This window comes from Delphinus delphis, chromosome 2 (assembly GCF_949987515.2).
Source record: "Delphinus delphis chromosome 2, mDelDel1.2, whole genome shotgun sequence".
Taxonomy (NCBI): Eukaryota; Metazoa; Chordata; class Mammalia; order Artiodactyla; family Delphinidae; genus Delphinus; species Delphinus delphis.
The window spans coordinates 43,904,540-43,976,326 of record NC_082684.1 but is presented as its reverse complement, the minus strand read 5'-3'; the positions used below and the strand labels follow the sequence as shown (position 1 = coordinate 43,976,326).

The following is a 71,787-nucleotide window of genomic DNA, read 5'->3' as shown; positions in this document are numbered from 1 at the left end:
ACCAAGGATTGAACCCCAGCCCCCTGCATTGGGAGCATGGAGTCGTACGCACTGGACCACCAGGGAAGTCCTGCAGAACCCAAATGCTGATATAAGAATATACAAGTAGTGGCTGCCGTCTGGTCTGAGGAACCCATTCTCTGATCCTTTTGGACCTTGACCCTATCCTGTCAACTTTGAGTCAAATGTGCCTACCAAAGTCAGGCCACCAGGGCCTGGATGATAACATTCTACAACCAGAGGAGTCCTGTACGTGGGAATGACATAGCGAGACAAATACTGCATGATCTCACTTATATGTGGAAACTAAAATAGTCAAACTCATAAAAGCAGAGAGAAGAATGGTGGTTGCCAGAGGCTGGGGGTGGAGGTGGGGAATGAGAAGATATTGGTCAAGGGGTACAAAGTTTCAGCTGTGCAAGATGAATGAGTTCTGGAGAAATAACATAGAGCAAAGTGACTGTAGTTAACAATACTGTATTGTAGACTTGAAGTTTGCTAAGAGGGTAGATCTTAAGTGCTCACCACACACACACACACAAAAGAACGCAAAGAAAATAGTAACTATATGAGGGGATGGAGATGTTAAATATCTTGCTTACACTGTTCATTTCACAATGTATATGTATATCAAAACGTCAAGTTGTACAACTTAAATATACACAATTTTATTTGTCAGTTTTACCTCAGTAAATCTGTGTGTGTGTGTGTGTGTGTGTGTGTGTGTGTGTGAGAGAGAGAGAGAGAGAGAGAGAGAGAGAGAGAGAGAGAGAGATTTCAAGCCCTGCTCTCCACATCACAGTCCTTACCACCCTATCTCTCAGCTTATGATGGAGAAGTCCAGACTTGATCAGTACAAATTCTTGGGCTAGAGCAATTTCTAACAGACTTCTCTGCCATCCTTCTTTCTGATCTGCTATTGTAGGGATCTAGATAAAATAAAATAATTTGCAAAAGAGGGGAAAAATGCAATAGTCCTGAAAGAAGCAACAATCGAATTTAACCTAGAATACGTATAATAATATGTATCATATCAATAATAATACCTATCATATCCATAGCTATTTGTGACTTATTACCAATAATAGTTGGCACTTAAAAGTTTACAAAAGGTATTCTTTTTCATAAATTAGAATCGATGGCTTCTGTATAATAATGTCACTTGAGCTCACTTGATTCTGATTTCTTTTTCTAAAAAACTTTTTTTGGATTATACTTGATTTACAATGTTGTGGTTGTTTCAGGTGTACAGCAAAGTGAATCTGTTATACATATACACATACATATATCCATTCTTTTTTTAAATTCTTTTCCTAAATAGGTCATTACGGAGTTGAATGAAAGAGAATTGAGTAGGGTTTCAGTTAATCCTGCAGGAAATGTGCAAGGGGGTGTGTCACACATTTGACTATCATCCCTTGTGTACTGAAGCAGAAAAGAGTTTGAGCATTCCTAGGACTGAATTAAGAGTTGGGGATGATGATTTTCTTCTAGTTTCGTCCTGGCTCTTCGATGCTCCCATTTTATTTTAGTAGCTACTGTGTAGGAGCAGCTATTTGGCATACTTAACAGTCGTGTGTGAGAGAGAGTCGAGGGACTGAGTCGAGTCCCTTGAAAAGAGAAATTAATTAAATAAATAAAGAAAAATTAATTAAAGCTAGAGATGGGTATTTTTCAGTATCTTTCCCAAACAACCTCTCCCTCCTGACCTTTAACCAAAGCAGCAAAAGAGAGCTGAACGCTTATCAGTTTGCCACAGCAGTGAGGCACCAAAGGCATTAAACAGTATGATGTGAGTCAACTATGACCTAGGGTAGCTCTTATTTGCAGAGCGGTTGCCCTTTTTCTTGGGTTTATATTGAGATGGTTACCTTAAATTGGTTTCCTTTTGGGCACCTCAGGATTTTTTTTTTAATTGAAGTATAGTTGATTTACAAAGTTGTGTTAATTTCTGCTATTACAGCAAAGTGACTCAGTTATACATATACATATATATATATATATATATATATATATATATATACACACATTGTTATTTATATTCTTTTCCATTATGGTTTACCCCAGGTCATTGAGTATAGTTCCCTGTGCTATACAGTAGGACCTTGTTGTCCATCCATTCCATATGTAATAGTTTGCATCTACTAACCCCAAACTCTCAGTCCATCCCTTCCCCCACCAATCCCTTGGCAACCACAAGTCTGTTCCTTATGTCCCTCAGGATTTTTTTTTTTTTTGGCTGAGATGGTATATCTGTTACATGATTGGACCCTAAGTTATTACTATAAATTGGAGTCTAGAGGGAGCCACAGAATGATGAGGAATAGCATAGCATCCTATATAGCAGTTAATTACCTGGACTTTGATATTAGAAAGCCTGGGTTCAAACTCTGATACAGCCACTTAAGATCTTGGTGATCCTGGAGACTTGAATCGCTCAGAGCATCTTGTTTCCTTATTTGTAAAATAAAGAGAACAATAGTGATTCATACTTCATAGGGAAATGGAGATGAGTAAATAAAACAATGCACATAACGCACTGAGGAGAGGTTCTGACCCCAAGTAAGTCCTTAATACATGTGAGTTGCTTATATTATTATTATTTGGAAAATATCAGAACTTTCATTTTGCAAAACAGAAAAAGAAGGACCTTTTATTTTTTATTGTGATTATTATTTTAAGTTTATTTTACTGAAGTATAGTTGATTTACAATGTTGTGCTAATTCCTGCTGTACAGCAAAGTGATTTAGTTATACATGTATATACATTCTTTTTCATATTCTTTTCCATTATGATTTATCACAGAGTACTGAATATAGTTCCCTGTGCTACATGGTAGGACCTCGTTGTTTATCCATCCTGTATATACTATTTGCATCTGCTAATCCCAAACTCCCAGTCCACCCCTCCCCCACCCACCCCTCTCCCTTGGCAACCACAAGTCTGTTCTCTCTGTGAGTCTGTTTCTGTTTCGTAGATAAGTTCTTTTTTTTTTTAAAAAAAAAAAAAATATATATTTATTTTTGGCTGCATTGGGTCTTCATTGCCGCACGCGGACTTTCTCTAGTTGTGGCGAGTGGGGGCTACTCTTTGTTGTGTTGCGTGGGCTTCTCATTTCAGTGGCTTCTCTTGTTGCAGAGCACGGGCTCTAGGCACGTGGGCTTCAGTAGTTGTGGTGCTCAGGCTCAGTAGTTGTGGCTCACGGACTCTAGAGTGCAGGCTCAGTAGTTGTGGCGCACGGGTTTAGCCGCTCCGTGGAACGTGGGATCTTCCTGGATCAGGGCTTGAACCCATGTCCCCTGCATTGGCAGGCAGATTCTTAACCACCGCACCACCACGGAAGTTCTGCTAAGTTCATTTTTGAAAGATCTTTTATTTTAACTTTGAAGATCTGAACATTATGTTACTTTATTAAGATAAGAATTTAGGCAAGAAAATCAAAATGTGGACACAAGGTCATCTTTGCAATAGGTTATAGCCCAGAAAGCTGTCAGCAGAGCCTTCTGTTGAGTGGTTATCCTACACTCAGCCTGAGATCTGTTGTCTGACAGATAAGGCTGCATTTCTTACTGAAGAGCTCTGAGGATGCTCTAAATACCCTGTTCTACCTGGATTAAGTTACTAATGTTCCTTATACGGCCCTCTTCCTCAAGGATACACGCTTACTACTCACTTATTTATGGAAATTAAATCTTTCCTTTTACATTCAATCCATCCTTCAGAGTTCACTTCTTTAATAAACCAATGAGCTGGCAATATTTTTAAAATTAAATTTCCAACTTGTGAGGATGGGGTGTACATACCTTTGAAACTTTTTGTTTCGAAATAATTTCAAATTTATAGAAAATTTGCAAAATAGAGTACAAGGAAAGCCTATATATCTTTCATCAAGATTTCTCACTTGTTAATGTAAGGACTCACTCAGAACCCCAGATTTGGTGTAAAGATTATTTTAAGCTCAAGATATTTGAGAATCAACAGATGCAGAAGTATTCTTGGAGCTTCCCATATCTTGCTAAAAGCAGCAATGTCTGGGAAATGAGGCTGCCATAAATTCCTTATTTGGAGTGGATTTACTCCCAGATGGAAGAATGTGAATAAAATCTATCCCAAATTTCTTCTCCAGAGGAGTTTTATGGCCCTGAAGGAGACAGAAAGAGCACTCATACCTGTACAGACAAACATTATCACTAACTTTCTTATCTCTTGATTGGTCTCCTAAAAACCCATTTGTCTTTCCTAAAGAAACCTATTTATTTTGCCCAGAAAAACCTTTTCTCCCCTCTCCTTTTTCCCTAAGTTAGGGTTATAAACCTTTAACTTAAACCATTTAATAAGCCAGCTACTTCTTCTGCTGGGTCCCCTGTGTACATGAATAAACCTTTTTCTCCTGTTAAGCTGTCTTTCGTCAGTTTAATTTGCAGGCCTCAGGGAGGAACATAAGCAAATAAAGGACAATTTTTTTTCTCCCCTACATGAACATTTTACCACTTTTCCTTTATTATTCCTTCTCTTTCTATATTTTTATTAATTTTTTCTAAACCATTTGTAGGCTATAGACATGACATTCCATTGTCCCTTAATGTTTAAATTCCCTAAAAATAGACTCTTTCTTATATAGCAGCAAGAAATTAATGTTGAACAATACTGTCATCTAATCCATAGACTTCACTAAAAATTTGACAGTTATCCAATAATGACCCCCAAATATCCTTTGTAAGTCTGGGATCTGGTCTAAGATCACGTGTTACAGTTAGTTGTCCTTTATTTTAGTCTCTCTCAGTCTAGAAGAGTTCCCCAGTCCTTCCTTATCTTTTATAACATTGACAGTTTTAAAAATTTACTCTGTAAAATGTTCCTTAATCTGGTTTTGTCTGGCATTTCCTCATGACTAGATTCAGATTACACATTTCTGGCAGGAATACTACAGAAGTGATGTGTTCTTCTCAGTGTATACATATAAGGGGGCACATGATATTTATTTGTCCTATTGCTATTGATGTTCATTTTAATCACTGGGTTAAGATGGTATCTGTCTGGTTAGTCTATTATAAAGTTAGTAACTATTATGTACTTATTTATTAATAAGCATTGAATAAGTATTTTATGGAGAGGTGCTTTGAGATATGTAGATATCATGCTTCTCATCAAATTTTCACCTAATACTTTTAGCATCTGTTGATAATCCATGATTAAATCAGTTAGTACCATGACGTTTGCCAAATGGCGATTTTCTAATTTCATTGTTTCCTTTATATTTATTATTTGAAATTTTCTTATAAGGTAGAGCTTTTCATTTCCCCTCATTAATTAATTAATTAATTAATTAATTTTCACTCTTTATTTTTTTCATTTTAACATCTTTATTGGAGTATAATTGCTTTACAATGGTATATTAGTTTCAGCTTCACAACAAAATGAATCAGTTATATATATACATATGTTCCCATATCTCTTCCCGCTTGCGTCTCCCTCCCTCCCACCCTTCCTATTGCACCCCTCCAGGCGTTCACAAAGCACTGAGCTGATCTCCCTGTGCTATGCGACTGCTTCCCACTAGCTATCTACCTTACATTTGGTAGTGTATATATGTCCATGCCGCTCTCTCACTTTGTCACAGTTTACCCTTCCCCCTCCCCACATCCTCAAGTCCATTCTCTAGTAAGTCTGTGTCTTTATTCCTGTTTCACCCATAGGTTTTTCATGACATTTTTTTTTTCTTAAATTCCATATATATGTGTTAGCACACGGTATTTGTCTCTCTCTTTCTGACTTACTTCACTCTGTATGAAAGACTCTAGGTCTATCCACCTAATTACAAATAGCTCAATTTCGTTTCTTTTTATGGCTGAGTAATATTCCATTGTATATATGTGCCACATCTTCTTTATCCGTTCATCCGATGATGGGCACTTAGGTTGTTTCCATCTCCAGGCTATTGTAAATAGAGCTGCAATGAACATTTTGGTACATGACTCTTTTTGAATTATGGTTTTCTCAGGGTATATGCCCAGTAGTGGGATTGCTGGGTCATATGGTAGTTCTATTTGTAGTTTTTTAAGGAACCTCCATACTGTTCTCCACAGTGGCTGTATCAATTTACATTCCCACCAACACTGTAAGAGGGTTCCCTTTTCTCCACACCCTCTCCAGCATTTATTGTTTCTAGATTTTTTGATGATGGCCATTCTAACTGGTGTGAGATGATATCTCATTGTAGTTTTGATTTGCATTTCTCTAATGATTAGTGATGTTGAGCATTCTTTCATGTGTTTGTTGGCAGTCTGTATATCTTCTTTGGAGAAATGTCTATTTAGGTCTTCTGCCCATTTTTGGATTGGGTTGTTTGTTTTTTTGTTATTAAGCTGCATGAGCTGTTTATAAATTTTGGAGATTAATCCTTTGTCAGTTGCTTCATTTGCAAATATTTTCTCCCATTCTGAGGGTTGTCTTTTGGTCTTGTTTATGGTTTCCTTTGCTGCGCAAAGGCTTTTAAGTTTCATTAGGTCCCATTTGTTTATTTTTGTTTTTATTTCCATTTCTCTAGGAGGTGGGTCAAAAAGGACCTTGCTGTGATTTATGTCATAGAGTGTCCTGCCTATGTTTTCCTCTAAGAGTTTGATAGTTTCTGGCCTTACATTTAGGTCTTTAATCCATTTTGAGCTTATTTTTGTGTATGGTGTTAGGGAGTGATCTAATCTCATACTTTTACATGCAGCTGTCCAGTTTTCCTAACACCACTTATTGAAGAGGCTCTCCTTTCTCCACTGTACATTCCTGCCTCCTTTATCAAAGATAAGGTGACCATATGTGCATGGGTTTATCTCTGGGCTTTCTATCCTGTTCCATTGATCTATCTTTCTGGTTTTGTGCCAGTACCATACTGTCTTGATTACTGTAGCTTTGTAGTATAGTCTGAAGTCAGGGAGCCTGATTCCTCCAGCTCCATTTTTCATTCTCAAGACTGCTTTGGCTATTCGGGGTCTTTTGTGTTTCCATACAAATTGTGAAAATTTTTGTTCTAGTTCTGTGAAAAATGCCAGTGGTAGTTTGATAGGGATTGCATTGAATCTGTAGATTGCTTTGGGTAGTAGAGTCATTTTCACAATGTTGATTCTCCCAATCCAAGAGCATGGTATATTTCTCCATCTATTTGTATCATCTTTAATTTCTTTCATCAGTGTCTTATAATTTTCTGCATACAGGTCTTTTGTCTCCTTAGGCAGGTTTATTCCTAGATATTTTATTCTTTGTGTTGCAATGGTAAATGGGAGTGTTTTCTTGATTTCACTTTCAGATTTTTCATCCTTAGTGTATAGAAATGCCAGAGATTTCTGTGCATTAATTTTGTATCCTGCTACTTTACCAAATTCATTGATTAGCTCTAGTAGTTTTCTGGTAGCATCTTTAGGATTCTCTATGTATAGGATCATGTCGTCTGCAAACAGTGACAGCTTTACTTCTTCTTTTCTGATTTGGATTGTTTTATTTCCTTTTCTTCTCTGATTGCTGTGGCTAAAACTTCCAAAGCTTTGTTGAATAAGAGTGGTGAGAGTGGGCAACACTGTCTTGTTCCTGATCTTAGTGGAAATGCTTTCAGTTTTTCACCATTGAGGACGATGTTGGCTGTGGGTTTGTCATATATGGCCTTTATTATGTTGAGGAAAGTGCCCTCTATGCCTACTTTCTGCAGGGTTTTTATCATAAATGGGTGTTGAATTTTGTCAAAAGCTTTCTCTGCATCTATTGAGATGATCATATGGTTTTTCTCCTTCAATTTGTTAATATGGTGTATCACGTTGATTGATTTGCGTATATTGAAGAATCCTTGCATTCTTGGAATAAACCCCACTTGATCATGGTGTATGATCTTTTTAATGTGCTGTTGGATTCCGTTTGCTAGTATTTTGTTGAGGATTTTTGCATCTATGTTCATCAGTGATATTGGCCTGTAGTTTTCTTTCTTTGTGACATCCTTTTCTGGTTTTGGTATCAGGATGATGGTGGCCTTGTAGAATGAGTTTGGGAGTGTTTCTCCCTCTGCTATATTTTGGAAGAGTTTGAGAAGGATAGGTGTTAGCTCTTCTCTAAATGTTTGATAGAACTTGCCTGTGAAGCCATCTGGTCCTGGGCTTTTGTTTGTTGGAAGATTTTTAATCACAGTTTCAATTTCAGTGCTTGTGATTGGTCTGTTCATATTTTCTATTTCTTCCTGGTTCAGTCTCAGAAGGTTGTGCATTTCTAAGAATTTGTCCATTTCTTCCAGGTTGTCCATTTTATTGGCATAGAGTTGCTTATAGTAATCTCTCATGATCTTTTGTATTTCTGCAGTGTCAGTTGTTACTTCTCCTTTTTCATTTCTAATTCTATTGATTTGAGTCTTCTCCCTTTTTTTCTTGATGAGTCTGGCTAATGGTTTATCAATTTTGTTTATCCTTTCAAAGAACCAGCTTTTAGTTTTATTGATCTTTGCTATCATTTCCTTCATTTCTTTTTCATTTATTTCTGATCTGATTTTTATGATTTCTTTCCTTCTGCTAACTTTGGGGTTTTTTTGTTCTTCTTTCTCTAATTGCCCCTCATTAATTTATATATTCATTCATTTATTTATATAAATATGGGCTTGCAGACTTCTATTTTATTCAATGTGTTCTTACCTGTTACAATTATTATTTATTAGACCCCCTCAAGCTTGTTCCTATGTCCTTTTGACATGTTCCCATCATTTTTGAGCACTTCCTTACTTTCTGGCACAACAGTGTTCTAGGTTCATCTGCTATTCCTCTGCCACAGCCCTGGACTTAGTCATTTCTTTAAAGAGTCCTCATTCCTTTAGGGGAGAATGTAATTTAGAAATTGCGATCTTAGTACTCATTGGTATTGGGTGTCATTGCTTTTAGTTCTTCTTACAGACTAGGAAATATGTATGTTCATACACACATTCATATATATACACACATGCACCTATATCTATTTATCATCTATCAATTATCTATCTATCTACCTACCTATCTATCTATCATCTCTCTATGTTAAAAAATCGTGAATTCACATTGACCCCTCTGATTCCAATCCAACACCACAGGGTTTATCCTTGCTTCTTTTACCTATTTGTAACTCCCTTCAGCACTGAAACACCTGGGTCTCATTAGCCTCAATATATTTACTTACTTAGTCAATTCTCCCGAGTGTAACCAATATCCTAACCACAAGGCTGCCTCTTTGGCCCCAGCCCCATTTACCATGCTAGCTACATTAGCTAAATTCTTGGTCTGGAGTAGAGGAAATGGAAGGGGAAGACATGGTATATTTTTTTCTTTAATAAAGCCTGAAGTGGAAGTTCTACTACTCAGTGTAACGTAAAGTGTTTTTCTTACTTGAATTCAATTCTAAGTTCAAAACAGACATGTAAAAACCCAAAGTGAAGGTTCATATTCAATTATCACAGCTAGTAATTAAGTTGTCAAGTGACTATCTACTGTGCTATTCTTATTATCAGAGACTGATGTAACACCCAACTGAAACCATTGAAGTCATTTTATTGCATAGTGGACAGATCTGCCCATTTGAGCGCAACCAACGTGCTTGATTGATGTAGGTACAATTCCCCAAATCCGATTTCCCATCAGTTTATGCTTCTCACATTGCACTCATTTAAATAAAAAAAAATCATAACCAAATACTTTGGAATTCAGCATTTCGATATATTTAAACGTTCTGGTTTGAAGTATTATCTATTACATATAGCCCTTGAAGCCTTCGTAGTTTGAATGATAATTATGAGTTTGCTTAACCAGTCCTCAAACTGGTACCAACCCTCCAGAGTCCGGCCCCAAAAAGGGTTCTTCTACTGGATGTTACTCACAGCAATAGAATGAGACCAAGTTCTTCGGTTCAGAAGGAAAGGAAAGCTTTATTCTTTGATCAAAGAATGGAGAGGTATGAGCTCCAGCTGTAGAGCAGGCGCTCTCCCTGCAGGCTGTGGGCGGGGCTGATTTATAGGACTATATATTACCAGGGAGGGGGCGGGGTTCTTCGCAGGTGAACGCAGCTGTACTGCGCAGGCTCCAGATCGCAGTGCTGGGTGCAGCGTCTCTGTAGAAGGTTCCTCCAGCTGAACTGTTGGTGCTGCCTTTTCGCACTAGGGACTCTGGTTCCTAGTGCTGGGTGCAAGGCCTCTATACGCGACACCCCAAGAGCAAGAGAAACTGGACGAAGCACAAGGGAAAAAAAAAGGTTAGACTTTATTTTATTACCTAAATTGTATTTTTATTCCTTTGGAATTGTTTACGGGCTTTACTGGTGACAATAATAAGCATGCAAACTCCTGTGGTGCCGTTGCTGATCCCTGGGTTCACACCCAGAGATTCTGATTCAGTAGCTCTGGGGAACGCCTGCATTTTGTTGTTGTTGTTTTTTTTGCGGTACGCAGGCCTCTCACTGTTGTGGCCTCTCCCGTTGCGGAGCACAGGCTCCGGACACGCAGGCTCAGCGGCCATGGCTCACGGGCCCAGCCGCTCCACGGCATGTGGGACCCTCCCGGACTGGGGCACGAACCCGTATCCCCTGCATCGGCAGGCGGACTCTCAACCACTGCGCCACCAGGGAAGCCCGGAACGTCTGCATTTTTTTTTTTTTTTTTTTTGCGGTATGCGGGCCTCTCACTGCTGCAGCCTCTCCCGTTGCGGAGCACAGGCTCCGGACACGCAGGCTCAGCGGCCGTGGCTCACAGGCCCAGGCGCTCCGCGGCATGTGGGACCTTCCCGGACCGGGGCACGAACCCGTGTCCCCTGCATCGGCAGGAGGACCCTCAACCACTGCGCCTCCAGGGAAGCCTGGAACGTCTGCATTTTAATGAGATCCCCAGCAGGTTCTGGAGCAGGGAACCATACCTTGAGAAACACTGGATTAGCATGTTTTTACTCCGGTCTAGGAAAGTTCTAGCTTAGAAGTTGTGGTCAGTCATTCCCGGTCATATGTGAGGTAGAACTTGTCATTAGTATCCATCAGAGCTTTCATAATTGACAAGCAAATCGGTGTGTTGAAACTTGGCTTGCCAACACCTGCAATTACAGGACAAATGTGTCAACTTGTTCATCAACTTCCGTGTGTCAAGGCTGTGCTAGTGTGTCTGAAAGGGGTGGCATCAAAGCCAGAGCCCTGGCCTGCCTGGCAGAGTTGCAATGAGCTATCCCCTAGGATGCCACCCCGACAGGCCAGGCCTTCAGGCCTTCAGGCCTTCAGGTTTGGCTGGCTGGCGTTCTTATTAATTAAGACTGAGAAGGGACTAGAGACAGACGGAGTCCACGTGCTCCACAATCCCTGGTTCAAGTTTGTTTCCTTTCTCCAGTTTTTCTCATGGATCAAGGAGAGATGAATGGAAAAATGATACTCTTCAGCAGAAAGAAAGCAAACTGTCCATCAGCACTTATTTAATCATTTATGCTGAGTGCTTTCACAGAGAATGTTGTATTCAATCATCATAAATCACCTGGTGGGTAGATGATTTATTATCACTGTTCCACAGATGAAGAAAGGGAGATAGAGTGTCTGAAGTATGCACATAATCACACAGCTAGTAAGTGACCATGAAGAGTTTTGACCCTTGTCTTTTGTCTTGAAAGCCAGCGCTTTATGCAGCAAACACTATGTGGACCAGCCTCTTGTATTTTGACTTTGTTTTCCCTTTCCAAGGGACGCTCTTCAGGAAAACAGAGACAGTCTTGGATGAATTTAAGCCTAACAGTAGGATTCATGTATATTGGGTGCTTCCATACTAGCAGACTTATTCTTAAAGCAGAATAAAGAAATAAGGGTCAGTGATGAACGTGAAGACGATTTTGAAGACAATTAAGGTCTCTGTGCTTAATTGGCTGTGGGGGAAAAATGAGAGTGATTTGACTGGCTTGTTTCACCTGAGGGTAGGAATCTTTCACAGGCAGGTAGTCTTTTAGAAGGAGGATATAAGTGGTGACCAGAGTATGGTTTCCCTGTATTCTGGGTGTAGGGTCTTGCTGCTGCCCAGTTTCCGGTTTTATTGATTATTTACATGAGATACATATTTTGTTAAGTGGTTTTACTCCTCTTTTGTGATCTATCAAATGTCAAATATTACTGAGGGATTAAACGTACTGCTGCCAGGTTTTGGTCATGCAAATTTAAAGCAAAGACCCTCTTCTCAAATGGAAATATTTCATAGAGGTTCTTTTCTCTATATTTGTACAAAAAAAAAGACCATTTGGATGATTTCACGAGGAGAAAGGACCAGCCTGCCTTCAAAGGATTACTGTAGGGCTCATCACTTCCAGATCTAAACTGCTACTTTTGATGCCCCCCAACACCATCAGCTTCCTCCCGTCAAGATTTCAGCCAGGTGCTCTTAACAGGAGGCAAGGGCCCCTTGACCCATAGACCTCAATGGCAGCACTTGAGTTCATGACGCAGAAGCTCGAATTGACCAATGTCTCTCAGCTTGTGAGAGCCAGATCCGAAGCTGAAACCAGACCTCCTGACTTGGGCGATTCCTCTTTCCTCAGAGCCTGGGCAGTAGGCGTGAACGTATGTGAGTGCAGTGGGTCAGGGAGTTGAGGCTAGACGGCAGCCCTTTGTCTGCACCATCTTTTCCAGGATGTTTGTATGGTGAACAGTCTTGGAAGAAAGAGCTAGTATCTTCCGCTAGAGCAAAAGACAAGCAAGCTGATTGTATAGGATAAAAGATTAGAATTCCCTAAGCTTGGAGTTCCTTTCCTCTAATGCAGTCCACTACATGTAAGGGTCATCTGACCCTCTTTGTGTCAGTCTGTTAGAATTCAGGCTTGAGGAGCCAGTTTGAAAATGATGATAACTCTGACTACTGCAATTGCTGTAATAGATTATCCTTGGTTTCTGTATTAGTGTGGGTTCTCCAGATCCACCAAGATCTGCAGTCAGCAACCTAGAGACCCAGGAGAACAAAATGTGTAAGTCCAAGTCCAAAGGTCTGAGAAGCAAATATGCTGATAGTGCTACAAGTTTTGGTCTAAGTCTGAAGGTAGGAGAAGACCGATGTCCCAGCTCAAAGACAGAATCCTTTTATTTTATTCAGGCCTTTGATAGATTGGATGAGGCCCACCAACATCGGGGAGGCCAGTCTGCTTTACTTAGTCTGATTCAAATGTTAATCTCATCCAGGAATACCCTCACAGACACGCCCAGAAATAATGTTTAATGCCCCCCTGGCCCAGTCAAGTTGACAGACCAAATTAACCATTAGCTTCCATGAAATTGTGGCAGGTTAATTTGTTAGTTTGCAAATAGAATAAAATCTTAGCCCCTTCACAGTTCTTGATACATACTTTAAAAAAATAATAAAAAGATTCATCAGTAGGTTCAAGTGGTGTCAGCCTGACCTGATTACAAAATTCCCAACAGCTTTTCACCTAGGTTTAGTAGCTGCTGGTGTTTACTGCTTAGATCCATTATTTTATTAGGGGTTGTGACATGGACATGGTGTCATTCTAATGCTAACACTCTGTTTGTATATATTAGTGGGAATGTTTCTATAAAGAAGAATTTTCTTTCATCAACTATTTGATTATGCTGAAATCCAATTTGTGTAAGAAAGGCAGGATTAATTGCTATTCCTTTCCTGTTACTTACCAATTTTAAGAATAATGAGTTAGTGTGCTAGAAATCTCCAAGGTGATCAGTATATTCATCTTTTGAGTGTGATTATGAACTACTGGATTTTTATATATTTCATATTTTAATCCATTGTAGTTTTTTTCATGTTCAAATTGACCAGGTGAAACCCCTTCATTTGGCTACTATAAACTTTAAGCATAATATCAGTAGTATTTGATAATTTTCTTGCTTTCATGCACAATAAAACAGTCTAGGATCAGCTTGCACTTTCCTACTGTTTACTGGAATCAGTCGTTTCTCCAAGCAGCCCTGATTCTTTCTAGTAGGAAATGGTCTTTTTTTTTTTTTTGCGGTACGCGGGCCTCTCGCTGCCGTGGCCTCTCCCGTTGCGGAGCACAGGCTCCGGACGCGCAGGCTCAGCGGCCATGGCCCACGGGTACAGCCTTTCCACGGCATGTGGGATCTTCGCAGACTGGGGCACGAACTGGTGTTCCCTGCATCAGCAGGCGGACTCTCAACCACTGCGCCACCAGGGAAGCCCAGGAAACAGTCTTTAGAGAACACAGTTTGGGTGGTGGTAGTACTCACAGCTACTGGACTGTTATTGCTTTCAGGGCTTTTTAGTGGCTAGAGCTAAGAAATATATACATATATATATTTAAAGGAAAAAAATTATGTGTTCATATTGAAATTTCCAATTCAAATTTTAGAGTATAGAGCTTTACTGAACTTTGATTTTACATTTATCTGTCTTTTATGCTGAAAATCTTGGTTCATAATTATCTATTTTTTTATTTTACAACGTACATATAGTTTCAGGTATTGCCACTATCAGTAAAAGTATCTGATACAATTGTTTTCTTCACAGTTCTTTTATCCTTTAGGTTTTCATCTTATATCCCACTCAGGATGTGGAGTCAAAATGCTATTTTGAACAGTAACTTGAAATAATTATTCTCTGTGTGGTTATGCCACCAATTTTATATTCCTTTGTTTTCAATATTTAGGGATTGCATTTTTATTTTTGACTGACGTTTATTTTTAATTATGAAAAATATTTATATAACTCCAAATCCTCTTCCTATTATGTTAAGCTGCATTAAAACCTGAAGTGGTTTTTTTGGACCACATATTCATTCATTCATTCATTCATTCAATAGATATTTGTGAAACCGTTGTGTTGGGCTAGTGCTGGGTCTCTAGTACGGAACAAACCAGACAGAAATCTTTACCCTCATGGAGCTTGCATGTTAGCATCACGTTCGGAGAAACAACTCTCTTGATAGTCTCTGCAGTTCTCCTCGGTGCCCTCTCTTCCTGTACCCCTTTGCTTCTTTTCTCTTCTTCAGGGGTTCTGTGTGAAGCAGAAGTTACAACTGGTCTTGGGTAGTTAAGGAAAACTTCTTCAGTTCTTTTTTCTTATTTCTCTACATTATATTAGTCAAGATGCTTAATATTTCCAAGGCTGAGTTTACACATATGAAAATTAGGGGAAAATTTTAAAAGTGGAAAAACTGATTAGCACTTCATAGTGTTTTGAAGTTAAAAGACATATACATGTCATTTGTATATATTTATACATATAATATATAACATTTTATGTAATATTATATAAAGATTCAAAAGGATGGGGAAACACACCTACCTCTCAATGGAGAGAGTAACAAAGAGTTTGTAGGCATAGCAGCTCATCCTCTTGAATCTGGGTTAGGCCTCTGACGGTTTTGATCAACTGAATGTGGCAAAAGTGACACTGTGCCAGTTTCAAGCCCAGTCTTTAAGAAACCGGCAGTTTCCATTTCCTTCTTGGAATCAGTTGCCATGCCATAAGGAAGCCCAAGCAGCCACATGGAGAGAGTCATATTGAAGAGAAATGAAGCTCTGGCCTGTCAGTTCCCAGTTGACAGCCAACAACAATTTGCCAACCATGTGGGTGAACCATCTTGGAATGGATTCTCTAGGACCAGTAGAAGTGCCCCAGACTGATGTCATTTGGCCCAGAGATAAGCTGTCCTACCAAGTCCCACCCAAACTGCCAAATTTGAGCAAATAAATGATTATTTGAAACTACTGAATGGTGGAGTGGTTTGATAGGCAGCAATAGAGAAGCAGCATAATAGGTATTTGCCGAGAGGTAGTTTTATTCTGGAATATTTTAAAGCATTTAAAAGATTAGGTTAAATTTAAATCTCTGACCAGAAACAGCTTCTGCTCAGAGTTTGACGTAGCCATGACTTATCAAAGATTTCTCTTAACGTGTTAGCATTTAGATTGAGAAATTGTGGCAGTGACTGTCACCCAAAATTCAAAGATTTCTGGCTCTGGTAATACATTTTCTCGTCTGTATCTGTTACAGTCTCTCTAGTTCTAGTTTTTGAATTTCTATGCTCTTTTGCTAATGGTCAGTTTTATTATGGTTATAATCATATCCCTTCACAAGTCATAGTTTCTATAGGCCAATTCTTATCAACTAGTTTTCATTTATCTAAAAAAACTTTCAGTTCATTTATATGTGTGTTAATATGTTGTAAGTCAGCTCTGCAGTGGATTGATTTATCACCACAGAATCAGATGTCCATAAGGGATTTCAAAAATCCTCTGGTCATCCTACCCCTAAACAAATAAATACATATTTTATTTTCCAATATCGACAAGGATGATCCTAGCATGCAGGGTAAAGGAGAGAGATGGCAGGGAAGCCCAGTAGATTCTTAAGAGGAAACAAGGATGGGGAAAAATTAAAAATGGGATTGGGGAAGGGAGGATAAATAGTGGGACAGACTCTGCCCTCAGAATTTGGTGGGTGATACGTCTTGTCCTGACACGTTCACAACCTGGCCTGCAGGGGATCACTGTGTAGTAACTGAGGATGGTATAATGCGTCTGCCTTTATGAGCTCCCAGTCTGTTAGTAATTAGATAGTATTTTAAAGACTTGGTATGTCCATTATAGCCTATTTTTAGGACCACCTCTGAAACACTAAGTCAGGAAAGAAGCCAAAAGCTAGATAACAGGAACTTTGCAAAGAATAATGGAAAAATTGAAGCCAGCTCAGAACAAGACAGAAGGTCAGGGTCAGATCTTTAGACCTGTTTTCCAGAAATGGGTAATAAGGAATTCCTGGCAGCTGTCTCAAACTCCAGTGAGGAGCGTGAGCAATAAAAAGAAATGCTTCATGTTGGAAAATATCTTCACTGTCCCTCAATTTTTGTGATTAATTTCACTTTTTTTTCTTTTTACATTAAAGAATACATATAATGAGAATGGCCAGCAGAGGGCCTTCAGACAAACATGAACACTTTAATATTCAAGTGGGATCTTTGAGCTTTGATTCTTCTTCCTATTGGATTATTTTTTAAGAAAATGAAAAAAAAAAACCCTTCACATTTTATTGGGAAATAGTTGCACAATGCTACAGCCCCAGTGTATGTTGCTGACATTGTTGTTAGCAATCTCCATTTCATGGAGGACAAAGTACTTCAGTGAAAGGTCAGTAGGTGGCAAACTTCTACAACCCTTAGACTGAAGAAGGCCCATAACGGGTAGATCCCCTCCTAGAGAAATACTGGGGATTTGTGCCTCTTTTTTGGGGGGATGGGTGGTGTTAGTGGGCTGTGTGTGTGTTACATTGTAAAACGTACTAAAGGAAAAATAAGTTCCTTTTCAAATAGTTATGAAGACATTTGCCAGTTAAGCTAAATCAGTATGTATCAAAATCAATTGGTCAACCAACCTGTCCTGAAGGTCCTCTATGAGTGCTGTGGTTACCTCTGTCCCTGTGGGAGAGAGAGTGGAATAGAAAGTTCCTAAATTCCCCTTCAGTTCCAGTAATCTGTGGTTTGAGATGCTCTACCTTGACCTAAATCTTACCTGCTCTCCGTAAGTCTCCCGGTGTTTTATGATCTGGAAGCAGATGTAGAGAGTTCCCAAGTATACATGGTGGGATAAGATTTCGATTATAGTTTTGGAGGAAAATGTTTTGGGGAAACGTTGAAGGATAACAGGAACATCTGAGTAAGTCCAGTGGAGTACAAAACGTAGGAGACTGTAAAATCACCTTTTGTTTCTTTACTGAAAACTTGGATTCAATGTTAACATTTTTTGTCATTCCTGAGATTCTCAAAGTTTTAAGTTTATGCTGATAAATTCTGGGGCAAAATTATTTCTTCATTCATTCTCTTGGAAAGTCACTTTCTGGTAAAAAGGCAATACAGTGGTCCCTCCTTATCCAAGGTTTTTGTTTTCCATGGTTTCATTTACCTGTAATCAACTGTGGTTTCAAAATAGTAAGTGGAAAATTCCAGAAATAAGCAACTTATAAGCTTTAAATTGTGTGCCATTCTAAGTAGTGTGATAGTCCTGCTCCTTCCTGCCCAGGATGTGAATCATCCCTTTGTCCAGTATATTCCACCTGTTAGTCATTTAGTAACTGTGTCGATTGACTGTTGAGGTATCACAGTGCTTGTGTTCAAGTAACCCTTACTGTACTTGATAACGGCCCAAAAGCACAACAGTAGTGATGCTAGCAATTCGGATATGCCAAAGTGAAGCTGTAAAGTGCTTCCTTTATACAAAAAGGTGGAAGTTCTTGACTTAGTAAAAAAAAAAAAAAAAAAGTTGTATAATGAGATTGCTGAGATCAATGGTAAGAACAAATTTTCTATCCACGAAATTGTGAAGACGAAAAAAGAAATTTGTGCTAGTTTTGCTGTCGTTCCTCAGATATGTATGTATAAGGGAATATGTATGTATAGGGTTTTGAGATTACAAATAATACTGATATGTAGGGTTTGGTATTATCCACAGTTTTAGGCATCCACTGGGGGTCTTGGAACTATGCCCCATGGATAAGGAGAGACTAGTGTGCATTGTCTTCAGAACTAATAAGCACCTAAAAACTCCTCTCATTCTCCTCTACCACTGTCAAGTTATTCTTGGATAGGACCATGGTATTGCTATGCTTTATACCTGTGTGATGTGTTAGGAAAGTAGACAGTCCCTAAACATTTTTTAAATTATTATTATTTTTAATAGCTCTTTATTGGAGTATAATTGCTTCACATCTGCTGCTTTTCTTCAGTGTCTTTGGATCTATTCTTTGGGAAACTACCCTTCTCAAGTTCATGTGACTCTGTGAGGCTCTCAGTCATCTGGACCAGCTTTCCCAAAGAGTGGGGGTGTGATTCAGCATGGCGGTCAGATTCCTTTCAGGGATTTGAGTTTCATGCAGGTGGGAAGGGGGGGAGGGATTCAATACAATCTTTTATTTCTGTCCTTGCTAAACTGGATGGATATATAACTTTGGCTGCTAATGGTGATGATGCTTGTTACATGCTCTGAAGTCTACTTTGTTCAACGCTAATATGGCGACTCTGTATCGTATAATGTTGGAATGGTACACCTTGTTCCATCCTTTTACTTTTAAACTATCTGTGTCTTTATATTTAAAGTTTGTTTCTTGAAGATAGCATAGAGTTGATTCTTGCTCTTTTATCAAATCTGACCATCTTTGCACTTAAATTGTGCTGTTGACCATTTATATTTAATACAATTATGGACAAGCTGGGTGTAATTAGGACACCTTGGCTTTTGGATCTAGTTTTTGCATTTTCTCTTTTGTCCAACTTTTCCTCTTTCTTCTGCTTTTCTTAGATTATTTTTTATGATTTGATTTTATCTCCCCTTACTGGCGTATTAGCCATTCCTCCTCTTTCTTTTTTTTTTTTAAGTGGTTGCTGTAGTATACTTATTTATATATCACAGTCTGCCTTTTAGTAATATTAAGTCACTCATGTATAGTGGAAAAGCCTTACAACAGTATACTTCCATATCCTCTTTCCTGGCCTTTATGTTGTTGATGTCAACACATGTCAATACATGCGTTTTACATATATATGTAAAAAAGATATATATAAATAAAATGTAATATATAATAATGTATACTAATATTATTAAAATATATAACTATATAAATATATATGAAATCTCATAATACATTGTTGTTTTTCTTTAAACAGCCAATTAACTTTTACAGAGGTTCTGAAAATTTTAAAAAAATATTTTATATTTACCTACATATATTTACCATTTCTAGTGCTCTTCATTCCTTTGGGTGATTCATAATTCCTTCTGATAGCATTTTCCTTCTGCCTAAAGAACTTTCTTTGACATCTTTTTCAATGCCAGTCAGCTGATGATGAATTGTTAGAGCTTTGAATGTCTAAAATAGTCTTCACTTTGTCTTCATTTATGAAATATATTTTCTCTGGGTATAAAATTCTAGGTTGACAGGTTTTTTTTTCCTTTTAGTACTTTAAAGATGTTACTGTTTTCTGGATTGTATAGTTTTTGATGAAAAGTCTACTGCCATCTTTGTTCTGCTGTATGTCCTGTCTTTTTTCTAAGGAAGGGGAATTATTAGATCCATCTTTCATGGTTTACCCCTTTCTTCTACATTGTTGGAGATTTCCTTGAACAAATGTTTTAGCTCACTAAATTATCTTCAATGTCAATTATGCAATTCTGCACATTTATTGAGCAGCTATTTTTTAAATTGTATTTTACATTTTCAAGATTTCACATTGTCTTTTTCACCTGTTTATATTTATAGACACTTGTTTTTGTCAGCCTATTTTATCTCTGTGAAATTAATATATTTATTTTAAAGTTCTTTGCTTTTGTAATGTTGCATTGAATGTCTTTTTATTCAAAAAATTGTTTACATGTTCATATCCTTAAGAATTTATCCTATACATAGAATACTGGGTCAAAAAGAACAAATAATTTTGAAGACTTTCTTGGAAGCTTCTAGATTGCTTCCTGAAAAAGTAAAATTGCCACAATCATCCATCTATCCACTACTTCAAAATAACAGTGATTGAGTGTATATGATATATCTGGCATACGGCAGGAATGTCTGTTTTGCTACACTTTGCAATGATTCAAACTATGTAAAATATATGGTTGCACTGGATCATCTCCCCCTTCTACTCCATGGCATATACTGTTGCTACTCCAGATCCTCTCGAATATATTTTACCATTTGGTGTGCCCTTCCTTTGGGGCAAATTGCTTTCACTTTCAATGACTCTCACCTGAGACTCATCTTCAGCAAACTGCTTTGGGCTAGTGGAGCTCACTACCCCCATGAACAGAGGGCTGGAGGGCCAGGCAGTTACTCTCCACCAGTCATCCCTAGCCAATGACTAGAGGTTACAGGATTATGAAGAGCTTCCTGGTGTTGGTCTCAACAACTCTGATATCTCAATCATACTCCAGGGTCTCCTGTGAGATAAATTACCTTACTCAGAATTTTGCCTGAAATTGCACCTTTATTTGGGTTCTTCCCCTTCATTGTCCTGATTCCCCCCTCTCTTAACTGATTTTTCCTGACATCTCTTCTTTAAAAAATAACTTGTGCTCAAGTCACCTCAGGATCTGCTTTGGGGAACCTGACCTAAGATATGCTCCAATTCCACCCTACCATAAATACTGTTAATTTGGAGTAGTTTGTCTTATACTTTTCTCTTCTACGACATGCATAAACAGGAAAAAAAGTTATACATTATACACATTACCCTGTAATTTGCCTTAGTTTTTTCATTTAGTAATATATCATGGACGCCTAACACAATCCTTAAAAAAAATTCTCTGTAGTGTTACATTGATTTTATTGAGGTTCCATACTATAATTTTTCAATTACCACTATAGATAGACATTAATATTATTTCAAATTTTATGCTGCTGCAATAACCTTGAGATCTTTGTCTTCAATAACGAGGTCAGGTTCTTGAGAAGGGGGCTTTTGCACTTTAAAAAGTTCCCTTTAGATGTTAAGAGCCAGATCCCATAAGTCTTAGAGAGAACGCAGCATTTGTGTTCTGGACATGGGGTAAGAGGTTGAAAGGTGATGACTCAGGAACAGGTTGCCAACCACATAAAGAAGAAAGAAAATTCCTCCTTGGCTTAGAGGCAAGTATTTTGGAAGAAACTGAGAGGAGAAAGTAAAAGAGCTGAGAAGCTTATGTGCGGAGTTCTGTCTGGCCTGTCCTTTGGTGTGAAAACCTGGGAGGTAGGATCATGTAGAGACCCTGCGCAGATTCTCATTCAGTGCGTCCTGTTTAGAGGACCCTGCCGGAGCCATTCTGACTACTGCCCATGCTCTGTGCATAGTTAAATGTTTTGACTATCCCCTGCCGTCTTCAGGAAAATTTGTTGACTTAAAAGCGGAAAGCTACCTCTCTATCTGGAGGGTGGATAGGAACATATATTTTGGGGTGTGCCCTTTATTAAAAAGAATGAAAATTATGAACCTGCCTTAAAGCAACATCTGGGGGCTGCAGCAGAGTAATAATGGCAACAAGATATGTTTCAGTAGAAAGGGCCTGCACCCCCAAGCCTCGACTCCTGCAGGTATTGCAAGGAAGTTTCCACGGCCTCCAAAGAAGCAGGCGAGGGAGCTGAGAACTGAGGGCCTTGGGGACTCCTTTGCACAGTATGTGGGATGGACAGCCCACCCCAGGGACTGTATCGAAAATATAGTTGATTCTTGGAGGATGAGTAGCACCCTCCAAATCGAGGTGGGGCCCAACAGCAGGAGAAAACTGCAGGGCTTCCTTGTAAGCAGTCACTACACAAGGCCAGTGCCGAGAGTATGGCAAGAAGTAACATATCTGGGGATGGGGATGGGGCTTTTGCTAAGGAGAGGGAGGTAGATGCCCAAGATCATCAAGATGAATATCTTTCAGTCAAGGCCAGAGAGGACAGAGGACAACACTGAGTTATTCCTCACACCCCACAAGGACAGGGCCGTAAGCAGGCCTGAGCTTCTTCCCCCAAACTTGGACCCTGGCTGGGGAGAGAGAAACAGGAGTGGAGGAGAATCTTAAGCGAATGCATTTTAAGCCATAGTGGTTGAAGTACTTTGAACTGGTGAGAGGACAGTGTTGGGAATGGGAGCTTGAGAGCTAGAGTTACAGAGAGAGGAACAGCATTTCAAGATAGTATACCCTGAGACATTTCCCTTATGATTAGTGAACCCACTGTTCATCCATGAACTTTTAAAAAATTATATTTGGAGCTTTTTGTCAGTCTTTTTTTTTCTACAGTTATTATGGTTTATTTTATTTTATGTTATTTATTTATTTTGGCTGCATTGGGTCTTTGGTGCTGCATGCGGGCTTTCTCTAGTTGCAGTGAGCAGGGGCTACTCTTCCTTGTGGTGCGCCGGCTTCTCATTGAGGTGGCTTCTCTTGTTGCGGAACACAGGATCTAGACGTGCAGGCTTCAGTAGTTGTGGCATGGGCTCAGTAGTTGTGGCTCACAGGCTCTAGAGTGCAGGCTCAGTAGTTGTGGCACACAGGCTTGGTTGCTCCGCGGCATGTGGGATCATCCCCTACCAGGGCTAGAACCCGTGTCCCCTGCATTGGCGGGTGGATTCTTAACCACTGCACCACCAGGGAAGCCCCAGTCATCCTTGAACTTTTGTCTTTGCATACTGATATTTTTATTTCTGTTGGCTAACTTCTGAGAAATGGTTTGCAAAAGCTGCTGATTTTTAAATATATCTTTTATCCAGAAACCTATTTTTAATTCCATTATGCATTCTAAAAGTTTTTCAGCTGATTCTTTTGGGTAGTCTAGGCATATAATCAAATTGTCTGTGAATCATGGTAAATCTCTTTTTAATTCCATAGTTATGTACTTCTGGCTTTTGTTTCATGTCTCATTGAACAGACCAGACTCCTAGAACCACATAATTTTTTCTTCTTATTTTTTTCCTAATTTCAACAGGAATAAAACTACTAGTTAACAAACATGTATAGAGCAGTTATTAGGCATTGGGCGCTGTTTTTTTTATTAGTTATCTATTTTATACATATTAGTGTATACGTGTCAATCCCACTCTCCCAATTCATCCCCCCACCACTCCCCTCCACCACCCCACTTTCCCCCCTTGGTGTCCATATGTTTGTTCTCTACATCTGTGTCTCTATTTCTGCCTTGCAAACCAGTTCATCTGTACAATGTTTCTAGATTCCACATGTATGCATTAACATGTGATATTTGTTTTTCTCTTTCTGACTTACTCTGTATGGCAGTCTCTGGGTCCATCCATGTTTCTTCAAATGACCCAATTTCGTTCCTTTTTATGGCTGAGTAATATTCCATTGTATATATGTACCACATCTTCTTTATCCATTCATCTGTCGATGGGCATTTAGGTTGCTTCCATGACCTGGCTATTGTAAATAGTGCTGCAATGAACATTGGGGTGCATGTGTCTTTTTGAATTATGGTTTTCTCTGGCTATATGCCCAGTAGTGGGATTGCTGGGTCATATGGTAATTCTATTTTTAGTTTTTTAAGGAACCTCCATATTGTTCTCCATAGTGGCTGTATCAATTTACATTGCCACCAACAGGGCAAGAGGGTTCCCTTTTCTCCACACCCTCTCCAGCATTTGTTGTTTGTAGATTTTCTGATGATTCCCATTCTAATTGGTGTGAGGTGATACCTCATTGTGGTTTTGATTTTCATTTCCCTAATAATTAGTGATGTTGAGAAGCTTTTTATGTGCCTCTTGGCCATCTGTATGTCTTCTTTGGAGAAATGTCTATTTAGGTCTTCTGCCCATTTTTTTGATTGTGTTGTTTGATTTTTTTTTAATATTGACCTGCATGAGCTGTTTATATATTTTGGAGATTAATCCTTTGTTGATTCATTTGCAAATATTTTCTCCCATTCTGAGGGGTGTCATTTCATCTTGTATAGTTTCCTTTGCTGTGCAAAAGCTTTGAAGTTTCATTAGGCCCCATTTGTTTATTTTTTTTATTTCCATTACTCTAGGAGGTGGGTCAAAAAAGATCTTGTGATTTATGTCAAAGAGTGTTATTATGTTTTCCTCTAAGAGTTTTATAGTGTCCAGTCTTACACTTAGGTCTTTAATCCATTTTGAGTTTATTTTTGTGTATGGTATTAGGGAGTGTTCTAATTTCATTCTTTTACATGTAGCTGCCCAGTTTTCCCAGCACCACTTGTTGAAGAGACTGTCTTTTCTCCATTGTATATCCTTGCCTCCTTTGTCATAGTTTAGTTGACCATAGGTGCATGGGTTTATCTCTGGGCTTTCTATCCTGTTCCATTGATCTGTATTTCTGTTTTTGTGCCAGTAACATATTGTCTTGATTACTGTAGCTTTGTAGTATAGTCTGAAGTTAGGGAGTCTGATTCCTCCAGCTCTGTTTTATTCCCCTCCAGATAGCTTTGGCTATTTGGGGTCTTTTGTGTCTCCATACAAATTTTAAGATTTTTTGTTCTAGTTCTGTAAAAAATGCCATTGGTAATTTGATAGGGATTGCGTTGAACCTGTAGATTGCTTTGGGTAGTATAGTCATTTTCACAATATTGATTCTTCCAATCCACAAACATGGTATATTTCTCCATCTGTTTGTGTCATCTTTAATTTCTTTCATCAGTGTCTTATAGTTTTCTGAGTACAGGTCTTTTACCTCCTTATGCAGGTTTATTCCTAGGTATTTTATTCTTTTTGTTGCAATGGTGAATGGGATTGTTTCTTTAATTTCTCTTTCTGATCTTTTGTTGTTAGTGTATGGGAATGCAAGAGATTTGTGTGCATTGATTTTGTATCCTGCAACTTTACAAAGTTCATTGATTAGCTCTAGTAGTTTCCTGGTGGCATCTTTAGGGTTATCTATATATAGTACCATGTCACCTGAAAACAGTGACAGTTTTACTTCTTCTTTTCCAATTTTTATTCCTTTTATTTCTTTTCTGATTTCAATGGCTAAGACTTCCAAAACTACGTTGAATAATAGTGGCAAGAGTGGACATCCTTGTCTTGTTCCTGATCTTAGAGGAAATGCTTTCAGTTTTTCACCATTGAGAATGATGTTTGCTGCAGGTTTGTTGTATATGGCCTTTATGATGTTGAGGTAGGTTCCCTCTATGCCCACTTTCTGGAGAGTTTTTACCATAAATCGGTGTTGAATTTTGTCAAAAGCTTTTTCTGCATCTATTGAGATGATCATATGGTTTTTCTCCTTCAATTTGTTAACATGGTGTATCACATTGATTGATTTGCATATATTGAAGAATCCTTGCATCCCTAGGATAAATCCCACTCGATCACAGTGTATGATCCTTTTAATGTGTTGTTGGATTTTGTTTGCTAGTATTTTGTTGAGGATTTTTGCATCTATATTCATCTGATATTGGCCTGTAATTTTCTTTTTTTGTAGTATCTTTGTCTGGTTTTGGTATCAGGGTGATGGTGGACTCATAGAATGAGTTTGGGAGTGTTCCTTCCTCTGAAGTTCTTTGGAAGAGTTTGAGAAGGATGGGTGTTAGCTCTTCTCTAAATGTTTGATAGAATTCACCTGTGAAGCCATCTGGTCCTGGACCTTTGTTTGTTGGAAGATTTTTAATCACAGTTTCAATTGCATTACTTGTGATTGGCCTGTTCATATTTTCTGTTTCTTCCTGGTTCAGTCTTGGAAGGTTAAACCTTTCTAAGAATTTGTCCATTTCTTCTAGGTTGTCCATTTTATTGGCATAGAGTTACTTGTAGTAGTCTCTTAGGATGCTTTGTATTTCTGCAGTGTCCGTTGTAACTTCTCCTTTTTCACTCCTAATCTTGTTGATTTGAATCCTCTCCCTCTTTTTCTTGATGAGTCTGGCTAACGGTTTATCAATTTTGCTTATCTTCTCAAAGAACCAGCTTTTAGTTTTATTGATCTTTGCTATTGTTTTCTTTGTTTCTATTTCATTTATTTCTGCTCTGATCTTTATGATTTCTTTCCTTCTACTAACCTTGGATTTTGTTTATTCTTCTTTCTCTAGTTCCTTTAGGTGTAAGGTTAGATTGTTTATTTGAGATTTTTCTTGTTTCTTAAGGTAGGATTGTATTGTTATAACGTTCACTCTTAGAACTGCTTTTGCTGCATCTCATAGATTTTGGATCGTCATGTTTTCATTGTCATTTGCCTCTAGATATTTTTTGATTTCCTCTTTGATTTCTTCAGTGATCTCTTGGTTAGTTAGTAACGTATTGTTTAGCCTCCACATTTTTCTGTTTTTCACTTTTTTTTTTTTTTTTTTGGTGGTACGTGGGCCTCTCACTGTTGTGGCCTCTCCCGTTGCGGAGCAAGGCTCCGGACATGCAGGCCCAGCAGCTGTGGCTCATGGGCCCAGCCGCTCTGCGGCATGTGGGACCCTCCCGGACCGGGGCACGAACCCGTGTCCCCTGCATCGGCAGGCGGACTCTCAACCACTGTGCCACCAGGGAAGCCCTTTCACGTTTTTTTTTTTTTCCTCTGTAATTGATTTCTTTTTTTAAGATGTTGGGGATAGGAGTTTATTAATTAATTAATTTATTTTTGCTGTGTTGGGTCTTCGTTTCTGTGCGAGGGCTTTCTCCAATTGTGGCGAGCAGGGGCCACTCTTCATCACGGTGTGCGGGCCTCTCACTGGCGCGGCCTCTCTTGTTGCGGAGTACAGGCTCCAGACGCGCAGGCTTAGTAGTTGTGGCTCACAGGCCTAGTTGCTCCGCGGCATGTGGGATCCTCCCAGACCAGGGCTTGAACCCGTGTCCCCTGCATTAGCAGGCAGATTCTCAACCACTGAGCCACCAGGGAAGCCCTGTAATTGATTTCTAATCTCATAGCATTGTGGTTGGAAAAGATGCTTGATACGATTTCAGTTTTGGTAAATTTACCGAGGCTTGATTTGTGACCCAAGATGTGATCTATCCTGGAGAATGTTCCTTGTGCACTTGAGAAGAAAGTGTAATCTGCTGTTTTTGGATGGAATGTCTTATAAATATCAATTAAATCTATCTGGTCTATTGTGTCATTTGAAGCTTGTGTTTCCTTATTTATTTTCCATCTGGATGATCTGTCCATTTGTATAAGTGAGGTATTAAAGTCCCCCACTATTATTGTGTTACTGTCGATTTCTTCTTTTATAGCTGTTAGCATTTGCCTTATGTATTGAGGTGCTCCTATGTTGGGTGCATATACATTTATAATTGTTATATCTTCTTCTTGGATTGATCTCTTGATCATTACGTAGTGTCCTTCCTTGTCTCTTGTAACATTCTTTTTTTTTAAAGTCTATTTTATCTGTTATGAGTATTGCTACTCCAGCTTTCTTTTGATTTCCATTTGCATGGAATATCTTTTTCTATCCCCTCACTTTCAGTCTGTATGTGTGTTGGGTGCTGTTTTAAGTACTTTAATGTATGATCTTATTTCTGTCACTGTGAGGTAGGCACTATTATAATTTCCATTTTGCAGTGAGGAGGTTTTGAAGACAGGCAAACTTGAAATGAAATTGCAGTTTTTCCAATTAAATGTGTGGGCATTGACATTTCATACACTTTATTAACATCGGTTTTCCCTTTTCAGAATCGAGAATGATAATGTCTATCATGGAATCAGGATCAGGAATTCTATACACAGAGAAGACTCATTAAAAAATACACAGCTTTTATTAACTATTGATACCTGATTCAGAATTTCTTTCAGTTATTTAAACTCTATGTGGTCATAAGGAAGTTGCAGAGCCGGGCTGTGAATTCTGAGTCTAGAGCCTATTGTTCTTTACCTCTAGACAGGTGTGCTGGTAAATGTTTAATATCCAGCTCTCTGAAAAAAAAAAAAGTCCCAATTGGCAACATTTGCCAATTTTTGTGGTGTAACTACTCTCACCATGGTTGATGTGCTATCACTGAATATGGATTTGGGAAGAGGTCCTCATAATTCCTCTTGGGAACCGGAACTGGCCACACTAGGCAATTCCAGCACTCCTCAGCCTCCAGCATTACATCATAAGGCAAGGAGGTGGTTGCTGTGTAAGGTACCTGTTGGTTGAGGTTCTTTGGCTTCAAGAAATAGAAATCAGGTGGAGCTGGTCCAAGTCAAAGGTGAATTCGCTGTAAAGATACAGTCTTAGAAGGAAGGGCAAGGAGGCAGCAGGGCTTAGGAGGGCTGGGAATGAGGGATAGATGTGCTGTGGGGTCTCAGTGCATCCCTTGTCTCTGACTCTGTTTACTGCAGGTCTGTGTTCCTGCATCTCTGGCTCACAGGGCAGAATGCTACTATCCATCAATCCTGAATGTACCCACTGAGGTTCTTGCCACCAGCAGAGACTGAGGTCCTCTCTGACTGGCTCAGTTGGGTCAAGGGTCAGTCCTAGACAGTCAGCTATGACCATATGACGTTAGTGTTGGCCATAGTCTGTTTGCTTCTGTTCATGATCATATTGGAGATGTCATTCTAGACTAGGACCAGCCCCTTGTGTCTCTGAAATTCTGTTACACTTAAAACCCGTTGTCACACCACGATCCTCTGGACTCCTCACCATCTGTATCTTGATGACCTTTCTGAGGTCGTCCCTGTCAGTGTCCCCTTTGCTCACTTCACTTTTCCAGCCTTCTTGTTGGTCCTTGAATATTACAAGTCATCTCAACTCAGGGCCTTTGTACTTGCTCTCACAGGTGTTCTCATGGCTTCCATCCTCACTTCATTCAAGTCTCTTCCTCAGAGATTCCTAAACCATGGGTCAAATCCATTTCACCTTGCTTTACTAATCAAGGTCATTTTCATTGTTGCTACAAAAGATTTGCCTGTTCTCCATCCAGCACATAGCCCAAGTTGCTTTCCAGGAACTTGCGGTCAGCTGTGTCTAGTTCAAGCCGAGCCAGTTAAGACTGGATGGGACCACTGACCCTCCAGCTGGGCATGCCTGAGTATTCTTTAGCTGTCAGAGGGCTGAAAACTCCACCCTCAGATTGTGTTAAGCACTTACATATTTGAATGTGCCAAGGCCTGTAGCTTCGTTACACCTGCGCAGAAGGACAATTACTGCACCTTTTTCCAATCACCTTTCCCCACACTCCCCACGCCCCCCATGCCTCAGACCACCCTGCTGCTTTATTCTTTATCTCATAAATACCCAAGCCCCTTGGCTTCAGGGAGGCGGATCTGAAACTTGTTCTCCTGTCTTGTCTGTCTTGAGAATAAACCCTCTCTTTGCTGCAAACCTTGTCACTGCAGTGTTTTTGCTTGTTGTGTGTCAGGCAAAACAAACCTGGTTCCCTAACAAGCCCCTCCCTGAGCATCCTGCCTGAAACAGTCCATTCCATTGTGCGTGTCCTCATACCTGCTTTATTCTCTTCAGTATTACCTGAAATTGTATCATGTATTTGACTCTCTGCTCCAGGTCTCACCGCTGGAATATGACCCATGGGTCCAGGGACTTTGTCTTGTGTGGCTGTATTTTCAGCATCTGGAACAGTGCTTGGCCTCTAGTAGACACTTAAAACCTATTGGCCGAATGTTTGATTAAGTAAATGAATGAGAGTGAGCTGCAGACTTATTATGAAGTACACATTTGAAAATAAACCTTAACTCTTCACTTTGTTTTAAAATGTTTTTGTTTATTTTGCACATAAATAGTATAATAGTATTCCTTTAAAAGGGAGATGTAATTCGGATTTTTCATGGTCTAAACTTCCCTCATCTACCCTTAGCATATTTTCTCTCAAGCTTTCCCCACAGTATTCTAAATTAGGTTTTGCAGTAATATGTGGAAATAGGCTTTTGTTTTTCATCTGAGGCAGGAAATATTTGACTTTAATTATGATTTGATGATCCTGGTAAGAAAGGAAGTGGCATGAAGAGCTGGTATTTGTTTTCTGTCTTTAAAGTCTCTGTGTGAGCAGAAAAGATTATCTTCTTGTTTACAAAACTATTTCATAGGTGACTCCTGCAAGAATCATCTTCAGTTAACTCCCAGTAACTCAGAATTATCGTCAAAATAGATAGATGAAGAAGAATGGCCCTTTGCTGGAGAAAAATAATCGAGAAAAGCATATTTCCAAAAGTATGCCAGAAAAAAGACTTCTTTTTCTCATGAAAAATTCAGAGCAAGAAAGAAAATGTTATTTTCACAAGAGAAAGCATGTATTTGGTCATAGACAAGCCTACCCCCACTCTCCCCCCCTCCCCACCATCCCCAAAGCTGAGGAGATTTTCAGTTAGAGAAAATTGACAACTTTGCCTTGAGGTTTAATTTTATAGCTTTTACCAGCGGCAGCAGCTGTGTTTACTGACGGCCCTGCCGTTGCCTCTGAACAAATTCAAGATTAAGTAAAGGATTGGTGTTCTCAGATAATTACCAGCCAAACACACAGTCTCTTACTGTGTGTGGAGCTCCAGGCCTCATGTCCTTACCTTTAAAAATTACCTCAGAAGCGGTTGCTTTTAAAGATAGAAGTTGGTATATCTGCTATAATAGAATGTTTGTAGCCCTGAAGCTGTGGTTTTCAACCCCAGCTGCACGTTGGATTCACCTGGGAGCTAAAAGCAGGAAAACACCAACCCAGTGCCAGAACTCTAGCCTGACCCAAATAAATCAAAAGGCGGGAACACAAATCCTACTTGTTATTAGGTGTTTGATCACTCGCTGGCTGATTCCAACATGTGGCTCTGAGAACCACCGCCCTCTGGCCCAGGAAACGGTGTGCACCTGAGTTCCATCCTGGATGGGGTGTCTGGTGGGGTTGCTCACTGATCCTGCGCGCAGGCCAAATTGTGAAGACAGTTAAATTTATCTTTAGTCTCTCATCTGCCTTTCTGTACCCCTCACCCCACCCCGGAAACTCCCCCCCTGACATATTTCTCAGGTGCCCTTATCCTGCCCTGTGCCCCCATTTAAGCACTCAGGCTCCACGGCAATTCTTTCTTGCTAAAAGAAAGCTCTCACCATTTCCAGTGTAATAGTATTCCGCTCCCCAAACAAAAAACATGTAACGGAAATGTGAGAATGCAACTGGTGAGTTGAGGTAAAATTAGGGAGAGGAGGCGTGTGCTTCTGGCTCCCATCAGGCCCCTTCTGGTAAGCAGCGGTCTACTCAAAAACACCCAGTTCTGCTGGGTGACCCTGGCAAGTTAGTCGACCTCTCTGTGCCTCAGATTCCTCATCTGTCAAACAGGGGTGACCCACAACATTGTTGCGTGGATTATACACATGAAGCATTTGGAGAGTGCTTGACACACCATAAGCAGTCAGTGCACATTAGCAGTTATTACTATCACCGTTATTATTATCGTAATTTCAAATTCTTGAGTTTAAGATCGGGTGAAGGAGAGTTCCACATGGAGCAGGAAAATAGAGAAGGCATTATGATTGACTTTCTTTTGCAGCTGACACACTCCGATTGAATTTCAAGAAATATTTTGAGCTATGGCATCTTCATTGGTACACATACGTGTCTAGCTCCTCTATCCCAAGACAATGTCTAATTTGTGCCATCCATTTAGATGTATAAATTCCAAGATCTAGGGGAAAAAAAAAACTCATCTTTTTTTTTTTGCGGTACGCGGGCCTCTTACCGTTGTGGCCTCTCCCGTTGCGGAGCACAGGCTCCTCACGCGCAGGCTCAGCGGACATGGCTCACGGACCCAGCCGCTCCGCGGCATGTGGGGTCTTCCTGGACCGGGACACGAACCCGTGTCCCCTGCATCGACAGGCGGACTCTCAACCACTGTGCCACCAGGGAAGCCCTTCATTTTAATCTGTATAATCAACCTTGTACAACTAAGACTCTTGGGAAATGAAAGTGAGAGTGAGCAATTGACGCTAATTGACTAGTTAACACATAAATTAATGAATTCCACAAACATTAAATAATAAACTCGGTGCCAGATGTTATGCTAGGAAGCAGGGGGGTGGGTGTAGGGTGTGGATACTACAGGGAGGAGACGCCGAGCCCTCATGTAGCTCAGAGACCAGTGAACGTGTAGAAGGAGGTGTCGTCCAAGTTCAAGTCACAGACCAGAGCCATGAACACCTTCATTGGCCCTGCTGTCTTCAGTGCTGGGAGTTGCCCACCCCACTTTGTTTTTTTGTTTTCTTTTTTGTAGTACGCGGGCCTGCACTGCGCCACCAGGGAAGCCCCTCCCACTTTGTTTTAAACCTTCCAGGTCAACCATAATATGAGGATGTTGAGAATAGGTTGAACTCATTTCTCCTCTCAAGGATCTTACTTTTCCTTTTTTTGTTGGATTCCATATATAAGTGATATCATATGATATCAATATTTGTCTTTCTCTGTCTGACTTACTTCAGTCAGTATGATAATCCCTAGGTCTATCCATGTTGCTGCAAATAGCAAAATTTCATTCATTTTTATGGCTGAGTAGTATTCCATTGTATATATACCACATCTTCTTTATCCATTTATCTGTCGATGGGCATTTAATATTCCATTGTGTATATATACCACAACTTCTTTATCCATTCATCTGTCGATGGGCATTTAGGTTGCTTCCATGTCTTGGCTGTTGTAAATAGTGCTGCAGTGAACATTGGGGTGCATGTGTCTTTTAAAAATATATTTTCTCAGGATATATGCCCAGCAGTGGAATTGCAGGATCATATGGCAACTCTATTTTAGTTTTTAAGGAACCTCCATACTGTTCTCCGTAGTGACTGCACCAATTTACATTCCCTCCAGTGGCGTAGAAAATTTCCTTTTTCTCCGTACCCTCTTCAGCATTTATTGTTTGTAGATTATGATTTGCCTTTCTCGGTCAGAATGGCCATAATCTCTCATAATTAGTGATGTTGAGCATTTTTTCATCTGCCTGTTGGCCATCTGTTTGTCTTCTTTACCAAAATGTCTGTTTAGATCTTCTGCCCATTTTTGATTGGGTTGTTTTTTTGAATTAATCCCTTCTCAGTTGTCACATCATCTGCAAATATTTTCTCCCATTCTGTAGGTTGTCTCCTTTGCTGTGCAAAAGCTTTAAGTTTAATTAGGTCCCATTTGTTTATTTTGGAAAAGATACAATGTACTTATTTACAAAACAGAGACTCACAGACATAGAAAACAAATATATGGTTACCAAGGGGGAAAGGGCTGAGGAAGGGATAGATTAGGAGGCTGGGATTAACCTATACATACTACTATATATACAAAAGATAACCAACAAGGACCTACTGTCTAGCACAGGAAACTATATTCAATATTTTGTCATAACCTATAAGGGAAAAAAATCAGAAAAAGAATATATATATATATATATATATATACATACATATGTATACACATACATGTGTGTATATATATATATATATATATATATGCACACACATATATATAACTGAATCATTGTGCTGTACACCCGAAACTAACACAACATTGTAAATCAACTGTACTTCAATTAAAAAAAAAGAAGGATCTTACTTTTCCAAACAGGCTGACTGGTCAAACAATCTATGCATTCCTTTGTAGGAAATACGCTTTTTACCTACCAAAGAAAAAGTAAGAATGCTGCTTGCAAAGAACTGGGAGTAAAAATGCCCAGGGATGACCTAATTAATTGTCTCTGTCCTTGGAAGAAACATGAATGTTCATCCCTTGACACAGCAGTCTTTTTATCTTCTTAGTGACTGATCTGAATGCACTGAATGTCAAATTCAGGGGGTGTTTCTATTGTTTTCTTTTTGGAAGTTTCCTAGAGAAGGCTTACAAGGTATTTTTGTTTTACTTTGTTTTAAAGTTCACTAAATTCTTAGAAGCTTCTGGATGGCTTAAAAATATTTTTAGGTTATGCTAAAAGTGGAGTCAAATTTTATACAAAAGAAGTTCTTAAAATTGCCTAAAAATCTACTTTGGGGGCCCCTATAGATAGCACAAGGGATTCTTGTGATTGAACTTCTCTGTATCTGATTGTGGGGTTGCTCACATGAATCTACGCACGTGACAAAACTACACAGAACTAAATACACACACAAACGAGTACATGTAACTGGTAAAATCTGAATAAAGTAGATTGCTTGAAGGGTAAAAAAAATTTAAATTTTGTAAATATAATCACTTTTGGACTGAACATTTCTAAGTTTCCTTTTAAAGAGTTCTAAGATCTACACCGTAATCTAAGGGATCGTCATTTAATTTTGAGTTTCAACTCACAGTGACGTTCCACACTTGACATTATTTTACCTTTTTCCTATAGCCTCTCTGTTATGAGGTAACAAGTTTCTAACTCACAGGAAAGTGACTTAAGTGAGCTTACTGTCTACTGTAGCATCACTGTGACTTTTCTTTAAAAAGTCATTTTTATTTCTATCAAATTTACTCTCTCATCTATTTGTTTTATAAGAAATAATTTGCTTTTAAAACAGTGGGGTGCCATGTCTCAGAGATGGACCCCAATAGACCACACTTTGGAATTGATGCCTTGTGTAGCCCCTTTTTCATTACCTGTGACCTGGCCTATGACTTGTAGTAACCAATGCAGTGTGTGTTGTGGGGCAGTGATTTGGGGCCCGTTCCATGAATTAGACTTAAGAGGATGGGCAGCTTTTCCTCCTCTGGGAACGTTTGCTTTGGGGAACCCTGGGCTGACATAAAAGCAAATTCACTACCCTGCAGGAGAGAGCACTTGGGGAATCCACATGAGGAGGCTCTGGGATGATACAGAGAGGGGGTGAGGTCCAGCTGTCTCAGTGTCCTGGTCGAGCCTCCAGAGGACTCCAGTCCTAGCTGCCATCTGGCTTCAACAGTATGAAAAACTTCAAAAGACACCAGCAGAAGAACCACCCAACTGAGCCCAGCAACCCACAGAAAAGTTGGACAATAAGTGGCTGTTATTTAAGCCTCTAAGTTTTGAGGCAGTTAGTTATGTAGTATAATTAACAATATATCTCACATGTTTAATCTTAGGATTTCAAAATGAAAAGAAAGTGAATTGGTGTCCTCAAAATAGTTCATATACTACCTTGGAGAATTTTTAAACGAAAGTAAGCTTTCAATGCACTCAGTATCTAGGTTAGTGAATAGTATTATTATTCTCAATCAAAAAACTCGTCAGAAAGTGGAATTCTCTCTGTCCTGGTCCTCACCAGTGCTCGTGGTTTCTTCTCGTCTTTCCCCAACTCATCTGAGTCAGAGCTGGAACTGTCCCAGAGAAGCTGTCCACGAGCCTCTCGTTCACGGAACCATGTTTCCAATTTGCCAATTTTCTGGGGACAATAGTCATTACTTGCTTGATGTTCCAGAAATTCTGCATTCTGTGTATTTTCTACAAAGAATTAGAAGTTCATTTAATTTATTTTTTCCCCTGACAATGATGTATTTGTTTAAGTGCTTAGGTTTTTAGGAACACAAAATAATCTACTTGGTGTTCTTTAAAAAAAAATACACACACACACACACACACACACACACACACACACACATATATAAAGGATTTCAACTGGTGTTTCTGTAAGCATTAAAAATGCTTTCCTTGCTATTTAAAAAACTTCTTAATTTTCTGAAAGTCACAAGAATGGCACAGTACACACTTGTATACCCTAACTCATCAACAACATTTTGTCACAGTATTGTTTTATACATATATGTACACACACACACACACACACACACACACACACACTTTGCTTCAGCTGAACCATTTGAGAATTAGTTGCAGAGTCACTTCCTCCCAAAATACATCACCACAAGTCTCCTAAGAACAAGGGCAATTTTCCTATGTAACCACAATACAATTATTACACTTAAGATATATGACATTGAGACATTGTTTTCTAATATACGTTCTGTATTCAGATATCCATGGTTGTCCCAGTAATACCCTTTATAACGGCTTTTTGTTTGTCTGTTTGTGTTTTATTTTTTAGATCTAGGATCCACTCTAGGAATATGTGTTGCATTTTATTTTCTTGTCTCTTAGTCTCCTTTAATTCAAGAACACTCTCCTATCTTTTTCTTCTTTCTTCTCTTCTCCTTTCTTCCTTCCTTCCTTCCTTCTCTCCCTCTCTTCTTCGCCTTCCCCTCCCCTCCCCTCCCCTCCCCTCCCCTCCCCTCCTCTCCTCTCCTCTCCCCTCCTCTCCTCTCCCCTCCCCCTCCCATCTCCCCCTTCTTCTTCTCCTTCGTCTCTCTTTCTCTCCCCCTCCCCAACTCTCTCATTGGCTCTTTTCCTCCTCCACCTTCATTATCTTCTTTTTTTCCTAACGCTGACATTTTAGAGCATCCAGGTCAATTGTTTGGTAGAATGGCCCTAAATTCAGGCTTCTCTGATTGTTTCCTTGTGATTAAATTAAGGTTAAGTGGTTTTGGCAAGAATATTGCACAGGTGGTGTTGCCTGGAGCTACTTATTGAACATCTACTACATGCTAGGCACATACTATACACTTTTCTTAACCTTCACATCAGCTCTGCCTTTCGTAGCAGAATCACCTATGGAGATTTTCAGAGACACAGATGCCAGATCTACAGAACTAGGGAGCTCAAAGGGTCAGGCACTTATTTTACCTTCTTTTTTTTTTTTTTGGAAGAGATTTAATTTATTTTTTGGTGTGGGATTTTGTGCATGTATGTCTTTACTTTAGCTTTTTATTTAAGTAGAACTCAGTGCCCTTTTAGAATGCGCTTCAGAACAACAGACTTTATGCAAGGAAGGTGGCTTTTAAGAAAACAAAATCTTAACCATCATTTTCAAGCTTGGAAAATCATCCTGGGTCAAAGTCCAGATTTTCCCCTCAGTCTGGTGGAATCAGCTGTAACTTTATGGATGCTGTTTTCATGATTGTTGTTTATCAAATCTTAAGGCATATTTTATTTAAGCCCTTGATATCTGAAGTTGCATATGGTTACAAAAGAATATCAAGCATTTCAACGTGAGGATTCATGCCTTGTGACTCGCGAGTTCCCTTTCTGCCTCACTGAGGGGCTACCCTGCTCTCCCCTTGAATGTTACTGTACTTACTAGCATTGTCTATTTACACAGCCCCGACAGAAAACTATAGTTAATTTATCCTGCAGCCCTAATCTGTCTCCTGAGCTCTGATACATTTTTTGTACAACTGGACACCTCCTCTTTGATGTCTCCTGACAATATGTCAGCTCCATCTTCTTTTTCTGTCTTAAACCTGCCTCTTCTCCCAGTTACCCTAGTCCAGCACTTGGTTGTGACTTTGTTCCATCATCTGCCTAGTTCTTCAGGAGAAACCCAAGAATCCTCCCGGCCACCTCACTCTCTCCATGTACCCATGTGTAATTCATCACCAGGTTCTGCCAATTCTCTCTCCTAAATATCTTATATCTGGCTCCTTCTCTCTCTCCTCTGTGTCACCCTTCTCTGCTGGTCCAGACACCACCTCTCTCTTGCACTACTGCTATGTACTTCTCACCTGTCTCCCCGCATCCTCTTGCATTCCTCTCCCATCCATGCTCCACAGTTCAGACAGAGTAATATTTAAAATATAAACCCAATAGTTCACTTACTTGCCCTTTCAGTGGTTTCCCATTGATCTTAAGATAGAGTTCAAAGTCTTTATTTGATTTATGAGACCCTGTGTGCCCTGGGCCCTGACTGTGCCTCCAGCACCATCTCCAATCATTCTCTATCTCAATGTCTCTTCTCCATCTGGTGTCTGGAATCTGTCAGGCTCCTTCCCACTCAAGGGCTTTTGCACACTTATCAATCACAGTTTAGGATGTCCCAGGACTCTGTTCCTTATGCTCACGTGCTCACCTGCTCCCTTCATGCAGCTACTTCCTGTCTCAACTTAAATATCACTTCCTTACAGAAACTGTCCAACTGCTCAGATTATTAGGTCTCTCAGTTATACTCTCATTGGACTTTCCTTTGTTCATTGTGTGTGCTATTGTGTAAGAACCACATCTACTCAGTTCAGTATCTGTTGAAAGAGTAAATAAGTAAAGGAATGAACAAGTGAGCCATCAGAGAATTTTGGCAGGTGGGAAGTATTGGTAACTGGGACCTGGGAAGGGCTTCATTCATTGGGGCCAGGGCGTGTCAATCATCTCTGCTCTACACATGAGCCCAGAACTATTAGAAGCATCACTCAGATTGAGAACAGGGATTTTCTGCAGACTAGAGGCAGGAGCTTTGAAACAGGAAGAGACCATTTGTTAATGGTGGGATCTAATGTAATATTAGCAATAGCTTGACTCTCACTACACTCTTGGTGTTACGATATTTCAACTCTAAATTTAGTATGTGAGGCAAAAGTCACGTGTTCAGTTTTATCCTTGAAAATGCCTTAAGTCACTCACAAAGCACTATATACAAAGTTTTGTATACTAAGCACTAAAGTCTGAGAACTTCTGAGCTAGATGTCTTATTACTTGTTACATTTTGATAAATCTCTGTTTGATTCTTTATGGTTGCTAGACTTAAAGAAAAAAGAAAAAAAGAAAAACACAACCTTTAAAACCTAAATGTGTTTTGGGTGAGCAGAGTAGAGGAAAGTGTATCCTACTTCAAAATTAATTTGGGGAGAGAGGAAAGAAACAGAGGCCAGTGCGGGAAAAATAGGGAGTGATTTTAGGTAGTACAAGGATCATACCAACCATTGAAAATGTTTGATGGTTATGTATTTTATAATATGTGTTTTAGAAAAATGTATTACCACTATATCGAACCCATAATGTCACAGTTAATTCACAGACAAGGCTAAATTATAAAAATAAAACAAAGCAAGATACCTTAAAGGAAAATACTAAGTAAATAATAGTACAAGTGGCCAGATAAGACCAGAGTTGTGAAGGTGACATTCAAATGATGTATGTGGAGTGACACTTCCCCTGAAGCAGGTAGTTATTTTCACTATAAGACATCAGTTCCGTGTTTCTTCAGTTTTGTCCCTATCCATATGACACTTTACATTTTATATGTGCTTTTACACACATCATTTGAATTTTATGTAAACTCTACATGCTTTATTCCCATTTTATAGATGTGGAAACTGAGGTTCAAAGAGGTCAGACAACTGGAAGTTAGCTATAATCTCTCTGTAGAATAAAGCTATATGAACAAATATATAGCTAATATTTATTGAGCAGCTGCTCTTAGCGGTACTATTCGGGCTTCTGTTATTCTAATTCTATTCTAGTAGTGGTACTATTGAGCGGCTATGTGCCAGGCACTGTTCTAGGAACAAGAAAAGATACTAGCTCCCATGGAGCTTACAATTAGTGAATGTACCATCAGGGCTCAAATAAAGGACTTTGATTCCAAGTCCAGTGCTTTTTCTACTCACTAGACTCATATGGCTTCTGGAAAGTGTAGGAGCCATATTAACATGTTAAAACTCATAGAATTGTATACCTAAGAGAGCAATGTTCACTTTGTGTAAGTTATATATTATCATGTATTACACAGATATATATAATTTACTATGTAACTATCTATAAAATATATGTAAAGCATGTGTGATTTCATTTTAAAGAGGCAGCAAGAAACAAAGACTGATTTTTATCTCACAAGAGAGCTGAAACTCTCATCCTACCTTCCAAAAGAGGGAATAAAAATGGACAAATAGAGCCTTAAATAAGAGGAGCTGGGTACAGAGGAACCTTAATTACCAGAACCCGACTAGCAGAATGCTCATGGAAGTCTGTGATCTTAGCGACGTTTCATTTTTAGGAGAAAGCAAAGTGAACTGCTTTTAGAAGACAAAGAAGGAAATCAAAGATGCTACTTGGGAATATGTAAAAAGGACCCATTGCTTGAGCATATGCCTACAGAGTGGTGAGGTCTATAAGGCTTTGCAGTGGGAAGCCTTCTCTTGAGAGAGAAATTGGAGGAGTCATAACCTCTACATTTGCTGACTTTCCCAAGGTTGTCCTGGACCCAGCTCTGAGTCGCTGGAGTCCTGATGAGGCTATATGAGGGGATGGGTGGGAGTGCACCCTTTGGAATCAGAAAGACCTGGCCTTGAATCCTGGCTCTGTCACATGGGGGCTAATAGTAACTCCTGTCTTATAGGTGTGAAGCTTAAACGCGATAATTCACGTTAAGGGTGGACCACAGTGCCTGGCTTAGAGTAAGCACTCGAGACCTTAGCTGGAACTAAATGAAACTGCTTTAAAAAGTATCAGGAGAGCAGGGAGAAGCCCCTCTCCAGGTGCCTCAGTCTCCCCTGGCCTCTCCAGATCTGGAGCATCTTCCAAATGTTGGGGGTTTTTTTGGCCTGATCTCAAGCAATGACTCTAAGTGTCTAATTTTAACTGAGGCACCTTTCTTGGTGGTTTTGCCAATATTTTTTAAATGGTAAAAGTTGTTTTTCTATGTGACTACACAGCATATTTCATTCTGGGACGTGGGACTATAGGTTAAATAGATGTTCCAAGCAGATTTTTCATTTATTCAGCCTTTTCTTATTTAATTAACTTATTGATTAAGCATCTCATTCCTCTGAGCAGGGGCAGTGTCTCTTTCAGCTGGTAACTTTGCATCTTAGAGGCTCAAGACCTCCAGAGACATGGCCAGCATTTCTGTAGATCTCTAAGTGGTCAGTCTTGCTAATGGGGGATTGGCCCACAGCGCAGTAAGCTCTGTATGTGAACAATACCATGCATTTGCAGTGGTGGGTTTGCTCTGGGGGAGTACAGACAGGGAAAACTTAATGGGACGCTAATTGATGGGGCAACACAACACAGAGTTTATGAGCAAAATGTCTGTTGGAAATCACAGAGCCATCTGAGGCCCCTGAGCAACCTGGCCTGACTACAGTGTGTGGGCTGGGAGTGATCATAGCAGGAGATGAAGCCAGGAAGGTAGGCAGAGCCTAGATCCTGAAGGCTTAGAGTATCAGGGCAAGGAGTTATACCTTGTCCTCAGGCTCAAGGAGACTCACTGAAGGATTTTTTTTTTTTTCCAGCAGGAGAGTGATATGGTCAGATTTGCATTTCACCTTCCCCACTCCACATCAGAAGTTTATCTGATGAAGTTTTTAAAATGCTTGAAATATTTTACTAAAAAAATTGTGTGCCTCACCTGGACTTCTGTTCAAGGTTTCATCAGGCAACAAGGTTAGAAAGTCACCGTCGTCATTTCTTGGGATGCTTTGAAGGATTTTCTTGACTTTATGGTCCTTCTGTTTCTGCTTATTAGTTCTTGCCTCCTTGTGAAGACTTGTCTTCAGTTCCACTTGGGCCTGAAATTGATCAGCTATAAACAGTTAGTATTCTCCCCTCAAGCTGCTTTCACCAGAGTAGGTCAAGAGATCAGCTACTTTGCAAATTGTGTGCTTATCTGTAGACATCTATGGTCCCCTAAATAGAGCACGGTTCTCTTTTTTCCTGTTAGAAGGTATGGAAACTTTCTTCACGTGCAGGTTTGTTAGGAGAAAGGGGAGCATGCCTATAATCTCAAAACAGTGAGGACCTTTGTAAAACCATTTCACCATAGGCTAGCTGATATATTTGGAATTGCAGAAGACAGGGACTTCAGGCTTATTCACTAGAGTGAGGAATTTGGGTTATGACATTTACAGGAGACATTACTGTAAAGGGGTTTGTTACAAGAGATCTTGCTTATAAAATGATTCTATGGCTTAAATTATAGAGAGATACCTAGGTATCAAAACACAGACCAATTCACCACCCTCTTCCTTTTTACTAAACCAAGAAAAATTAACCTCATTTTCCTGCTGGAGCCAGAATGTCATAGAAGCAACAGTTAAAAAAAGGGAGACTTGAGACATGGATACATCCTTGAGAGGATGGAAAACAGAGGAAAGACTCAACAGAGTTGGTAGCAGAAGGGATCTTCCTGCTTCTTCTCAACCCCAGTAGTTGAAACTTCGGCTCCAATGACTAAATTTAAAATGCTAGGTAAAGACTAGAGATGAATGCTTAACTATATTCATGTGCCAGGGCAGTGATTATGTAGAGTACATTTGGTAAATATGACCCTCTTCTTCTCATGTTTACCTCTTGTCTTTTACGGTTCATTTCCAGCATTTGCATCTTATGTAAATATTGTCTTTTCCCAGAAGGGTACATTAGAGTTTGCATCTTCTTTTCCAGTTCCTGCTATGAAAGATGATGCACTCGTTAGCATGGGGTAATTAGTTACTGACTCTGCAATCACAACTTGAAATCCTTTTTGGAACAGAGTGAGATCTTAATCATCAGTCATAATCCATAGAGATCTCTTGTGACGTCAGAGGTGGACCGTTGCAGCTTCCCAACCAGTTCTTAGTGAAGCTATCAGTGAATGAAGTGGCAATTTGCCATGTGTATCATATCATTTTTAAGGTTCCTGTAGAGTTTTGCAAACCTTGAATGGAAATATGTTTCCATATCTCATTTTGACAAGATATCACTCTCCATGTCAACAGCTGCTTTAACTATCTTCCCAGAAATGTGTTCTTGTTTGATGAGACCTGCTTCTCTCTCCCTGCTTCTTCTGTCATTGAGTAATTGTCTGGCTATGAAACTAGAGGGGGGCCAACCTATTTCTGTAGGGTTTACTCCCATATTCCACTATAAGCCCTGGTACACTGCTGTTTAGGAAGGATTTAAAATTGATTATTTGTGACTTGGGTGATCTTCCCTGGTGTATCATAAACTCCAGTGAGACAATGTGAACAGTTAATGAGGGCAGCCAGGGGTGAATATACCCTCATTCATCACTTGCTGTGGCCAGGAAGGGGAAGGGACATGTAGCCAAATGTGTTCAGTGATCCCCTGTTCTGTTTCCCTGTGGACATGAACTGTGGTGGCTATGTGAGCCTCAGGGAGGGGTCCATCTCTATGGGCACTGTCAGTATCACAAACATAGCCTTGGGGATCTAAAAGTACCTGGACATCTTTTATCAACTCAGTCATCTGTGGATGGCAGCATCTAGATGACTCTGAAATGAATCAGGGGAGGAAAGTGTTCACAAATTTGAACACTTCTAGAATCACCAATTTCCAAGTAAAATTCCTCTCTCTCATCTACATCTCCCTGTTTTCACCAGGCAGCAGAGAAGGGCTCAGAGTTCATCTGAGAGGCAAGAGTAATCACCAGTTGGAAGCAGGCCCAGAAGAGAATGGATAGCTTTGGAAAGTTCTAGCTCTGAATGACTTAATAGCTCTCTTTGCCTTTGAGATCTTCTGTGTGGGGAGTACAGGAAAAGGATGGCCAGCCCCCCAGTTCCCCACCCCCTCCAGGTTTTGCTGCCACTCACCTTGCCTTTGTGAGTCCTCCCAGCTTCTTCCTGGCTCAGGAGCCTTTCAGAAGTAATTACTTGTGGCAGGTCAATGGGTTCAAGCTTCTGGAAGTCCAACATTTAGAGTATTCAGCATTCCTCATGCCATGAGATGATGAAACATAAAAGCCAGATATTAAACTATCTTAACACTCTGCACGTATTCATGAGAGCACACAGGGAAGGCAGTTTCTACAGGATTACAGCTGTATCTGTGTGAAAGGCTTTTTGACCTATTTGGGTTCTTCAGTGTTCTCTTGCACTGTTGCCAGTGACTCATTGATCTAAATATTGGTCAGAGAGTTAAAGGATTAAGAATCATTTTCTGTCTGCATTTAGGGACTATGTCCACAGTTATCAAGCAACAAGTGTCTTAGAATATTAGAGATGAAAGAGGGGCCAGGAAGCTCCTTTACTTTATTTATCCCTTAACCACCCAGCTAAACTATTCTGGTCCTTAGGGAAGTAACCTATTTTAAGCTCTCCAGAGAAGCTCCCTCAGCCTCCTCAGTAATAATCACTGGTGCTTATGAGGCATATTGACAATGAAAATGCACTGTGCTAACAAATCTTAGACATGGATTTTTCCAGCAGGGCCTTGGCTTTATCAGGGAGGTGATGCTGAAGTTTCAAGCGGACACTGAGACTAGGCAGCAGGTGATGAACTAGTGATTTGCCGCCAGCCCTACCTGTCTTAGATGACTTAATTTGGAGCACTAGGAAGTGACTGAGCAGGCTTGGGAGACAAGGGCTGGTCTCTTCACATTGACATGCAATCAGGGACCTGAATTTATTTGTTCACTCAGTGATGACTTATTGAATGACTGCTACCGGCCAGGCATTGGGTTGCAATGCTCAACAAAAATGGGCATGGTCCCTCTTGGGGCTTACGATCTATGGGGAAACAAGTACACTTTTGCTTGTGTGATTATTTGATGAATAATTACAAACTGCGATTGGGGCTTTGAAGAAAAAGTCTGCAGGGTAGGACTATGACAAGATATAACTGGAGGACTCCACCTTGGGAATGAGGGGTTTTATGAATTGGATTATGTTCCCCCCAAATTCATATGTTGAAGCCCTAAACCACCTCCCCCCAGTACCTCAGAGTGTGACCTTATTGGGAAATAGGGTCCTTGCAGATATAATTAGTTAAGATGAGGTCATACTGGAATAGGGTGGACCCTCAATCCAATATGTCTGGTATCGTTATAAAAAGGAGAAGTTTGGATGCAGACATGCACACAGAGAGAATACCACGTGAAGATAAAGGCAGCAATTGGGGCGATGCTTTCACATGTCCAGGAATGCCAAAGATTGTCAACAAACCACCAGAAGCTAAGAGACAGGCATGGGACAGATTCTTCCACGTAGCCCCCAGAAGGAACCACCCCTGCCAACACCTTGATTTTGGACTTGTAGCTTCTAGAACTGTGAGACAATACATTTCTATTGTTTTAAGCCACACAGTTGTTGTACTCTGTTACCACAGCCCTAGAAAACTAATTCAAGGGACAGAGGGGTCAGGAGGCAGTCCAAGAAAGTTTCCTGAGGAAGTAATTTATTAGCAGCAGTTGGAAGGTTGGGAGTTTTCAGGGGATTGAGGAGTTCCAGGCAGAGGGAATCACATGGGCAATAGCCCCAAGGCAGGAGAGAGCATGATCTCTGGAAGGAACTGTAAGAAGTCAGTTGGCTGCAGTTGAGAGTGAGAGGAAGAGTGGCTCACATGGGACTGGAGAGGTAGGCAGGGGCCAGCTCATGAAGGGCCTGATGGGGCATCATGAAGACGTTGTCTTCTTAAGAGGAGCAGGCAGCCATTGACACATGTTAAGCTGAGTAGGGACATGCTACATTTGCTTAAAAAAATGATCACTCGAGCTGCAGTGTGGGAACTATACTGAAGAAGAGCAATTATGGATGTGGGTGAGCACTTAGGAAGACAAAGATGATGGGCTCATGGGGGGGAAATTGATGGGCTCCACAAATGTTTAGAACAGACCAAGCAAGATTCGTGATTGTTATTGAAGGAGAGTGACATGTCCAAATGACACCCAGATACAAAGGATGGATAGTGCTGTCATTTGCTGAGATGGGGAATCCTGGAAGAGGGCCACGTTTGGGTGGAATATAGAGGGGAGGTCTGTGCTGAAGATGCATGCTTGGGAATCATCCTTGGGTAGAGAATAACTGAAACCATAGGATGAATGAGGTCCAGAGTGAGGAGAGCAGAATCAAGGATGCCCCAGCACTGAGAGTTGGTGGATGGGGATGGGCTGGCCAAGGAGATGGAGGAATGATTGCTTCAGAAGCGGGAGGAAAACCAGGAGGACACCATGCCACAGAAACCAGTGTCAGCACCACACCCACCTTAGTCCAGCACTACAAGCAAATCCTAATATATTTTGAAAGTATTTTCCATTGTAGTCTGATTGGTTGCCTTATCAAGGGGTAGGCCTGGAAGCCAGTTTGTTCTTCAAGGTGACCAGAGTGAAAAGAGAGGGAGAGACCATGGAAAATGGTGGCCGAGCATCCAGCACTCATAAGGGGGAGCATGACTGGGGCCTCCTGCTCCTTCCCTGTAGAACAATTTCCTGGTCCCTGGGCTGGGCCTGAGCTGTTCTAGGGAGAACAGCCAGCAGCCCTTTCTGGTAGAGCAGCCCAAAGCTGAGCTGGCAAGGAAGGAAAGAAAGGCAAAGGATGTGGAGATGGGAAGGAGAGACAAAGCGGGAAGAACTCATCTCTGTGTTAGATGTGCCAGGCCATTTGCATTTGTGGAAGGAAGTGGTTCTCTGTCCTGGTCTCACCTCAGGTGAGGAAGTGAGGGATTTTTTTTTAACATAATAACTTAGCAATGAGGTAATGAGAGGTAATTAATACTAGCTAGAAAGAGGTTTGTTTGTTGTCCTGTCTCTCAACTCTGCAGAACCTAAAGATGCAGGGTAAATGACACCTGCTGGCACAGGAAGCAGCCACTGATCAAGTCAGAACCCTGAAGGAATGGAGAAGAAAAGGAAGGAGGAGGGAGACCAAGGGGAAGGAATATGCAGGAACCTATGGGAGGAAGACTCAGCAATGACTGAGGGGGATTTCGGGGTGAGGAGAGAAGAAGGAAGTGCTTGTGCCGTCCCCTGGACTTGGTTCAAGATTTGGTTCTTTCTGGTGATTAGGCCCATATGCCTTTGCAGCCACTGCCGTCCATCATGCCACGCTCACAATATGCCATTCAATCCCCACATGAACCCTGTGTATAATTATGGTGATTATCTGTTTCATGGGTTAATGAGTTGTACAAGTTTGCAGAGCTAGAAAGTGCTGATTCTGGGATTCAAACTCAGGTCTGTCCACTTCCAAATCCCATGTTCCTTTCTCCATACTTGTTTCTAAACCTGGTTTATTGTTAGAATCTCCTGGAATTAAAAAAAAAAATCCTAGGCTATTCATTGGGGATTGAGATTCAATAGGTCTGGGATATGTCCCAGCAGGAGGGAATATATATATATATATATATAAAATACAGGGTTGTTTGGCCTGAGGTGATCCAGCACTGGAAGCTACAGCCTCTTTCTTGAGGCTAATGGTGGACTCCAGGAGGGGTCATGCCAAGGAGTACCTCCCAGAACTTCTGCTGCCAGTGTCCTTGTCCCTGCAGTGAGCCACAGCCAGCCCCCACCTCTGCAGGAGACCCTCCAACACTAGCAGCCGTGTGACTGACAGGATCTTGGTGCTCCAGCTGGCTGTCAGGCCTGAGCCTCTGAGGTGGGAGAGCCAAGTTCAGGACACTGGACCACCAGAGACCTCCTGGCTCCACGTAATGTCAATCAGTGAGAGCTATCCTAGAGAACTATCTCAGTCTCAACGCTAAGACCCAGCTCCACTCAATGACCAGCAAGCTACAGTGTTGGACACCCCATGCCAAACAACTAGCAAGACAGGAACACAACCCCACCCATTAGCACAGAGGCTGCCTAAAATCATAATAAGTTCACAGACAACCCAAAACACACCACTAGTCGTGGTCCTGCCCACCAGAAAGACAAAATCCAGCCTCATCCATCAGAAAAAAGGCATCAGTCTACCAGGAAGCCTACACAAGCCACTGAACCAACCTTACCCACTGGGGGCAGACACCAATAACAACAGGATTAAGAACCTGCAGCCTGCAAAAAGGAGACCCCAAACACAGTTCGTTAAGCAAAATGAGAAGACAGAGAAACACGCAGCAGATGAAGGAGCAAGGTAAAAACCCACCAGACCAAACAAATGAAGAAGAAATAGGCAGTCTACCTGAAAAAGAATTCAGAGTAATGATAGTAATGATGATCCAAAATCTTGGAAATAGAATGGAGAAAATACAAGAAACATTTAACAAGGACCTAGAAGAACTAAACAGCAAACAAACGATGATGAACAACACAATAAATGAAATTAAAAATTCTCTAGAAGGAATCAATAGCAGAATAACTGAGGCAGAAAAACGGGTAAGTGACCTGGAAGATAAACTAGTGGAAATAACTACCGCAGAGCAGAATAAAGAAAAAAGAATGAAAAGAGTTGAGGACAGTCACAGAGACCTCTGGGACAACATTTGAATTATAGGGGTCCCAGAAGAAGAAGAGAAAAAGAAAGGGACTGAGAAAATATTTGAAGAGATTATAGTTGAAAACTTACCTAATATGGGAAAAGAAGTGGTCAATCAAGTCCAGGAAGCACAGAGAGTCCCATACAGGATAGATCCAAGGAGAAACATGCCCACACACATATTAAGCAAACTTTCACAAATTAAATACAAAGAAAAAATATTAAAAGCAGCAAGGGAAAAGCAACAAATAACATACAAGGAAATCCCCATAAGGTTAACAGCTGATCTTTCAGCAGAAACTCTGCAAGCCAGGAGGGAGTGGCAGGATATATTTAGAGTGATGAAAGGGAAAAACCTACAACCAAGATTACTCTACCCAGCAAGGATCTCATTCAGATTCAATGGAGAAATTAAAACCGTACAGACAAGCAAAAGCTAAGAGAATTCTGCACCACCAAACCAGCTTTACAACAAATCCTAAAGGAACTTCTCTAGGCAGGAAGCACAAGGGAAGAAAAAGACCCACAAAAACAAACCCAAAACAATTAAGAAAATGGTAATAGGAACATACATATTGATAATAACCATGAATGTAAATGATTAAATGCCCCAACCAAAAGACACAGACTGGCTGAATGTATACAAAAACCAGATCCATATATATGCTGTCTACAATAGACCCACTTCAGACCTAGGGACACATACAGACTGAAAGTGAGGGGATGGAAAAAGTTATTCCATGCAAATGGAAACCAAAAGAAAGCTGGAGTAGCAATTCTCATATCAGACAAAATAGACTTTAAAATAAAGACTATTACAAGAGACAAGGACACTACATAATGATCAAGGGATCAATCCAAGAAGAAAATAAATCAATTGTAAATATTTATGTACCCAACATAGGAGCACCTCAATACATAAGGCAAATGCTAACAGCCATAAAAGGGGAAATCGACAGTAACACAATCATAGTAGGGGATTTTTAACACCCCACTTTCACCAATGGACAGATCATCCAAAATGAAAATAAATAAGGAAACACAAGCTTTAAATGATACATTAAACAAGATGGACTTAATTGATATTTATAGGACATTCCATCCAAAAACAACAGAATACACTTTCTTCTCAAGTACTCATGGAACATTCTCCAGGATCGATCATATCTTGGGTCGCAAATCAAGGCTTGGTAAAGTTAAGAAAATTGACATCATATCAAGGATCTTTTCCGACCACAATGCTATGAGACTACATATCAATTATAGAAAAAAACTTTAAAAAACGGGCTTCCCTGGTGGCACAGTGGTTGAGAATCTGCCTACCAATGAAGGGGACGCGGGTTCAAGCACTGATTGGGGAAAACCCCACATGCTGTGGCACAACTAAGCCCTTGCACCACAACTACTGAGCCTGTGCTCTAGAGCCTTCGAGCCACAACTACTGAAGCCCACACACCTAGAACCCATGCTCCACAACAAGAGAAGCCATCACAATGAGAAGCCCATGCACCGCAACAAACAGTAGTGCCCGCCCACCGCAACTAGAGAAAAGTCCACGTGCAGTAATGAAGACCCAATGCTGCCAGAAATAAATAACTTACGTAATTTTAAAAAAAACTGTAAAAAATACAAACACATGGAGGCTAAAAATATGCTACTAAATAACCAAGAGATGACTGAAGAAATCAAAGAGGAAATCAAAAAATACCTAGAAACAAATGACAATGAAAACATGACAACTCAAAACCTATGAGATTCAGCAAAAGAAGTTCTACGAGGGAAGTTTATAGCAATACAGTCCTACCTCTAGAAACAAGAATAATCTCAAATAAACAACCTAAACTTACACTTAAAGCAATTAGAGAAGGAAAAACAAAACAACCCCAAAATTAGCAGAAGGAAAGAAATCATAAAGATCAGATCAGAAATAAATGAAGGAAACAATAGCAAAGATCAATAAAACTAAAAGCTGGTTCTTGGAGAAGATAAAATTGATAAACCATTAGCAAGACTCATAAGGGAAAAAAGGGAGAAGACTCAAATCAACAGAATTAGAAATGAGAAAGAAGTAACAACTGACACTGCAGAAATACAAAAGATCATGAGAGATTACTACAAGCAACTCTATGCCAATAAAATGGACAACCTGGAAGAAATGGACAAATTCTTAGAAAGGCACAACCTTCCGAGACTGAACCAGGAAGAAATAGAAAATATAAACACACCAATCACAAGCACTGAAATTGAAACTGTGATTAAAAATCTTCCAACAAACAAAAGTCCAGGACAAGATGGCTTCACAGGTGAATTTTATCAAACATTTAGAGAAGAGCTAACACCTATCCTCTCAAACTCTTCCAAAATATAGCAGAGGGAGGAACACTCCCAAACTCATTCTATGAGGCCACCATCACCCTAATACCAAAATCAAACAAATGTGTCACAAAAAAAAGAAAACTACAGGCCAATATCACTGATGAACATAGATGCAAAAATCCTCAACAAAATACTAGGAAACAGAATCCAACAGCATGTTAAAAGGATCATACACCATGACCAAGTGAAGTTTACCCCAGAAATGCAAGGATTCTTCAATATACAGAAATTAATCAATGTGATACACCAGATTAACAAATTGAAGGAGAAAAACCCTATGAATGATCGTCTCAATAGATGCAGAAAAAGCTTCTGACAAAATTCAACACCCATTTATGATAAAAACCCTCCAGAAAGTAGGCATAGAGCGAACCTACCTCAACATTATAAAGGCCATATATGACAAACCCACAGCCAACATCATCCTCAATGGTGAAAAATGGAAACCATTTCCACTAAGATCAGGAAGAAGGCAAGGTTGCCCACTCTCACCACTACTATTCAACACAGTTTTGGAAGTTTTAGGCACAGCAATCAGAGAAGAAAAAGAAATAAAAGGAATCCAAATCAGAAAAGAGTAAGTAAGGCTGTCACTGTTTGCAGATGACATGATACTATACATAGAGAATCCTAAAGATGTTACCAGAAAACTACTAGAGCTAATCAATGAATTTGGTAGAGTTGCAGGATACAAAATTAATGCACAGAAATCTCTGGCATTCCTATATACTAATGATAAAAAATCTGAAAGAGAAATTAAGGAAACACTCCCATTTACCATTGCAACAAAAAGAATAAAATACCTAGGAATAAAGCTACCTAAGGAGACAAAAGACCTGTATGCAGAAAACTATAAGACACTGATGAAAGAAATTAAAGATGATATTAAACAAATGGAGAGATATGCCATGTTCTTGGATTGGAAGAATCAACATTGTGAAAATGACTCTACTACCCAAAGCAATCTACAGATTCAATGCAATCCCTATCAAACTACCACTGGCATTTTTCACAGAACTAGAACAAAAAATTTTAAAATTTGTATGGAAACACAAAAGACCCCGAATAGCCAAAGCAATCTTGAGAAAGATAAACAGAGCTGGAGGAATCAGGCTCCCTGACTTCAGACTATACTACAAAGCTATAGTAATCAAGACAGTATGGTACTGGCACAAAAGCAGAAATATAGATCAATGGAACAGGATAGAAAGCCCAGAGATAAACCCATGCACATTATGGTCACCTTATCTTTGATAAAGGAAGCAAGGATATACGATGGGGAAAAGACAGCCTCTTCAGTAAGTGGTGCAGGGAAAACTGGACAGCTACATGTAAAAGAATGAGATTAGAACATTCCCTAACACCATACATAAAAATAAACTCAAAATGGATTTAAGTCCTAAATGTAAGGCCAGACACTATAAAACTCTCAGAGGAAAACATAGATAGAACACCCTATGACATAAATCACAGCAAGATCCTTTTTGACCCACCTCCTAGAGAAATGGAAATAAAAACAAACATAAACAAATGGGACCTAATGAAACTTCAAAGCTTTTGCACAGCAAAGGAAACCATAAACAAGACCAAAACACAAACCTCAGAATGGGAGAAAATATTTGCAAATGAAGCAGTGGACAAAGAATTAATCTCCAAAATATACAAGCAACTCATGGAGCTCAATATCAAAAACACAAGTAACCCAATCCAAAAATGGGCAGAAGACCTAAACAGACATTTCTCTAAAGAAAATATACAGATTGCCAACAAACGCATGAAAGGATGCTCAACATGACTAATCATTAGGGAAATGTAAATCAAAGCTACAATGAGGTATCACCTCACACCAGTCAGAATGGCCAGCATCAAAAAATCTACAAACAATAAACGTTGGAGAGGGTGTGAAGAAAGGGGAACCCTCTTGCGCTGTTGGTGGGAATGTAAATTGATACAGCCACTATGGAGAACAGTATTGAAGTTCCTTAAAAAACTACAAATAGAACTACCATATGACCCAGCAATCCCACTACTGGGCATATACCCTGAGAAAACCATAATTCAAAAAGAGTCATGTACCAAAATGTTCATTGCAGCTCTATTTACAATAGCCAGGACATGGAAGCAACCTCAGTGTCCATCAACAGATGAATGGATAAAGAAGATGTGGCACATATATACAATGGAATATTACTCAGCCATAAAAAGTAACGCAACTGATTTATTTGTAGTGAGTTGGATGGACCTAGAGACTGTCATACAGAGTGAATTAAGTCAGAAAGAGAAAAATACTGTATGCTAACACATATATACGGAATCTAAAAAAAAAAAGAATATGGTCAGAAGTACCTAGGGTTAAGACGGGAATAAAGATGCAGACCTACTAGAGAATGGACTGGAGGATACAGGGGTTGGGAATAGTAAGCTGGGACAAAGTGAGAGAGTGGCATGGACATATATACACTACCAAACGTAAAATAGCTAGCTAGTGGGAAGCAGCCACATAGCACAGGGAGATTAGCTCGGTGCTTTGTGACCACCTAGAGGGGTGGGATAGGGAGAGGGTAAGGAGGGAGGTGCAAGAGGGAAGAGATATGCGGACATATGTATATGTATAACTGATTAACTTTGTTATAAAGCAGAAACTAACACACCATTGTAAAGCAATTATACTCCAATAAAGATGTTAAAACATATACACATGTATGTATTTATATGTATTATATATCTTTATATGTATTATAAATATATATATTTACATGTATATATTTGATTAATACAATTTATGTTTTAGAGAGATTTAGGTTCACAGCAGAATTGAGCAGAAAGTACAGAGTTCTCATACCCCCATCTCCGTACACGCACAACCTCCCTACTATCAACATCCCTCACTAGAGCGCTACCTTCGTTACAATCATTGAGCCTACATTGGTGCATCATTATTGCTCAAAGTCCATAGTTTACATTAAGGCTTACTCTTGATGTTATACATTCCCTGCGTTTGGACAAATGTATAATGACATATACCCACCATTGTAGCATCATATAGACAGTTTCACAGTCCCCCAAACCCTCTGTGCTCTGCCTACTCATTTTTCTCTCCCCACAAACACCTGACAACCACGAATATTTTTACTGTCTACACAGTTTTACGTTTTCCAGAATGTCATCAAGTTGGAATCATATACTATGTAGTCTTTTCAGATTGGTTTCTTTCACTTAGCAATATGCATTTGTGTTTCCTCCATGTGTTTTCATGGCTTGATAGCTCAATTCTTTTTATTGCTGAGTAATATTCCATTGTCTGGATATGCCACAGTTTATTTATCCATTCACCTACTAAAGGACATATTGGTTGCTTCCAAGTTTTGGCATTATGAATAAAGCTGCTATAAACATTCGTGTGTAGATTTTTGTGTGGATATGAGTTTTCAGTTCATTTGGGTAGATAACCAAGAAAAGTGATTGCTAGATTGTCTGGTAAGAATATGTGTAGTTTTGTAAGAAACTGCCAAACTGTCTTCTAAAGTGCCTGTACTACTTTACCTTCCTACCAGCAATGTATGAGAGTTTCTGATGTTCCACATCCATGTCAGCATTTGGTGTTGTCAGTGCTCTGGACTTTGGCCATTCTCATAGGTGTGTAGTAGTATTTCATTGTTGTTTTAATTGCAATTCCCTAATGACATATGATGTTGAATATCATTTCATATGGTTACTTGCCATCTGTATATCTTCTTCTCCTCGTATTCTCTTGACATTGTCTATCACAGAACAGAAGTTCTTAATTTTAATGGAGTCGAGCTTATCAGTTGTTTCTTTGGAACATGTATTTTTCAAAACTCTCCAGAGGATTCTGAAGATTTCCTAGGGTGGTGTCCACTGGCCTCCAGACTCCCTCCACTCAGTAAAGGCGCTACATCAAAATAGACCAGGGAGGATTTGTTTGTGGAGCATTATTGAAAAATTGAGTCTGAAGAAGCCTGCTATTTAAATATTTTCAGCTATTTAAAATAGTCTATCCATAAGTTCTAGAGCCAGCTTTTTCTTTGAAAGTATGAATATATATGATTCTATTTTCAGCCTCATTTTCAGTTCTGATAATGGTTAAGTAGTAAGTATCTTTAAGTACTCTCTCCAGGCAATGACTTTCTTTCTGGCCTTTGATAAGAACCTAAAGAATGCCATTCCTCCACAAACGGCACTAGATGGCAGTAGCTAACATTGCAAATAGGATCCCCTGGTTAAATCGTCTGCACTTGCCTTGAGAAGCACTGCAGAAAAGTGTTGGAAAACTGGCATCTCCAAACAGACCAGTCAAATGAAATTGCCTCAGAATTCTGGGTTCATATCAATGTTTCTTTTCCCTGCCTGGGAAGCAAGATTCCTCACTTCATCATCTTCGGAGAGAATACAATGGGAGGAATTACTGGAGAATTGGTAGAATGATGCCTGTTTTTATTTCATGATATAAAAAATGATTATTTGTCTAAAGATTTCTGGATTATTTGGCTTCTCAAAGAAAACAAATGGTCAGGATAATCAGTTGGCGTGTCAGCTAGGAGATTCAGGAAAGGAGATTAAATCAAGCGTAAGGCACAGAGCCTGGTGACAACCACTAACCTGAGATGGTTGGTTATGTTTACTAACAGGAAGAGAAAGGTGGGTAGGAGCAATTCGAAGAACTGTAAAGTTTGTTTGGTATCATGACTTAAGAATGTGTCTTTTAAGTTTCTGGGAAGAAGGTAAAGGTGTCCAAGACAGATTGGAGCAAGAAACTACAAGGCCAAGGCATTGCAGTGAGTTCACATTTCAGTAACATTCTTTGATTCAAATAACCAGCAATGAAAAATAAAACATAAACCAAATAAGATGTGGTCAGGCTTTAATGCAAGAAAAATATCTCTCTGGATCAGAAAATGGAACAGAAAACTTGGGGGAAGCTGATTCATAAGGCATTTAGGGCTCCTGATGGCTGTGAGTTATTTCTGTAGGCTAAAGGAGACCTCAAAAATGCTCCATATAAGAAGGGAAAGTAGAGCCAGGCTCACAGGGGCCTGAGTTTAAACTCGGGGGCTGAGTTGTTCTCACCTCTCTCCCCAGTCCAAGAGCTGCATCAAAACGTAAGCCGGAAGATTTGTTTTACAGGCATTATCAAAAAGTTGAATAAGAAGCTAAGACTTTATAACAATCAACTTAAAAGCTTAGGTAAATGGATAATTTTCTGGGAAATATAAGTTAACATAATTGCATCGGGAAGAAATAAGATACCTATAAGATATCTAAATCAACTAAGAACCATTCTTTTACTAATTAAGTAAGCAGGAAAATTTCTCTTTCCCCAAAAGTGGTCAAAGATGGTTTCACAGGCCCGTTTTATTAGATTTTTAAGGAACAGATAAGAACTATGCTAAATCAAATGTTTTAGAGAACAGAAAAAATGGAAAGGTAATCAACTCCTCTTATAAAACTAGTATGACCACGAGAAAAAAAACTGGAAAAAGACAGCATAGGGAAATTATAGAACAACTCCACTTATGAAAATATCAGTAGGTACAAAAATCCTAAGCATATAAAATTCAGCAGTGTATTTATATATGTATCTCATGGCCCAGTAGGATTTATATCAGGAATGCAAGCATGGTTCACATCATAAAATCTATTAGTGTGATATATTAGGTCAACCGGTTAAAAAGAAAATCCATAAGATCATTTTAATAGATTATTTACTAGATGGAGGGAAAACATCAATAAAATTCAACACTCAGTCCTGGGAAAAACTCTTAGCCTACCAGGAATAAGAGAAATGAGAGAAATGCCCATAATTTAGTAAACAGCATTGTGACAGATATCTTCCATTTGTTTCTCCAGATCCACTTATCACATTTCTCTACCCTGTTCTCTGCCTATAACGAGTAAGCAATTTCTCCTGCCTTCTGGCTTCCTATTGGGTTCAACTGCTAAAGAATCCTGGTAGGAAATCTGAGAGGAGAAAGAGAATGAGGTCAGGATATTTCTTCTTCTGTCTCCTCCCTGCAAGGCATGTTGGGTTGGCTGTGTCCCACTGTTTCCCTCAGAGCAGCTCCCTCTACCTCACTCTTCCCTTCCAGGTTCTAGAAGTCCCTTGGCCTAGATATAGCTACTTCTTACTGCCGCTAGTGGTTATTGCAATACCCCCTCTGGTTCCCTTCATCCAAACCTCGGTACAATTACCTGTAAAGAAAACTTCCCTGAATTGTCCTAATTCGAATGTACCATCTCTTTCCTTTCGGGACTCTGACAAGCATCTATCAAAATCCTATTGCGAATGTATTTCGCTTTAGAACCAGTCCCGTTAATGTCACAGATAAGGCAAGGATGTCCATTATTACTGCTTGTGTTCAAAATTGCAAGGGAAGTTTTAGTCAATGCAAAAGTCAAGAAAACCAGTACAAGGAACAATTGGGAAGAAAGAGAAGAAATTATTTCTGTTTATAGAAGATATTGTCTACATAGAAAGTCAGGAAGAATCTATAGACAATTAGAACTACCAAGGTATTTCAATCAAGTTGTAGAACACAAAATTTAATACACAAAAATTATTAGCTTTCTTTTTTTTTCTTTTTTCTTTTCGGCTGTGTTGAGTCTTTGTTGCTGTGTGCAGCCTTTCTCCAGTTGTGGCGAGTGGGAGCTACTCTTCGTTGAGGTGTGCAGGCTTCTCATTGTGGTGGCTTCTCTTGTTGTGAAGCACAGGCTCTAGGCATACGGGCTTCAGTAGTTGTGACACGTGGGTTCAGTAGTTATGGCTCGCAGGCTCTAGAGCACAGGCTCAGTAGTTGCGGCGCACGGGCTTAGTTGCTCCGTGGCACGTGAGATCTTCCCAGACCAGAGATCGAACCCATGTCCCCTGCATTGGCAGGCGATTCTTAACCACAGCGCCACCAGGGAAGTCCCCACAAAAATTATTAGCTTTCTTATTCACCAATAATAATCATTTAGAAAATTAAATGGGAAAAATACCTCATTCATTGTAGGATGTAAAAACCAAATGAGATATTTTGATGGCCAGTTGTATGTGTCAACTTGGCTAGGCTACAGTGTCCAGTTATTCAAGCACTAACCTAGGTGTTGCTGTGAAATTCTTTTGTAGATGTGATTAAAGCCAATAATCAGTTGACTTTAAGGGAGATTATTTTAGATAATCTGGGTGGGCATGATTCAATCAATTGAAAGGCCTTAAGAGCAAAGCTGAGGTTTTCCAGAAGAAGAGGAAATTCTTCTTGTGGACAGCAGCTTCACCTCATGCCCTACAGTTCCAGTCTGCCCTTCCTGACGGCCTGTCCTATGATTTCAAACTTGCCTTGCCAGTCCACCTCCACTGTCATGTAACCAATTCCTTGCAATGTCTCTTAATATATGTCTCCTTCTATAGGTTCTTTTCTCTGGTTGAACCCTGACTGATACAGGTATCAAGAAACAAACCTAAAAATATACCACACAAGGCCCCTGTGGAGAAATTATGAAACATTATTGAAAGATCTAAAAGAAAATGTGGCTAAATGGAGATTTACATCATGTTTATGGTTTAAAAGACTCAGTATTGTAAACTTGGTTAATTTCCCCCAAATCTATGAATGCATTCCAATCAGAATGCTGACAAGGTTTTTTTGTGGAACTTGACAAGAAGATCCAAACTTTACATGGAAGAGCAAAGGACTGTAAATAGCAAAGACAATTTTGAAGAAGAATAAGGTGAAGGGACTTGCCAAACTAGATATTAAGACTTAGCTTAAAGGTACATAATTAGGACAGGATGGAATTCCTGTGGATATACAAGTAGGCCGGTGCAACAGAAGAGAGAGCTCAGAAGCAGACTCATTAAGATCTGGATATTGGATACGTGACAGAAGCAACATTTCAAATCAGTGGTCACAATGGATGATTCCATAGAGTTCTGGGGCAATAAAATAATCAAATGGAAAAAACGTAAAATTAGCCTCCAATTTCACACCTGCATACAAATGAACTTAAGATGGATTAGGACCTAAATATGAAAAGTTAAAGATTACAAATTTTAGAAATAAATAAGGATATCTTTATGAACTTAGGGAATTAAAAATTTTCCTTGACAAGATATGAGATACAAAACATAAAGATTAAGATTGAGAAATCTGACAACATTAAAGTCTTTGTGTACACACACACACATACACACAACAAAATGAAAAGGCAAACCATAGATTGAAGATACTTGCAACACATATAACTAACAAAGGACTACATCTAAAATATATAAAGAACTGTCACAGATCATAAAGAAAGAGATCATAGAAAATGGGCAAAGGATTAGAATAAGTAAGGAAAGAGAATAAGTTTGTGTCGAATTGTCTAATACCTCAAAGAGTATAATGAAATCATTCAGGTCGGAATCACTCTCCTCATCCCTCACAGCCGTCTTTATGCTCATCTTTCTCTTCTCTCCATTCATTCTTTCAACACTGATTAACACATACTTAGTGATCACCCTTTATGTGCCAGCTACTGTTCTAGACACTTGGATATTAGTGAAGATGACAGACAAAAATCCCTGCCCCTGTGAAGATTATATTCTAGCATTGAGGTGGAGTGTGCAGGTAGTAAAAAAAAAAAAAAGAAAAACACACAATGAACTTAACACATAAGCAAATTGCTTGGTGTGTTAGATGGAAATAAGCGCCCCAGAGAAAAGACAGTGAAGGGTCTAGGGGATCAGGAATGCCAGAGTAAGGGCTACAGTTGTCAATAGGCTGTCATATAAGCCTTATAGGGAAAGTGAGCTTTAAGAAAATCTTTGGAGATGAGGGAGTCATCCAAGGAGATCACCTGAGGAAACTCTATACGTGGGGTGCGGTGGGAGTGGGGGACCATCTCCACCTTAGGCTGGACCTGAGATGGTTGGATGAGAAGGTGAATCACCCAGAAGGGACGGTGATGGTCAACTCTTCAACATAGGGCGGGTACATTTGATTCAGAGTTCCCTGGCAGAGCTTCTCAGATCTTAGCCGCTCTGAGTTGGAGAACCTTAGTTCAGGACCTGCTGTTTACTTGAGGAGTAGATGTTCAAGAAGTGGAGTACGCCAAATATGAAACTCAAATTATTTAGGATGCAATTAGATTTGGTTTAATAATTAAAAATACTTTTAGAATTTTCTTTGTTAAACGTTAGGCTATTAATTAGCACGTCATGGGAACCCAGAGGTTATTATTCTCTCAAAAACCCATTTTTGGTAGAAAATGTGCTGAGCCTCATTTGTGAAGATAATTATAGTTTATATCTTTGGGAGTGTCTGCCAAGTTCACAGTGATTTCACTCTTCTCTGGGAGCTGCCTCTAGAATCTATAGGGAGTGGCAGTTGGTGGGGAGTGGCATTTGGTGGCGGTGGGGAGGGCTCCCCTGCCCACATTTCTACTGCATGAGCATATTCTCTGGTCATAGCTCATTGGAACAGAGCTAGAATCATGAGCTAAACTGAGCCAATAGCATCTTTTCTCCCAGGAATTTTGAATCAGACCCAAGAGGGCCAGACTAGTCGGTTTGGCTGGAATTATGAGATGCAAATTCAAGGTGGCCATATTTCACCAAGCCGTCTTGAGGACTAGAGAAAGTTGACCTGCAAGAAGAGATTAAAGCAAATGCACAGAGAGAGTTCTTCTGCCTTTCACATTCCAGGACATAGCTCTTCCCTGAAGTCTAGATGCCTCCCATCTTTTGAGTTCCTTAAAACACTCCTATATCCTTATAATTTATCGCATTGGTTGCTTTGGCTGGTCCATTTGACTTCTAATACAGTTATGTTACAGGTCTGAAATAGCGGGGAGCTCACTTTGATTTTTTTTCCCCACCAGGGATAATGGATCTCATTCATTCATCTGTTCATTCATTCCTTTATTCATAAACTTTCGAGGGATACATATTAAGTGTTAGTGACTAAATACGTAACACTGAATGAGATGTTGTTTTTATGCTCAAATAATTCATCTTGATTCTTCATTTTTAAGGTGGGTGGCTGGGATGTGGGGAATGCAGTCTTTGACTCTGAAATACCAAATTTCTCTTTTTGAGTTTGATTGACTTGAGAGAATCAAAGCCTGACTCTAGCTTATTTAGGGTTGATAGATATAAAAAAGTACTTTGTGAACTATAGGTTGGTACACAAATATTTTTCACTAGTTATAGTGATATCTTCTATTTGAGTTATTCGGCTTAGAGTCTTCACAGGAATATATATTAAATGAGCTCCTTTGAAAGGATACCTTTGATTTAGGAATAAAATGTAAGTTTTTAAAATTGCCACTTTAGCTAGAGATATGCTCAAAAATTTTAAAATTAGATATCAATTTGATAGAATTACACTTTATTTTCCAGTAACTAAGCAATATTTTGAGGTTTCTAATATTTTGGGAAAAGATACTTTTTCTGTGTGACCAAAAGATATAATCACTTCAAATAATGATTGTGAGATTCTGGAGAAGACAGGTAAATAAAAACTAACGTTAAAAGAAATAATCCCCAACAAATGAGCTCAAATACCCCTGGGATTAGTCCAGACACCTGGGTGAGTTGTGTAGCAGGTGGGGTTTAGTTCCAATTCCCTTTTCCAAATGTCAGTGATAGATCCTGCTCACAAGAGAGCCCCAGACCTTCCTTTTAGCTGATGCTCAGTTTTAAGGACCCACTCAGATCTCTTTCCCCTTCTAGGATGAGAGTTCTTAAAATTTATAGTTCTCTACAGGGAATTCATTAAATATTTATTAAGGTGAATGTATTTTACCTTAAAGCTCTTGCTTTGCTGCCTTGAAATCCAATGTCCTCAATTTAGACAACCAGTTAACATTTAGAACAATGAAAAGTTAGGGATAGAAGGGTTGTTGAGATCATCTATGCCGATGGTTAAGAGCACAGGCTTTGGAGGCCTGGTTGATATGTGGCCCCTGTTGTCCTTGGGCAAGTCACTTAATCTCTGAAGCACATGTATGAAACAAAGATAATACTTCCTTTCTCATAGAGGGGTATGAGGATTAAATGAATGATGTAGATCATTGTTGCTTAGAGTGTATCAGACTTGTAACAGGTGGTAATTGAATAGTAGTAGTGGTTGTTACTGTTGTTATTTATTACAGTGATTTCCTTACAGTCATCCAACTAATAAGTGCAAGATTCAGGTCCTCTGTGCCCCATTATGTTTATGTCTTTAGTACTATACTTCTTTCTTTTGGTGGTGGTCTTAAAAGTGAAATCATTACAAAAGGAAATCCTAAAGAAATATGGCTTTTGCATTGACAACATTCTCTTTAACAACACTGTCATTCTCATTAGCTTAGTCATTGTCAATATCCCTCTTCTATGATTATAGTTAAAAAGGAATGTTACCATTAAATCCAAGAAATTCCTTATGAAGCCTTTTAAATGCGTCTTACTTGAAGTCTTCGGGGTGGATGCCTTTTAATAATACTTGTTTCTCCCTGTTCCAGTGGGATGTCAAAATACATGGCCCTCGGTCCTTGAAGGGTTGGAGAGAAACAAAAACAAACTATTAAAAGCAATTTACTATTAAATTAGACTGGTCATTAGTTATTAGACTTTGTTAACACAATTTTGTATCTTCAGTTCTATATGTCTAACCGATAGGTTGAATGTGGAAATGAAACACATAAAGCAGGGGCCCTACGTAACTGCAAATGATAAAATATTAGCCTAGATACAGGACTTAATTTCTGCTTTCATCATTTCCTCCCCAGACTAATATTTAGAAGAAGAGCTGCACAATTAACCACGTATTGAGTGCAAGTGTTATTCAGACATAGAATTTAGCTTGGAAAATAGAAACTTATTGATTTGTTTTAATTTCATGAAATCTCCCTCAAATAGGAAATCCGAAAACATATAGCTGTAAGAAATGAAAATAAGTTCTCTTTTCAGATAAAATAGATAAATAGGTGGATAGGTATTAGACAGAGAGATGATAAAGAAATGGAACTTGAGTGTGTAATAGGAGTATGCAACGTTTAGCATTGAATGTTCCCAATTAAATAGTCCCCCCATCTAGGGAAATGAATTCCCACAAGTTGCTACTATAATACAACATATCAGTATTCTTTCCTGATAAAATAACCCAGGGCTACAGAGTTAAGCCTCATTAGGAAACAGAGAAGCTCAAGAGGTCCATATAGATTTCATTTTTCAGTTTGATTATCCTGGGCCCTTGGGACTACTACCGTGACCAATGCTAATGCTACATGAATGACGTTCTTGTCCTTTCCTCTTAACAATCTGGAAACATTCTGATTTCTAGATTGTTGTGTAGACTATCCTATAGTGCCACTTTGCATTTTAAATGGAAAGATCCATGGGTAATTATATGTTTCTATCCTTAAGACATTTGAATGATCACCTTAAGAACTTCTCTATGTCCTTATTGTCTTTCGAGAGATGCCAGTATATTGAGCAAGACCAAAAACATGTTGCATTTAAAAATGTAAATATTTCCAGCAAAATTGTTTTCAGCAATGTGGCTACTTATTTTTATGCCATGATTTGAGTAATATCACCCCGTTATTTAATTTGATACTGCTGAAATGGCATAGGCTGTGTTACTTTTACCCCTGATTTATAGGTGAAGAAAATTGATGAAGTAACTTGCCCAAAGTCATATTATTTGGTATTTGGTGGAGCTGGGGTTAGAATATGGGCCCCTTGAAAATAGTGTTCAGAATGCTTACCATCCGTTGTTATTTATTTTTAATGAGATCTTGCAATTTCAAAAATAAGAACATTTCCCAGTTGGGACTCTTAACATGTTAGAATCAGCTTTTACCTGTCAGTTACCAAAATCTTAAAACTCTAGATGGAAGGTTTGGGTAAAAAAGGAATTATTCAATGAAACTAAGAGGAATATTCCTACTCACATGCTTAGGAAGTTGAAAACATTAAAAAAAAAAAAAAAGGCCATGTAGAACCAGTCAAAGGTTGTCAGTTCTGTAGAAAGTAGCCATGAAAATCATTCTAGGTAAGAGCTACTAGGTGCTGAAAGGGAATATATGGCTTTATGGCCAATAATGGGAACTTATTTGTGTTAATAATCCAGAATGTGAAGAAAAGAAAAAACAACATGCATATATATGTGTGTGTGTGTGTATATATATATAAAATATATATGTATATATATATATGCATGTATCTCTTCCCAAGTTAGAACGTCAGTTTAAGTATCATCTGTTTAAGTATCATCATGGTTGTCATAAAACATTCTATGTCTTGTGAAATATCCCAGGAGAATTTATAGCCACATCTGGCTCAGAGCTTCCCATCATAATAGGAAAAATTCTCTTAGTTTTGCGTATGACCATGAAGAATAAGGGGCTGGGGAGAGGGTGCCCCATCCGCTCATCTGTACTGCAATAAATCAATTCAGTTTGGGGTGGTTTCCAAATTCACATCACAATGGATTCACTCCTAAAGTACTGCTTTGCAAAACAACAAAGCCTGATGCAAGAAACAGTACTGAAGAGAATGATTTAAATTTAGAATCTAACTGAAACATATGATTGTCCTAACTATCACATCTTTATCTATAGAATTTTAATTGCCTGGCAAAGCTAGGTATAAACATCCAAAGCACTATAAACCAAGCTGACACAAAATGATTTTTTTCCTTCTCATGTGGAATGGTGAAAAGCCCTTAGTACACAGTTTACACACCTATTCTAATGTGCCCAGAATACTTACAACTGACAAACATTGTCACCCTTTGAAAGATGTTCTCTTATATTTCAGTAATTTAGAAACTTTCAGAGATTATAGAGATAGACAGTCAGGTAAATCTATCAATAGCACTCCTCGGCCCAAATCCACAAATCTCACGCTGGGTTTTACATTTATCTGCAGAATATCTTCCATACCAGGTCTCTCTTAGAGGTGGCAACTGCCCTTCCAAAGCTTTATTCCGTTCCTCCAGTCTTGCAAACGAATATGAGCTCTTTTCTTCTGGATTCTCAGTGAATACAAAGTCCACAGGGCCGGCTGAGGGAGTCTCTTCCTCTTTGTTTTGCAAAGGTGCTACCTTGGTCACCTTTGGGTGAGCCTTAGAGTGGCTCAGGCCCATTTCACATTAAAGACAGTCAGTGTAAAACCATGAGGTTAGTAGTTTGGGGTCTTTAATATAGCTTGTTTTAATCAAGGGATTTCCGAAGTTAACCCAGCTCTAAAGCAGTCGTTTCCTTCATAACATCTGTGTAGCTTTATTTCACTACACACTAACACTTTGGCCACTTCCTGGGAGGCTGGTTTCCATGGAGACTGCCCTTCAACTCCTACTTTGCCATTTCAGACCCAAAGAATCCAGTTAAACATTGACTTGGTTATGCCTACTTTCTGAAAGACTCAGTGGTAGGAAGAGAAACCACTATTGATCATTAAACAAATCTCTAACACCAGGAAGGCCATTAACAGAGATGGAGAGCAGGGGTTCAGAGGTCTTAAATTTGACCCTTTCATTGGTCTTAAATTGGACCCTTTCATTGTGTGTACCTTCAAACATCATCTGTAAGAATTACCAACTGAGAAGAGCTAAGTCACCTTTGGAAATAACAGGAACTAATCATCTAGGGCTTTGTTAATCTTTAATCTTAATTGAAGAATTTATCTTCCAAATAGGAAACAGCAGAGTAGCTAAAATAATTTTTCTGTCAATAATTTGAATTGCCTTTGAAGGAGATGAATACATTACAGGAGGGCAGGGAGACAATAGCACTTTTTTCCTGGGGATGAGGGGACAAAATTCTTGAATAAATAGTTCAAGTAAAACTCAAAGATAGCCTATTCAAAGATAGCCTATTTTCTATGTTTAAAAAAATTGAAAAAAAAAAAGACTGAAAAACAATATGCTGAAATGTTGAGCAATGATTTCTGAATGTTGGGATTATGGGTGATTTTTATTTTATTCTTCATATTGATACTTAGAAACAACTCACTTTCAAGTTCTAATTGTTCATGACCACAGATTGCTTATGTTTTCATCATATCCATACAGGGATAGAGAGAAGTTCAAAGAAATTTATTTTTCACTTTTGTAAAATTCATTTTCTAAGGTGCTAATATGGGTTTGGAAATTCTTGTAAGCCAATAGAGGTCTTCTAAAAAGAAGCCTGAGTTTAATTTTCTCCTACTTATTCCCTCTGCATTTTACACACAATTTTCTCTGTGGCAGAAAGACTTGTAAGAAATAATCATATATAAATAGTATGTGCAAACAAAACTACCTCTGGTAACTAGAGACTAGTTTAATTATAAAGATTAAAATACTTGAACAATATCTAGTCAGGTTTATTTTTGGATACAATTAGTTTAAGTATTTCTAAGGGCAGGCGAAAGTATTGCAAAACTGACCAATGAACTAGAAATTATACTGGAAACTGTGGACTTCATGGATCTGGACCAGTGAGAAAGATTCAGTTCTCATTTTTTGCCTTATTATTATTTAATTTCAAGAGAAGTATCTGTAGAGAATACGAGCCTCTGTAGAGGAAGTTGGTTAGTTGTTGAGGAAACGATGAAAGAAATGAAGATTTATACCACATTTGTTTCCATTGATCACTAGCCACTTCCAAGCTTTGAAACTTGTGCAGATTACTTAACCATTCCATGCCTGAATTTTCTCATCTGTAAAATGGGGTTAGTAAAAATACTTAATGAGGAATGAATCAATTAATTCCACTTATAGCTCTTAGAATAGTACCTGACATACAGCAAGCTTGAAGTAAACATTAGCCACTACACTTGTCCTCCTGAGGAAGTACTGCTACATGTAATAGGGTAGTCCTTATCACCCATTGGTCATAATCCATTAAAATAGACATATTCCTGTCTAAAGGAGTTTATACCTAAGTATGGAAAAGACCAGTGAGGGAAGGGTAAATTAATTGGGCCTATTTAACTGGGAAAACAAACAATGCTTAAGATCTAATATTTAAAAAGTCATCATGTGCTTAAGGGGGTTTTTAAGAGTGATAGAGAAAAATAATTTCAATTTCATTAAAAGAGGAAAAGGAGAAGTTAATCTCACCTATGGAGTTATATATAAGATACAATTTCTTTTTCTTTTTTTTTTTTTTTTTTTTGCGGTACGTGGGCCTCTCACTGTTGTGACCTCTCCCGTTGCGGAGCACAGGCTACGGACGTGCAGGCTCAGCGGCCATGGCTCACGGGCCTAGCCGCTCCACGGCATGTGGGATCTTCCTGGACCGGGGCACGGCAGGCGGACTCTGCATTGGCAGGCGGACTCTCAACCACTGTGCCACCAGGGAAGCCCGAAGATACAATTTCTTAACCACAAGAGTTGGAAAACATTAAAAAGCTCTCAATCACAAAACATTACCCACTCCTCAGACTATCAGTGATACTTTATAATGATTCTTCCCCAGTTCAAGACTGGTTATGAATATGCAAGATGGTGTGTAAAGATGATTAAATATGTTATTTGTAATACTCAGAATTCTTGAATATGAAATCAGAATATAAGTATATAAATCTATTAAGATGAGGCAGAGAAGGGATTAAACTTTTCTAAAGCTGAAGACAATGCCTGGAGAGAACTTTATTAAAACAGAGGGCACAGAGAACAGAGCAGGTGGTGAGGTGCCGGAGGAGATGGAGAGGGGCAGGGACCCATAGCCAGGGGTGCCATTTCCACATGTGAGGTATGGAAGCCCCAGCTTCGGGCGGCTCCGTAGGCAACCTGACCACACAGTTCCCATGAACTTACTAACCCTGTCCCTTACCTCCTCTTCAGCCTTTAGATCTAAAGACAGGAAGGAGAGGCAAATGCTATAACACAAAGCTGCTTTCTGCAGCCAGAAATCTCTGCTTTTGTTCTTGGTTCAGTCTTAACTTGAGTAAAACTGTTAAGTAATCTTGTTTAGTGAATTTAAATTCTATAGAAACTCAATGCACGTTCATAGGAGATAGGTGGATTTTTCTGTTCTCTAATAAGAGAAAATTTTGCATGTGAATACAGAGGGCTGAGTTGGGCAACAGAGAGCAGGTTAGGTGCCCTCTAAGTTTCCTTACAACCTTTTCCAGCCCAATTCACACGACAGTATCTCCTCAGAGGCAGCAAGACTAGAGCATTTTTTTCTTGTGTGGAGACATGACCTACCTTGTTCGCAGGATTGTGATTTGATAGTCTTGCCATAGTTTTGATGGACTTGCCAGGGTCATCCACACTCTCTTGTCCCCCTACCTCTTGGAGATTAAGAGGCTGCCATGAAGAAAGGTAGATTTCCCGCAGGGAGCTCACCAGGTACTGTGTGACTGAAGCAGCAAGCGGTGACTGCAGTAGCAATAGGCTCTAAGCAGCTACAGACAAATAGAAAACCACACAGATGCTCAGTGGCTGTTTATAGTAATCTGTAGTAAATTTTAAGATTTATACAACCTAATGTTGGACAAATGAATTTCTTTTTTTAATGGGCTATGGGCATATCCATTTGGATGTTTTATGTTAAGCAGATGGTGAATGCGAAGGTGATATTCCCTGGAATAGGATGGTGGTGATCTGGAGTCAGGTTGGTTAAATTGCCTTTTGATCCTTCAGCGTAGTATTTTCTTGGAAAGGTTTCCGACAGGATTAAAAGCAACGTGTATATAAATATTCCTTAGGGTTGGATTTAATTTCACACATGGGTTAATTACTATGCGTTGGCCATTCAGTAAGTGGGATTTAAATCCTAAATGTTTACAGGATTCCTAAATTATGCATTTAATAAAGTTATAGTCTTTTCTGCAATTGATCTGTAATGAATAAGCAATCACAAGAGGCTTTTCAGCCATGTGAATTATGTGTTTGGATGCCGACTAAGCAGAGCTGATGTATGATCCAAACCTTAGTTTTCCTCCCAGTGATTATTTCCCTCTATATTTATCCATACATTTGGTGTGAGGGTGACAGTCCAACCAGACCTATTTGGTTTGGAAATGCTAAAGCAAAGCAAATGGAAAAAATGTGAATTGAGGCTTCTTGTATAAACTGTTAAATGAGATCAGTTGAATCAAATTTATATCTCTACACTTTAAATGCAATCTGCAAGTGCATCACTGAATTAAATGCTAAAACCAAACCATCACATACCTGCTGCTCTGAAGATAGCCAGTGTATGAGTTTCTTAAAATGCTAGTGGATTTAACTTAGGTCAAAGAATTTTTGTATATTTTCTCTCTCATTGGGAGAATATCAGCTTTTGGTTATAATAATCCTTTTTAAGACATCTTTAGAAAATCTTTTTTCTCTTCTACCTTCTTTGAAATAAGATTACATTTTAACTGTTAATCCATAGATGTTTGTCTCAAGAATTTACATTGAAATTTAACCTTTAATACATGGTCTCTATCTGGTCTAAACCAGATAGAGTCACTCAGGATATAGGCCTAAATCGATTAACATGCATTTTTTTCCCCCTTAAGGCAAAATCCTACTCTTGCAGATGTCTGCTAAAAACAAATTATAGAGTTGCTCTTTTTTTGAGAAATTTAAATTGTGGAGCCAGAGGTGAAGACGTGGGATTCTTTCTATCTTTCAAGGTGCATAAGAACAGGGTAGAGAGGAGAGTGGTGAAACAGATGTCCCGAAGTTCCGGGTGGACCAAAGTGGTCCCAAGTGTCACTTCAGCTGGTGTCATCAAACTAAATGCTACCCAGCCAGAGTAGTGTCCCAGCTCAGAAATCTCAGTTGTCAGCCATGTGTTTTAAGGTGCATTTACTCTGGGGTATGCCCAAATCAGGGATGTCTCCCTGTCCTGGGAAACTCCGTACCTTGATTGTTTTTGTAAACTGCAATGAGATGAAATTTAGGGGACACCAAATAAAGAGACCTTCCCTAAAGATTTCCCTTTCCCTCATTCCCCCTTTTGTTACTTTTAATAAATGTGATACCCAGCAGTCCTGAGAGGCACCCTCACTTCTCTGGACAGACTCTTTACCTGTCCAGGTGTCCCAGGATCCCCGATCTGGCTTAGGTCACTGGGTGGTGCAGTGAGGACAGAGGGCTTCCTGTTACCTGGGGCTGAGCCCCTGCCAATGCAGTCCAGTGACCACCTTGACCTTATTACTTTCCTTGGGGCAGAAATTATATGTCCATGATGCCACCCAGTCTTAACTCTATGATCTCTTTAGGGACTCTTGTAAGGCATGTTTCGGCCTCTCTTTTCTTTTCTTTTCTTTCTTTTTTGAAAATATAAACAGAAAACAAATTGGCATGATTGCTAAACAAAGGGATAGAGGCAAAGGATTTCCTAATCTTAAATTTACTTCCTTGCTACCAGTTTGTAGCCGAGATACAGATCATGGAGTGTCTTGCTTTACAACAATAGAATAATGGAACAATAAACTTAGTCTGTTTATTCCATCTGCTTCTCACGAGAAGGGAAAAATTATTACCCAGAAGTGTTGGGGGGATGATCTTAGGTTGCACTGGAAAGATTTTTGCAAGGATCTTCCATCATAATATCCACTTGTACCCAAACTCTTTCTGAAGTAGTTCCAAGAGCTGTATACAAAGCCTTGACAGGACGCTGGCCAGCTGCCTGATCGTGTTGCTTATGGCTTATTCTGGTCTCATCAGCATGCCTGTGGGCACTGCTGTCGAAGCAGGACAGCGGGCTTAGCATTCTCTTTATTAGAGCAGTGCAGTTTCCCACGGGTCTGTCCAGGGCTCTCTCTGTTATCCCGGGGAAGGTAGGTCCCCGGGCAGCCAGATACTTCCTCAGACCTGCATCCCTTCCAGATGTTTCTTGCTACAACTGGCATGATGTCTTCTGCAGGACTTTTCTCTTAAACTTCAGACATCTCCAAGCGGAAGGCAGCAGTTAATTTCTATGTGCCTGTTTGCAGCCATGGTGTCTACAGTGCATAAGCTCTGCGTAACAACATCCCCGGGTTCTCTCCAGCTTCCGTGCCTGTTGCTCCTGTTGCAAAGCGGAATGGGGAGCATGCTGTTGAGGAGGAGAAGATGGGGGCAGTCCACTGTGACGGGCACTACATGGGGAGTATCTCACATGAATGGGACACAGCCCTTGTTAGTCTTACTGGATAAAACATCTAGCACTGGTAGTGAAAATTCAAGGACTGGGGCAGAGCTTGGATCTCTAGAACCATACGAATATTTGCAGTTCAGCGAGTATTTCAACAGCTTCCTACTGCCCTTAGGGTAAAATCCAAACTCATTTATGTGGTGTCTTAGTTTGGGTTCCCTCTGACAAAGCTTCCAGCATAAGCGGTTTATTTGGGAGTGGTCCTAGAACTCACAGGTGGTGTGTGGGGAGCTAATTCAGGGAGGGAAAAAAGCTAAGAAGAGGGGCTGTATAATTTAGCTTGTTCCACGGCGCTGAGTACACCTTAGCCCTGCTGTGGATTTCTGGGAAACAGTGTTGAACACATACTTCAGAGATATCCCAGCAGAGAGGCAAGGGAGCTGGGATATCTATACCTCCACTCCTGTCTGTCTCTGATGGAGAATTGCTGAGGGGAGGGCAGGGCGGGTTGTTCATTCCCTGGCACTTCCAGCTGGCCATACGCCTCAGGTCAGGGCGAGTTCTAGCAGTCACAGAAAGCCCTAGGTGGGAAAAGGAAAAAAAGAAGGAAAGAAAGAAAGCAAGCCCTGGGACAGAGTGATGAGCGCTGGCAGCATGCCCTGACATGGTAAAGGCCCAGGAACTGGGGTGGGGCACCGTCTGCTCCACAGGCTCTTGTATATTCCTGCACGAGCAGCCCTCTGGCACCTTTTCCAGCCTCAACTCAGGAACAGGTAGTATGTGAGGGGGCTTTGTGTTTGGGAGGTGATACTTCCAGTAGGGTGGGTCAGGCATCATTAAGTAAAGCAGCTGCTAAGCGGTAAGTAGGGAGGCCCAGTAGCATCGGGCAGGCAGCGCAGACGCCACAGGATCAGTTCAGTTCATCCGTGGATCTCTGCTCTGATACTAATAGCCGCTGCTTTGGAGTACTCAGTACGCCCATGCACCATGCTAAAGGCTTTAGTGCATTTTCTCAGTTAATCTTCACAGCAGCTCTGTGAAGTAGAATGCATTATTCCCTTTTCGCAGGTAAGGAAATAGGGCTCAGAGAAGCTCAGTAACTTGTCTGAGGCCACCTGCCTATACGTG

General features: G+C 39.7%; 1 protein-coding gene across 2 annotated transcripts; it reads right to left on the bottom strand.

Moving 5' to 3' along the window:
* Positions 1–33,355: 33,355 nt before the first annotated feature.
* CCDC198 (coiled-coil domain containing 198) lies at positions 33,356–64,860 on the bottom strand. 2 transcript variants are annotated; one of them, XM_060004490.1, is made up of 6 exons: positions 64,519–64,860; positions 62,056–62,140; positions 43,648–43,734; positions 42,404–42,505; positions 41,466–41,625; positions 33,356–35,737 (listed from the first exon to the last, which is right to left on the bottom strand). In XM_060004490.1, exons 1-6 carry the CDS (start codon positions 64,737–64,739, stop codon positions 35,508–35,510), a joined length of 885 nt encoding a protein of 294 aa, XP_059860473.1. In that variant the 5' UTR covers positions 64,740–64,860; the 3' UTR covers positions 33,356–35,507. The 2 variants fall into 2 exon arrangements, with proteins under 2 accessions (XP_059860473.1, XP_059860474.1); XM_060004491.1 differs by having other exon boundaries at positions 42,404–42,502.
* Between the last annotated feature and the right edge of the window lie 6,927 nt (positions 64,861–71,787).

Bases quoted from the DNA above. Each gene is read 5' to 3' on its own strand.
- CCDC198 (XM_060004490.1), bottom strand. From the start codon at position 64,739: ATGGGCCTGAGCCACTCTAAGGCTCACCCAAAGGTGACCAAGGTAGCA. The intron at 43,735-62,055 runs GTAAGACGCATT...TTGGACTTCCAG, and splicing joins ATCCACCCCGAAGACTTCAA to AAGCTTGAACCCATTGACCT. The intron at 42,506-43,647 runs GTGAGTGGCAGC...CATCTTTCATAG, and splicing joins GGAGGACTCACAAAGGCAAG to CAGGAACTGGAAAAGAAGAT.